Source organism: Musa acuminata, chromosome BXJ3-9 (assembly GCF_036884655.1).
Source record: "Musa acuminata AAA Group cultivar baxijiao chromosome BXJ3-9, Cavendish_Baxijiao_AAA, whole genome shotgun sequence".
Taxonomy (NCBI): Eukaryota; Viridiplantae; Streptophyta; class Magnoliopsida; order Zingiberales; family Musaceae; genus Musa; species Musa acuminata.
In genome coordinates, this window is record NC_088357.1 from 13,305,200 (window position 1) to 13,374,080 (window position 68,881).

General features: G+C 37.6%; 9 protein-coding genes across 17 annotated transcripts in view; 5 read left to right on the plus strand and 4 right to left on the minus strand.

The window, feature by feature from the left end:
- Positions 1–1,102, plus strand: part of LOC103998288 (uncharacterized) — a 3,425-nt gene extending 2,323 nt beyond the window's left edge. For 3 of the 4 annotated variants that reach the window (XR_001979721.2, XR_672693.3, XM_009419722.3), the window contains one exon: positions 766–1,102. The gene's annotated coding sequence lies outside the window, so the exon portion shown is untranslated. Of the gene's footprint in view, positions 1–581 lie in introns of all 4 variants that reach the window. The other variant, XR_672691.3, reaches the window with a different exon arrangement.
- Positions 1,103–2,348: 1,246 nt separating this feature from the next.
- LOC135584075 (uncharacterized) lies at positions 2,349–5,056 on the plus strand. Of its 2 annotated transcripts, XM_065166305.1 has the most exons (6): positions 2,352–2,696; positions 3,037–3,130; positions 3,355–3,428; positions 3,498–3,554; positions 3,653–3,907; positions 4,753–5,056. In XM_065166305.1, exons 1-6 carry the CDS (start codon positions 2,592–2,594, stop codon positions 4,876–4,878), a joined length of 711 nt encoding a protein of 236 aa, XP_065022377.1. In that variant the 5' UTR covers positions 2,352–2,591; the 3' UTR covers positions 4,879–5,056. The 2 variants fall into 2 exon arrangements, with proteins under 2 accessions (XP_065022378.1, XP_065022377.1); XM_065166306.1 differs by lacking the exons at positions 3,037–3,130; positions 3,355–3,428 and having other exon boundaries at positions 2,349–2,696.
- Positions 5,057–8,765: 3,709 nt separating this feature from the next.
- On the minus strand, positions 8,766–16,477 carry LOC135648540 (KH domain-containing protein At4g18375-like). Its single transcript, XM_065166304.1, has 8 exons — positions 16,360–16,477; positions 14,474–15,105; positions 11,208–11,702; positions 10,883–11,122; positions 10,518–10,799; positions 10,294–10,349; positions 10,035–10,125; positions 8,766–9,216 (listed from the first exon to the last, which is right to left on the minus strand). The coding sequence occupies exons 2-8, from the start codon at positions 15,035–15,037 to the stop codon at positions 9,085–9,087; spliced, it is 1,860 nt and encodes a 619-aa protein (XP_065022376.1). The 5' UTR covers positions 15,038–15,105; positions 16,360–16,477; the 3' UTR covers positions 8,766–9,084.
- A 607-nt stretch (positions 16,478–17,084) lies between these two features.
- On the plus strand, positions 17,085–22,704 carry LOC135648969 (uncharacterized). 2 transcript variants are annotated; one of them, XM_065167018.1, is made up of 8 exons: positions 17,085–17,236; positions 17,465–17,530; positions 19,058–19,122; positions 20,703–20,770; positions 21,649–21,755; positions 22,054–22,115; positions 22,190–22,272; positions 22,347–22,704. In XM_065167018.1, the coding sequence occupies exons 2-8, from the start codon at positions 17,473–17,475 to the stop codon at positions 22,459–22,461; spliced, it is 558 nt and encodes a 185-aa protein (XP_065023090.1). In that variant the 5' UTR covers positions 17,085–17,236; positions 17,465–17,472; the 3' UTR covers positions 22,462–22,704. The 2 variants fall into 2 exon arrangements, with proteins under 2 accessions (XP_065023090.1, XP_065023091.1); XM_065167019.1 differs by having other exon boundaries at positions 22,054–22,103.
- Positions 22,705–26,008: 3,304 nt separating this feature from the next.
- LOC103998292 (auxin response factor 16) lies at positions 26,009–35,089 on the plus strand. 3 transcript variants are annotated; one of them, XM_009419729.3, is made up of 13 exons: positions 26,009–26,598; positions 27,125–27,237; positions 27,316–27,411; positions 27,496–27,552; positions 27,681–27,836; positions 27,933–28,017; positions 29,603–29,693; positions 29,782–29,946; positions 30,034–30,229; positions 30,400–30,538; positions 31,792–33,404; positions 34,176–34,366; positions 34,459–35,089. In XM_009419729.3, exons 1-13 carry the CDS (start codon positions 26,553–26,555, stop codon positions 34,637–34,639), a joined length of 3,129 nt encoding a protein of 1,042 aa, XP_009418004.2. In that variant the 5' UTR covers positions 26,009–26,552; the 3' UTR covers positions 34,640–35,089. The 3 variants fall into 3 exon arrangements, with proteins under 3 accessions (XP_009418004.2, XP_009418003.2, XP_009418005.2); XM_009419728.3 differs by having other exon boundaries at positions 26,017–26,598; positions 27,122–27,237; XM_009419730.3 differs by lacking the exons at positions 26,009–26,598; positions 27,125–27,237; positions 27,316–27,411; positions 27,496–27,552 and having other exon boundaries at positions 27,698–27,836; positions 27,917–28,017.
- Positions 35,090–40,840: 5,751 nt separating this feature from the next.
- Positions 40,841–42,184, minus strand: LOC135648632 (protein TIFY 10c-like). Its single transcript, XM_065166500.1, has 5 exons — positions 41,862–42,184; positions 41,649–41,787; positions 41,366–41,565; positions 41,195–41,252; positions 40,841–41,110 (listed from the first exon to the last, which is right to left on the minus strand). Exons 1-5 carry the CDS (start codon positions 42,016–42,018, stop codon positions 40,969–40,971), a joined length of 696 nt encoding a protein of 231 aa, XP_065022572.1. The 5' UTR covers positions 42,019–42,184; the 3' UTR covers positions 40,841–40,968.
- Positions 42,185–44,571: 2,387 nt separating this feature from the next.
- On the minus strand, positions 44,572–46,907 carry LOC135648633 (uncharacterized). Of its 2 annotated transcripts, none has more exons than XM_065166502.1 (3): positions 46,673–46,907; positions 45,137–45,207; positions 44,572–45,042 (listed from the first exon to the last, which is right to left on the minus strand). In XM_065166502.1, the coding sequence occupies exons 1-3, from the start codon at positions 46,806–46,808 to the stop codon at positions 44,719–44,721; spliced, it is 531 nt and encodes a 176-aa protein (XP_065022574.1). In that variant the 5' UTR covers positions 46,809–46,907; the 3' UTR covers positions 44,572–44,718. The 2 variants fall into 2 exon arrangements, with proteins under 2 accessions (XP_065022574.1, XP_065022573.1); XM_065166501.1 differs by having other exon boundaries at positions 45,137–45,258; positions 46,673–46,903.
- Positions 46,908–47,671: 764 nt separating this feature from the next.
- LOC135648359 (probable polygalacturonase) lies at positions 47,672–52,442 on the minus strand. Its single transcript, XM_065165993.1, has 5 exons — positions 51,825–52,442; positions 51,315–51,435; positions 49,863–50,111; positions 49,321–49,474; positions 47,672–48,377 (listed from the first exon to the last, which is right to left on the minus strand). The coding sequence occupies exons 1-5, from the start codon at positions 52,248–52,250 to the stop codon at positions 47,852–47,854; spliced, it is 1,476 nt and encodes a 491-aa protein (XP_065022065.1). The 5' UTR covers positions 52,251–52,442; the 3' UTR covers positions 47,672–47,851.
- Positions 52,443–54,875: 2,433 nt separating this feature from the next.
- Positions 54,876–57,078, plus strand: LOC103998295 (photosystem I chlorophyll a/b-binding protein 6, chloroplastic). Its single transcript, XM_009419734.3, has 5 exons — positions 54,876–55,023; positions 55,136–55,297; positions 55,386–55,423; positions 55,580–56,094; positions 56,826–57,078. The coding sequence occupies exons 1-5, from the start codon at positions 54,977–54,979 to the stop codon at positions 56,841–56,843; spliced, it is 780 nt and encodes a 259-aa protein (XP_009418009.1). The 5' UTR covers positions 54,876–54,976; the 3' UTR covers positions 56,844–57,078.
- Positions 57,079–68,881: the final 11,803 nt, after the last annotated feature.

The following is a 68,881-nucleotide window of genomic DNA, read 5'->3' on the forward strand; positions in this document are numbered from 1 at the left end:
GAAATGTTTAAAATCCATGCCAAAGCATTTATTCTTGTGTAGTATCTTGGTCTGTCACACTGATGTCAGAACTACTCTAATTTCCTGCTTTGTTTTACATGCTCACCTTGAGGTTGTCTTGGAGTTACCTATGAATAAGATATGAATTATTGTATTATTTAACTATGATCAGAATGGCCTTGCAATATACTTATTAAAAGTTAGTTCTATATGTTCTTCTGCCTGGTGCTCCAACACCAGTCCTTCTTCAGATGTTCTTCAAATCGTTTGGATCTCAAGTCCCCATTCACATGGTTGGACATGGTTGTACCTTTCTTCAATATTGGTTTTATTTTAGAAGCAAAATACAGTAGTTGGTCAGGGGGGCAAGATTATGATATTTTTGTGTCTGCAGATTTGTCATGACGTGGCTTGTTCCTCCCCTCTCAAAGGGCCATAGCTTGTTCTACTATGCCCTTAGCAACTAAACATAATTAAGCTCTCCTTTCATGCATTAACAATTATCAAATACATAGTTTTTACTGTTGATTCTCCTTTTCAATTTTTAGTAACTAATGCCACTGCCATTCTTGCCACACTAGAATTGGGGAGCTATCTAAGAGCATTAAGCTATCTACTTAAATGAGCAGCTATGTATTGCAATCCCAAGGGTTATTTACTACCTTGCAAGCATTTTAACCTAAATCAAAAGCGAGCAAAAAGTGCAGCCGTCTCTGTCTATTATGGCCATGTTTGCAACTGAATATTTGAAGGTGTGCCTTTCAGATTCGGAAGCAAGCTTATGAATGCTGATCGAGGAATTATCTACGGCAAAAGGCTTTTAGTGGTTCTGAGAGGCATAATTTGTCAATCGTGTGATAAATGGTGATAGCAAAATGCCCCTCTAAACACAGTTCTCAGCATAAGGAGATCCAAATTAACTTACATTCAGATTCAAAGTTGGCTAGCTACAAGGTACCGCAGGAAGAACGATACTGGAAGAAGATCTTGTTGGTTATTGTTGTAAAATAAAATGTAACCATGATGATGGTGTTCTCAAAACATTTCTGTTGATTTTGAGAAATTCTAGATAGTGATTGTTAATTTATCTATATCTTCGTTCCCTCTTTTGTTGATTTCTAGAAATTCTAGATAATGATTGTTAATTTCTCTCTATATATCTTCGTTCTGCTACTTTTTCGTACCAATAACTTGCAATGGTGGTATGGTAGCAAGAACAACGGTGCTGGAAGAAGATGTTGATTGTCTATTGTTGTAGAAGAATCGAAACGAAACACATGCTGTTGATTTCAGTATAATTTCTAGATAGTGATTCTTAATTCCTCTTTACAACTGACCCCTAACTTGTGGACCACTCTACTGCATGCGAGTAAATCTCGTGTTAATTGCCTCATGCGTAGTGGTTTAACAGGCTTGTGATGGCTTGTTCATGCTTTAATCCCCTCCGTGAAACAAATGTAGGAGGCAATTGAGAAGTTGGAACGAAGCCATGGATGATGAAGATTTGACATCCGGTAAACATTTTCGTCGGACCAAATCATGACTTGTAAGTTTGAAGACCTTTAATCATCTCATGACATGAAACGAGTCTAAAGTCAAACAACGGCAACAATGTATCGTCACGTGCACCATAATAAATCAGAGGCGACGCGCCACGATCGATCGATTTGACGACGGAAGGGGTTGTTTCAAGCCCACCCAAACCTGCTCATGACCACGACTCGGATCACGAGTTCGAGTCAACCTGTACGTACACAGATAACGCGGTGAGAACAAGAAAGATTCGCTACGACCAAAACTACGAGGCACGAAATGTTATCTCATCGGGCCCACCGTCTCTGAGAGTGAAATTGTCGCAGGAGAGCGGGTCCCGCGTGGGCCTCGTCTCTGCTTCCAGTAAGGGAGCGGATACGTGAGACGGGGCCCAACATGGGTAGGCGAGCGGAGCATTCGGGAGCCTCCTTTTATATATATTTATACATATCTAGTAGTGGGACCCACAGTATCTGATGCGACAGACGCGGTTCCCGCGTGGCCGCCATCGCTGCATCCAACAAGGAAGCGGATACGTGAGACGGGCGACGCCGGAAGCGGGTAGGCGAGCGAAGCGTTCGCGCGGCACCCTTTTTTTATATCTGGTGGTGGGACGCACCGTCGGTCCGGCCGCAACTCCGTCAGCGTTGACCAAAAGAGAACTTTCGGGATAGATGCCAAAAATATCTCCGCTCCGTCCAATCTAGGCCGTCCATGTCCGTTCCCGGCCCCATCCCACCGTTCGATTTCAGCGAGACAGCCGGTGGTCAGGATAAGGATCCCGGTGGGTTTACCTCCTGGACTACTATGCGGTAAAAAGGGCAGGAGGTGACTGTTTCTGGAGGATTCTCTCGGAGTCGGAGGCAGAGGAGGAGCCGTGAGGCTCTTCCCCAGGTCTTCTTACGTTTGATCCTCGCCCCTCTCTCTCTTCTCTCTCTCTCTCTCGCGGTTGCGTCAGGGACTCGTGTCAACTCGGTCCGTGGAGGAGCTTTGGTCCGTCCCTACGTTACCGGCGGCGGAGGAGGCGTTTATGGTATCCTGGCGGAAGCGGGGTTCCAATGGCCGCCGGGGAGGAAAAGATCGGCGATTTCTACACGGTGCTGGGGCTCAGGAAGGAGTGCTCGGAGGCGGAGCTGAGGATCGCGTACAAGAAGCTGGCTATGGTATGCTTGCAGACTCAAAAGTATTTGCTTTCTCCTCAATTTGGACGGTTGGTTTCGGAGTCTCTGTTGTTAGAGAGACCGGAAAGATGATGTCTTTGGAGGAACTAGAGCGATTTGATTGACTTACCATCTCAAAGTTTCGATTTTTTATCTTTTTTTTTTGTAGTCTTTTGGTTCATGTTTTCTTCGGATGATTCTGGTTGGCCGCTTTTGGAATTGACCGGAATTCCTGATTTCTTCGATTGGTTCCTACTCGTTTTCGATCGACAAAGCCGAAAATTTCCACCTGGATCTGTCTTTGACGGAAGTTTTGTCCATTTCGTCAAAAAATGGGCGACAGAGATGGCATCCGGATAAGTGCTCGGCTTCGGGAAACCATCGAAGGATGGAGGAAGCGAAGGAGAAGTTCCAGGAAATCCAAAAAGCCTACTCTGGTCTGTTCTTCCTCTCCTTTCCACACCATCTCCCCTTTTCTATGTTGCTCGATCTTTCGTTTGCAGGAAGAATTTGCATTGTAAGGAACGTTATATACATTGATCTCTAATATGCATCAATTCTTTCTTTATTGAACTTAGAGAAACTTCTCGTGGTTTCACTTAATAGACAAAAAAAAAAAAAAAAGCCGTTGTTATGGGTCTCTGTCTTCGATTTTCCACAGTTCTCTCGGACTCCAGCAAGAGATTTCTGTATGATGTGGGAATCTACGATAACGAGGATGATAATGACGAAAAAGTATGCATTTGTTCTCTATTTTACTTGCCTTAATCAATATTCTCTTACAATTAGTAGTTTTTACTGCAGGGAATGGGGGATTTTATTGGGGAGATAGCTCAGATGATGAGCCAAACGAAATCTGGGGTAAGACTTCCTTTTTAGTGGTTTCTTGGTCTAAAACTGCATGCCATTTTGATGTTGGTAGATCAATTTGATGGAATTTGAGCTGTTAAACTGTGCAGGAGAATGGTCATGATAGCTTTGAGGAGCTGCAGCGGATGTTCCTGGATATGTTCCAGGACGACCTGGACGCCGGATTCGGTGATTCTTCCATCCACAGTGGCCCCCAAGCTCGGCCAACCGACGGTCTCAATTGCTCGATGCCATCAGGACTGCAGTTTGCTGATGGAGGGAGCAATGGCAGCAACAAGAGAGGCAACTCGGAGAAGGCAAAGCTGGATGGGTTGGAAAACAGTTCCACTGGCTTCTGCTTCGGGGTGAGTGACTGAGTTGTTGGGGTCTGATCATACATACACTTGGGTGTTCCTCATCAGCTGTGATTTGATCATTTAGTATTATACTAAACTAGGTGAAGTTCCAATCAGGTATCAAGTATTAAGGCTTCAACCATTGTGTGTTCCAAAGTAATTAGTGATCTATATGCCATCTCATGGTCACCATCCAGTTGACCTGGAGATATTAGTGGTTGTAGGTTGATTGAATATGAACGACACACCAAATTAGCTGGAAAAAGTCATGTTTCCTTATAAATGCAAAACAGGAACAATATTATCACACATTTCTCAAGATTTCAAGTAGATTATAGATGTGTGGGGTGCTGTTTAATGATTTTCTGGTGTAATTAGACCTTAATTTAGACAATTGAAGGTTTACTTGCATGATCAAACCTGCTCGTGCCGGGTCTAGTAGGTTGACACAGGATGAACTTTGATTACGCTACATCGATGTTAATCATTTCAAAATAGTTAGGTTGGAGTGGCTTCCTTTAAAGAGGTCTATTGGTGAGTGGTGGACCTGATCTCAGCAAATTCTAAATAGGAAATTAAGCATTTAACTTTTGGTTTTGATCACATTGAATCCATATTCAGTCTGTGTTAAATACTACCATAACAAAGTGACATGTGAGGATCAAATTAGTTTTAGAAAGATGATCCTCTCCAGATGATAGGGGATATTTTTGTCTTCTTTGACTGTCAGGTTGACAGTCATCTATTTGAGCCTGTCCATCCTCATGTGGCATTTTTTTTTTATAAAAATGATGCTCAAATTATTACTTTTAACAACAGAAGGTGGGCTGATTGCTCTTGTTTTGCGTTCGTAGTTGAATGATGCAGGGCAGTCATCAAAAGGAAAAGGAAGCGCTAATAGCAAGAGAAGGAATGGAAGAAAGCAGAAGGTCTCATCCAAACATGATGTCTCATCCAGTGATGCTGAGGTCTCATTTTAGAAGTTTGAGTTTAACCTCATGTTTCCTTTTCTCTTATTCTTTGGTGAATTTGCCCATGTTTTCAATCCTCGATATGGAAAGGAAAACATTTTGCCTGGGACCTGTCGCCATATGGTGCAACCCTAGTTTCTCAACATTGTGGACTCTCTGATTTAATTCATCGTTTAGATTGGATAAATGTGTTGTTAGTTTCGTTTGCTTGATTATTGGAGCTTCGTGCGAATGCCTGCTTTGATTCGACACATGTTTCCCAGGATGTATGTGCTCCTGCCTTAATGTTTTCTTGTGATTAATCTGTACATGTATCTCACACAATAAACATGCTCAACATCAGTGTTTATGGGTTCAGAAAAGAAGTATAGTATCCTGGATAGAGTTGTGTAGCTTAGCTTTGATGCCTGGGAAGGCAAAATAAGTTGCTTGGCTTCAGGTATATGTCAGCCAAGAAGAAGAGTAAGATTGCACCTGAAGGAAGAGCATTGACTTATTTGCTGCAGTAGGTGGGGCAGATAAATTTTGAGTCATGTCTCTTACACGAGATTTTGATTGGATTATTTTGATTTTCGTGATATTTAGGCACAAATCTTGATTTTCAAACTAAAATGTTGGATGTGAATGTGCCTGATAGCAGGTCATGAGAAATTGTAGGAGACAGGGTTAAGATTTAGAAGATTATTTAAATACCCCAATCTGACTTTAAATATATGATTTCGCTCACAAAAAATAATAATAATAATATGATTTCATTGCCCTTAAAAAAGAAAAAAAAAGGCTTGAAAGAAAAAGAATACTTGAGATATATAACACTGAGGAATCATTGGATTCCTTCATGAACACAACCTAGGGAAGAAGAGACATGATAAGCTACATACCAAATGCACCGTCCTGATCCAGGGCGTGCCCACAGCTTGTGGGAGTTTCCAGTAAAGGTGCTTTTAAGGCTCGGCTCATATGTGCTCGCTCACATAGGACCATCACGATTCCTGTTGGTCCACACAATAGGTGGTAGTACGTCTCTCAAGGGAGGGTGCGATGGAGATAGGGGCCTTTGATGTAAACTGAAAGACAACTTGGGAATAAAAGAGGTCCACAAGATCTATCATCTGAAAGGCTGCAAGACTTTGTGTCTGTCCTCCATAATTGTAACTACACAACTCTCTCTCTCTCTCTCTCTCTCTCTCTCTCTCATATTTTGGGTGCATTATTTCTTGAAGAGTTGCCCTTTTCTATTCTTCTTTGTTCATGAACAACATTTGAAATGATAGAATGGATGAAATTTTATGTAATTTAATCCTCTCACATCAGGTGGTGGAATCGGATAATTCTAATTCCCTTGTGAATTGATTTATGACTGTTATGTTTTAAATGAAGACCATCTTTCATGCTCCCTCCCCCCTAGTGCTGCACATTTAGATCAACATCAATCATGCACAATACACAAGTGAGCCAGGAGAGATGGTGAACGACAAGGGACGATTTGTGAAGTGCACGTTGTGTGAGCTGCACTGCTGTAGTTGTTAGTTTAGCTCAATGTCACCATGATCTTTCTTTGACAGGCCAACCCTGTTTGTTCCTCCTTATCAACGTTGACCTTTTAAAAGGCTGTGTGTGAGACTCCACTTAGCTATTGTTCTAATATAATGCCAACAACACTTAACATGCAACTAAAGAATGGTTCTCACCTCCAATTCCACACAACCTTTATGGACCTCAGTTGGTGTTGATAATATATAGCAGCAGCACCAACATGGCAACTCTGGATGGATATCTTGGATCTCCCTACATCTTCACAAGTCGGCAACATGTTAGTGCCATGTCAGCAGGCAACAATGAATGATTTCTCATCAACTTTTTCTGCATGCATGAGACCTTGTGATTAAGTAAATACATGAACAAACAATCAAGTATTGTGTACTAGAAGACTTCTGAGGAAGAGGAGGAAAAGATGAACCACTTGTGTATAGATAGAGAGGAAAAGGATCCAAACTAGGTTCTGGCCATCAACAAGGAGAATTGCTTTTCGAACCAAACTCCACCTTCTTCCTGGTAGCAGCTACCTCCAGTGGCCAACTTGCCCACCCCTGTGGATGGTGACCCAAGAAAAGGAGCTGCCTTCTTCATTCTCTGAAAGATGAAGACCAAGAGAGAAGGTTGGAAGATTCTGATGTCATATTGGGTGCCCACCTGTAGACACTTCCATGGTTTATTTTTAGTCTATAACTCTCTACTTCTTTAACTATTACAGGGGTTCATGCTGTCAAAATTTCTTAAGGTGACCTAAAACTTCTCTCTTGAAGAAATATGATCAAAATGGTATGGTGTTTAATTACCAAAAATTGTTGCGATGCTTTAACTGTTTAAATCTCACATATGTTGTCTAACTTGAATTTTGATAAATAATAAAAAAATCTAAATATCTAAAACATTCCTATTATTCATGTTAGTAATCTTAATTTTCCTTCTTTCCCAACTTTTTCCAACATCATATTAAGTTTCTGTTTCACCTCACACTTTTATCTTAAAGCAAAATAAAATTATCAGAAATTGTATCAAACAAGGATTAAATCACAAAAAGTATTCAAACCCCAAATGATGGGAATTAGTATTATTCAAGTTTCAAATTCATTATTCTAACAATCAACTATAGCAACTAAGAATGAATCTAAAATATTGAGTTTTACAAGGATATATTGTGTATGTTAAACACAAGTTTAACGGGCGTCAAATACAAAAGTATAACCTACTACACTCCCCCATTTTGTGAAGATCAAACCTAAGCAGATGCATTAATCCATAATTTTGTCCATGGCTCAACATAACATTCACAATTTAAAATACGATTGATAACAGTACCAAGAAAACATGAAAGCATTGAGATAATAAGCCATAAAGTTTTAATATAACATTATGCTCAATGGATATGCATGCAGTTTAGAGATGAAAAATTTTCAGATATCATTGGCTTCTTTTAGTTCTAAAGAAAAGACTCTGATAAGACAACTATATACCAGGATTATAAAGAAGAAAAGAGGCACCAGGATCACTCCAACAGCTACATCAAGGCTAATACATTTATAATTTACATGATTTGTCAGTAATGGAATTCTTCATGGTTAACTAGAGCAGTCCAGTCAACCATTTGAGTTAACCCTCTTGTCAATGAAGCTACAAAACAACCCTCCAAACAAAGTGCTCCCATGAAATCATGGGGAAAATGAATGGGCACCAGAAACATCTAAATTCCTTGTCTTGATGAGTCCAAAACGACGGCATCAATATTAAATAAACCCTTTAGTTTATACCAGATTAGCAAAAATGGGATAAGACAGGATGTCAGATCAAGAAAGAGAGCAATTTGTCAAAGTGAACCAAGATACAATAGCTAAAAGTCAAAACATCGTTAAGACTGGGTCAATTAAGAAAAAATGCTGGGGAAAATGAAACGAAGACTGAAGAACAGCTAGAAAGAAAGAATAAAATGAAGAAAAGGAGAACAGGGGGATAACATAAGAGGCTATCAGATTAAAGTCAAAACTGATGCTACAAGAGGGTACTGAAGAGTCAAAAAGAATCTTATATGTCGCAACAAGTATGAGAAATAAAACTATACAACACCATGAATAAGCTTAAAGCTCTGATGTAGTCAATAAAACAGAACTTGCATCAGACTCATGGATCATGGAAAAAGAACAAAGAGTTGCTGAGAGAAATGATTAAGGTGTCATCAATTAGTTCTTCTGTTTCAATTATGACCATTGGCAAAGTTCAATTTTGTCATGAATAACATATCAAACTTGATCATCCTGTTGATAGATAGACCCTGCCTGATGAAAGGATGAAGCACAAATTTGATAGTGAAACATAGCAGTTCTGAGCATGAAAAGTCATTGAAGACTTAAGCAAGGGTATATTCATGACACTAAAGTTTCACAAGAAAGTAACATCAAACTGAGGAAATCAAGGACCTGAGAAATTCACGATAATAGATAAGACAGGTTTATAGAATCACGATAGGGAATAGTTTTTCTGAAGGACAAGCGGGCAGTAGATTTTGAAGAACAAACAGACTATGTTTGGTACAGAAGGACAGAAGTAAGAGGGATCTTGCCCATGTTTCTCCAGAATAGTCCCAAGGGATTAGGAAACCTGAAGAGCACTGCAAATGAGAGAGCATAAGGTCACCTACTCTGGTACTCGACCATCATCTTAAGTAGACATTATGAAGGCCTGAATTAGGTTCTCTGCTGAACGCTTCTGCTCAAGGGTACCAGATATCCGGGCGATGCGTTCAAAATGGGATGCTGTCGAGTCAACAATTTCTATATGAGCTCCTGATATCTGCAACAAAAGAAAAACTAACCATATAATCCTAAAATGTCAACTTACAAAAATAACTAGGCACTACGAAGAAAACTGAAAACAGCATGGTGTCATACTCGAGCCTCAAAGAATTGCAGTTACTCTTATAAACCCTTAATTCTAGATGTGGTTGGCTAACCAAAAAGAAGTTCAAGACAATCAATAGCAAACTTTTCCATTGTATGGATATGATTCTCACAAAGTTCTTGAGCTAAATCATTGATTTTTATGCCAAAATAGATCCAACCTTTACAGCACACAAGATTTCATTATCATCTGATATTCGGTATCCAATGTGGTACAATCCTCTTGGCCATACATACTCCGGCATGATACAATGTACAAATATATTTCAGATTTTCTGATTTGTAATGATATTAATAGCTTTCCAATCCCTGAATAAAGAGATTTTGATTAAAAAACTAATTACACTTAAAAAAATACTACTAAGTCAGTCTGTCTGTTCCACATTTTTGCTGAAAAAAGCAGCACTCTTCTGTGTATAACCAACAACAGAATATACATATATTCATGAATCAATTCAGCTAGCTCTTTTATCTTATTATGTACCTAGTGGTTGCTAAATTCATTTATATGGTAAGTCAAACTTGGCTTCAATTTAGCATAGATATGCAAGCATAAATTTAAGCAAACAACAATGAAATTCAGGGTTCACAGGAACCCAACAAAGGAACACCTAAACCATTGTGGCCTGTAAGATGATGACAAGCTTTAAAACAATCTTCATGATAGCAATAGAGTGCTATAATTATTGTGATAGCAACTCCCAAACCCACCTTTCTGATATTGTCAACATTTGTGCCTCCTTTACCCATAACTTTAGGCAATGCATTTGCAGGAATCACCATCTCAATGTATGCAGGCAATCTATAACAAAAGCAAAAAATAAATTATATATCCATATATGTAACCTGAAAAGGCATCATATTCATCAAAACAAATCCTTATACTACAAGATCTTATAAGACATGCTATTTTAATTGATAGTAATACCAAAGCCAAAGTTGCAACTAGTAGTGGATACAAAAAGCATACCCTCCATATGCTCTTGATGGATATGAAGAAAGAGATCCAAAACCATTCTCTCCAGCCTTTGCCAAGAAATACGATGCCATCAGTATATTTGTCTAATAAAATCATTAAAAGCTATGAAAGTTTTTTACTATCATGGATAAGGGCAAGAGAAGTACATATAACTTTAATCATGCAGAAGGAAATATGGTTAGTAGTATAATAGCTACATCAAAGACAATTTATACCTGCAACGAGTTGTAACCAAATAAATTACTGCCAGGGAATATTCCTAAGCCCCTCTCAGTTTCAGCTCTCTGATCATAGCTCAAAGGTGCAAGAGGTGGAATCGTAGGCAATACTGGAGGCACAGAAAGACTGCCAGAATGAAGAGGATCAGTAGCAGGAACATTCTGACTACTGTCCTTGTGAGCATTTTGGTTGCCTTCCTTGTCTTTTAGAGCATCATCTCTGAGCCTTAAAATAATCTGAACAAGCGCATCACGCAATTTACCTACCTCTCCAGACACCTGGAGACCAGTTAAAAGGGAACAGAGGAATGAAAATCGAAGACTTAATAATAGATAAATGGAGTTAAAGCAGACAAACAGACCTCCACAAGCTCATTATCGGGAGCAGCCTGTTTGGGTTTTTCACCCTTTGAGATATAAATAATTGCCTTAGTCTTCTTGCGCATATCAGTGATAATTGAACCACCTTTGCCAATAAGACAGCCAATAACTTTTGAAGGAACAAGAAGGCGAATATTAACACAGTCACTATCTTGATCATTAATCTTTTCTTGAAGCAGCAAAACAGATTCAACTGCAGCAGACTTCACATCATTTGTAGACTGCCGCAATCAAATTTTATGCATCACTTCCAGTAGATAATAATGATAACTAGGAAAACCATATAAATAAAAGATCAGTTCTAACCTCCGTTGATGTGACAGTGATAACGCACTCATCAGTATCATCTTTTGTATCATCAACACTGATTTTTGCACCACTGGACTGTCGTATGCTCTTTATAGTACTTCCTCCCTTGCCAATAACACGTCCAATCTTGTCAGATGGGCACAGAATTCGTAAGATGAGGTCCTCCGACCGTGTTGGACCACCATATCCAGGAACAATAGGAAGGGAAGATGGATACAGTGGCCACATATTAGAAGTGTCTGTAAATCCAGAAATCTCAGATGCAAGATGAGTTGCAGCTATAGGTGGTGGCACAGATCCAGGAGGCAAAAGAGAATCTGCAGTGGGATAGAGACTACCAGCCGGTATAATGGGAATATCTGATGGAATAATTATGGGTGGAAGATCAGGAACCGAGGTATCAAGAGAGATCTCTTCCTTTGGTGAAAATTTATACATGACAGCAGAAACTGCAGTTAATGCATTTTTAACTGCTTCAGCATCACCAGTAATCTGCTCAGATGTGTAGAGGAGAAGATTGACAGTGAGCATACTTATGCTTAAAACAAATAGAATAGTGGAAATAACATGAAAAATATCCTTGTTTGTAAGCGTCCAGCCCTTTTTCCATCAATTAATCAGTTAAGTTTGAACCAAGGATTGAGATCTTGTCTAGACCCAGTATGTACTGGCCACTAATTACAGGTCCAGAAGTGAACTGGGATGCAGACCGCCACTTTCCGGATGAAGTCTGGTTCATTTTTTACCAAGTGAAAAAGATGCACCTCTCTCACTGCCCACCATCCGCCTACATGTCCATCGCTGTAGGCTTCGGTGCTACTCCTACTCTCCTTATCCTTCCCTCTCTGCTCCTCATCCTCCTTGGTACCACAGTAATACTAGTGTACATATGTCGATATGCAGATATGGACCAGACATGTGCTGATCGAGCTAAGGGCTGATATTGCTCTGGTACTCAAGATGTAGTACCTTGGTTAGAACATTACTTAATGTTAAGCTACACAAACTTTGACTCTTGGGAATAGGCAATGACCTGTCACAAACACATTACTTAAAGTTGATGTAGTATTGTATGCAAGGCACATTCAAGAACAATAAATATAATTTTGTGAACCCTAAAAGAGTAGCAGACAAGTCAGTTTGTATTCCAGGCTTGTGCAACTAGGAACCAGCCTTCTAGATAGTCTTTTATGGACATGGACACAGACTTGGATTTGGAAGTGTACCACAGTCTTCAACTTGAAGTTGAAGATAAAAGAAAAAGAGGGGTCCTACATGGTAAAAGACTGTTTAGATTGGAAAAAGGTAGAAGTTGGATATAGACTTGTATCCATTTTCAACTTAAAAGTCAAATTGAATAAAATGGAGGGGATTACATAGAGAAATACTATTATAAATTATAAAAAAAGTTACATCTTTATATTAGAGATTGTGAACCATTAAGAAATTAACTTGTAAGAAGTCTGAAAACCCAAAATCGTCCAGTTTTAAATGACATTATGGTAAAATTGGACGCTGTTGCAGCATCTCCTATGTGACACTAGAACTCTACAATCAGAGTTCTACTTGTGAAAGCCTGTCCAGCATAAATCATGGGGAAGATGCAGCAATGCAGGTAATATCACATAATACTGATCCTAAATTCCATCAAATGTGAGAACTACAGGAACAACATGAAATCACAAAAGCAGAATTCTTCATTTTAGAAATATAAATATGCCATGAGAATTGGATGCAACATTCAAATAACAAAAACAAGAAAAAAATCTAAAGAAACCAAATATCCTCCAACAAAACTACCTACAAAATCATGAACATGATTTTGATAAAACTCAGGCATATGAGTTTGTCACTAATAAATGCACTAAGTTTATACTTCAATCTGCTTGTATAAGAAGCCCGGAAGAACCTCAAATTTTCACAACATCAAAAGTATTATTAATCCAGTGACTGACCATCTCGAATATAAAGCCAATTAAGCTGTTCCCTGTAGCTATGGCTTTTCATATCATAGTCCACTAATTCATGCTTAACAGAAGGACAACATACTCATTTAAGAGTTGTCAGATCTCTCTACCCCCTTGGAACACAGTGATATGAGGTGGCCATCCAAAACATCACAATGATTTTGCAGTCATACATGATCCCGATCATTGAAACTAAAACAATAAATTCCATAGTTATTGTTCATTTTGCAGTTACAAACTAGCACTTTCCTACTCTAAAGCAGTTCAAGAATAGCTTAATACAACAAGGCACAAAATTGAAGGTGTTATTAAGTTGAAAGCTTGAAGTTATCCACCCACACTTCTTTTGACGTAATCAAACAAGAAAAGACATTGACTAGCAAGACCAAGATAACTAACACACTCTACTGAATAACCTAAGATGTCCAACACACACCACGCCCAAAAAATGAACCAACAAATACGAACTCATACCATCAACCAAGGAAAAATGAAGTATTTCACCCGTGTACATAATCCTTAATTTGGGATGTTCCACATGCTAGAGGATTGTGAAAAAAAGGTTACAAACAACATGCAATAAAACCATAATTTACAAAAGGATTCTCAGTGGAAGGAATTGACATACTATAGGCATCTAACGTAGAATAAGGCAATTGTAATAGAAAACAACATAACAAAACCTACAACTTTATTATATTACAAAAACAGAAGAAAAACAAATCCCTTCCAGAGAGAATTTGGCTACAATATTAAGGAATAAAATGTGGAGGAAAAAGGAGTAACAGCCACGTTTTTCAACAGGCACCTTAGTGCAACCCCTTTGACACTGAATCAACAGATTTCATGTTGACTGCAAGAAAGAGGAGGATACACACTGGAATAAAGGCAGACCAACAAATTAACAGTTGAAACTTATAAAGAACATAGTTCGATAGAAGGCTAACAGAACACTTCTACAACCAACTTGTATAACTACTTCTAAGTCATGAGTATCACATAAATTTGACCAAAAAACTGGCTAACCTTCTGGTGCAAGTTTATGTTAGATACAGCACAAATCAAAATTGACGACAAAAGAATTACTATAATATTGAACATTCACTTACGTAGTTGTATAAAAAAGTGGACGATACTGCAGAAGCAAACCAATGTCACACATTTAATACATTATATGAACAAAATAAATGCATTTAAACAATAATTCTGACTGCTAACTACATTGTAGTATTGTACTACCTCAAAGGACAAACCACTAACATATATTATGAGATAACCATCTCCTGTATTGATTACCTGAAGAAAGTTGTCAAAGCTCATTGCACAAGAATGTGTTGCATCAGAGGGATCCTTTGGAGTAATTTTAATGTTTGCTCCAGTCTTGGATCTCAGTTTCTTGATGGTAGCCCCAAACTTACCTATAATATTTGCAGTTTGGCTTGCTGGCACAAGGATATGAGCCCCTTCCTGTTTCTTTTCAATCTCACTAGAATTAGCCAGAGCATTTACTATAGCATCATGAACTTTAAGCAAGGCATCCTGGGCAGGGCAGAGAGGCTGCAAGACATCTTCATCAACATCCACAGGACTCTTGTCCTTAACATAGCAATAGATAGTGATAACCCTTTTATCCACACCAGGAAAAGGATTGACAACTTTGATTTTAGCATTTGTCTGTTGCCTGATGGAATTTATCACTTTACCACTCTTGCCAATCACACTCCCAATAACACCAGCTGGACAAAGAACACGATATACAACCAATTCATCACTGATGATATCCTTGTTACCCAATCTTTTCTTCTGCTGTGCACCTTCATTGTCAGGATCCCTCTGCTGACGCTTTCCCAGTTCAAACATGATCCGGAGAAAGAAATGAATATAGTACACACAAGAAAATATCACCAGCAAACTTTGAATAATTAATCCTGAGATTGCATTATAAGCATAAATCATGAGACTATGATCTCTATAGTTGAAATAGAGAATAAAGATGGAGTGACTAAAAAGAGAAAAAAACACCAGTAGGTAATATTAGATATCAGATAGAGAATAATCAACTGTGAAGGAGCATAAGAATTATAAAATAAACAGGAGGAAGTTTCGGAAAAGCAAGTTCCAAAAAATTATATAATTTGATAAAACACAGTCCAGTTACAGACTAGTTTTACCTTGTATGACACTATGACAATTATATCACCTCATCAAAAGCTGCTTTTGACGATTAAAAAATAGTGACGAATCATCAAAAACAAAGTCGAAGCCTTTCAGTTTCAGGGATTTGCAATTTGCAAAAACAGATTACTGAACCTAGAAACTAAAGTTGTCAGCATGTCATCACCAGTCCTATAATGTAGAATCTGCCAACTATGTGTTATCCAACCTGATGAAACAAATTCCATTAAATGAAAATGTCCAATTGACAATAAATGGATAGGTGTGTCCATCCATATTCGGACCACTAAAATTTCGTGCATGTGTCCATTGATATAGAATTGAAAGAGGATAAGACAGGATAAAATTAGATCAAAGTGTTATTGAGAAGTGCTATTAAATAGTGGAAAAATCAGTAAAGAGGGATGATATTATATGAAGTCAAATAAAATACAATATCCACAATACATTTCACCAGTATTAGGCGGATAACTGATGTTTAAAAAACAAGAACCAATTAATTTTACTAGCGCTCTAGTAATACGACAAACTAGCAAAAACCTACGAACTCGAATTAGAGCACTAAAATGAAGCACCCCTGAAACAGAGGAGTCCTTAATCGAACAATAAAGGCCGATGAACTTTGCGAAAATAAGCAATAATGAAACAATAAATAAACAACATTTAAATCACAACAATAAAGATTGATGAGCTTCAAGAAAAAGGCAATAACGAGGAAAACACAATTCATTAGAACGATAAAGACCGACGAGTTTCAAGAAAATAGGCAGCGAGAACAAGATTCATTAGATCGACAAAGACGATGAGCTTCAACGAAAAGGGGAATAATGTGGGCAAAAATATTTTGGATCCGCTCCACAGATCAAAAGCACGCATAGACCAACGAAATCTCGAATCGAAGTACGATTGAAACCCTACATGCGGACATCTACGAATCAACAGAAGGACAGACTCCATAACCCTAACCCTGCAGAAGGATGGATTCATGCCAAAGGGTTTGGGCGTACCTGCGAGGGAAAGAAGAAACCCTATGCGTAGGCAGCGTTGGGAGACAGAATCGCGCGAGATTAACTGCGCTTGGGGGTTTGGATTCTCTCAATCTTAGAGTTACCGATGACCTTAAACCGGCACACGTTATAAAAGTTGTGCCGGTATGTTTCCTGTACGATGGCGTTATAATATGCATAGCAGATGTCACAATTTGTTACGTTTCGTTACAATATGTATGATAAGGTGGAACATGTGTATAACACTTTTCGCATCGATCATCTTCTATGTGATAAAAATAAATTATATTCAACAAATTATATATATAATATTAGTTTAGTTGTGATGTATGTGACCCACTTAAGTTCGAATCACTTGAAATTTTATAGAATCTTAGTCAAGTCCTCTTAATCACACACAAAAAAATGCTTTAAGAATATATAGAATAAACCCCTCAATATTCATCTATCATATGATTACCCCCAAAACAGTAAAATAATATGCATATATTAAGTCTAAATCGATTATATATATACATATATATATATATATACATACATATATATATATACATACATATATATATATATAGTCGGTTCACCAGAACATCCTTCGTGTGCCGACTTGCGCTACAACTCTCCTAAATGTGCACCACCTCACCAAGTCGTGAATTAATTCGTTGCAACGTGGATGACCGTCACCACAAAAAGAGAGAGAAGTCGATGTGTGTCCAATCTCGTGCTACAAAAGCCTTTACAGTGACGGCGCCTCGATGCGCGTTGATCCGTCGACCAACACCCGCTCCTGCCGATCTCCACTGCCGCCGCCGTCCCCTCCCTCCGACCACCTCTTCGTCCTCGTCCACCGCCGGCCCTTGGGGAACCGACCCCTAAAGAGGTTTGCGACCTGTCTATTGCTTTAGATGTTATCTTGACTCCGTTATAACGCTAAAGGCATCTGAGATATATCATTGTAAGATTCAAACAGATTAAGTGAGATTTAGGCATAAGGTTAGATTGTTCAATCCCCATCTAGGGTTTAATTTTTAGCTCGTCATGAGAAACTCTTGGAATTTTTTTTTCCCTTATTTGGAAGTTGATGTTGATTTATGAATATTTTTTTCAGGTTCGATCATGGTTCTCTCTAGGCTTTCGCTGCTCGGTGCCAGGATATTAAGGGAGTCAAGATTAGGTAACGTTTTAAGTTTTCTTGTTTCGTTTCTGAAAGTTTTACTGTACAGACAAGGTTGCTACTTTTATGCCTAAATCAGTTCTCTACTTTCAAGTGTTTGAGGCTTGGTTGGAATCGAACATGCGTACGTGTTTATAGTGATGGTGTTGTTATTTGTGTATCGCCCAGAGCAGGTGTTGGAACTGTAGATTTGTAACTTGTCAATTTTGGCAGTGATCTAGCTTTGATATGTTTGTGGAGGTTGTTTGATGATTTACTTGAGGGTATATTTAGCACTTATTTTATGTAAATTTGGGAATACACACGCTGAACATATGACTGATCTGAGTCTTGACATGAAGCTTGAACTATCATATATTTGAGCCAGACATTTATAAACGTCTTAATTTGGAATATGAAAATAATGCAAAAGTGCAAGAGTGCAAGCTGATACTGACACAAATAGGCTTATCATCAACTGGCTTTTAAGTAATCGTGTATAATTATTTTTTAGTTTGTTGTAGTCTAACTGTATCTAGTTAGAATATAATGCAAAATGCAAAAAGCAAATAATTTGGAATATGAAAATAATGCAAAATGCAAGAGTGCAAGTGGATACTAACACAAATAGGCTTCTCATCAACTGGCTTTTAAGTAATCGTGTATAATTATTTTTTAGTTTGAAGTAGTCTAACTCTATCTAGTTAGAATATAATGATAATATTGGTAGTTTTTATGTTTGAATTGGAGTAAAGGCATGATATTGTATGATGAAGCATGCCATTTCATATCTTGTTCTTTAGATAAAACTAGATGGTACTTATGTTACTGATGATTATTTTCCTACCTTCTCATCACAAAACAATGAGGCAGATGTAATCAGTTTACACCTGCTGTTTGCATTAACCTTGAAAATTCATATGAGCTTTATTGTTAGGTGAACTTCAATTACATCCTTACACATTGTTCAATTGGCATATTTCCTTTTTTTTTTTGTTTTTTACTAATCTTGTTGAGTTTCCTTCTTTTTTGATTGACATTGTCATAGACTAATTCAAACATTGTAACTTTGAGTAGCTTGTCTGTTTTCTGAGGTCAGCCTCTTCTTTTGATTTATCAAATTGTATAGCATTGTTCAGTTGTTCCACTTCTCATTTCATCATTTGGCAATTGTAAGAGGATGTCGATTGAGTTATATTGAATGATCTGAGTCGTAGCAGTTGGAAGATGTGTTTCTATCTTGTGTTTACTCTAAGCTTAGCTTATGATACTATCTAGAAGTGGCCAAAATTTTTATTAGTACAACCTCGTGTTATATATAGTTATGTGTATATATATGTATGTATATGTATATGTGTGTGTGTATATATATATACATATGTATATATGTATATACACACATATATATACATGTATATATATGATTGTATGTATGCAATAATTCCTGGAACTATTCATCTTAGAAATCAATTCAGCTTTTCTCAAAACTAAATATATTTGTTTCTAGTTTATCTCTTTTCTCATGACTAAGTTATCTTCTCTTTGCAGGTCAAATTTCTACAATTCAAAGAGACTTGAAAACAGGGCCTTTTAGCCCTTTCCTATATCCCATGGTACGCTCTATTTTCCAAGAAAGTCAACTTACTATATGGTACAAATTTATCTTGAAGTGGTCAATTTTTTTCAGGCAATGAGTAATCTAGATATGGAACCCTCACAGTGTTCTTATTGGTGGCTGCTTAGGTGACTAGGCTGCTGCTGAGGTGATAGATGAGTCTTGAGCCACATAGGCTTTACTAGCAAGGACAACCATGTATACACACATTAGATAGTAACATATAATAGCATTATAGATATTGTGCAAACAAAGTTTAGAGAGTTGTAGGTTGCTTTAGGTAGGATAATTTTATTATTCTCATATTCATACATAGTATGATACTTATCATCTTGTAGTTCACAAACTACAAGATATCTTTTGAGTATTCCTCAGTATTAAATGGAAGTTGAGGTGCATCAAAATGCTTCTGTTCTAAAGATAGCAAGATTTTTACAGCATTATATATATATATATATATATATATATATATATATATATATATATATATATATATATATATATATATATATATATATATATATATATATATATATATATATACATTTGTGCAGATAAGTGATATCTTCATCATCCAAAAACTGGAAGCGACTTTGTATTAAATTCTTAGACTGGGTTAGCACCTAGTGGTCCAGGATACTGTTGGTGCATAGGATTAGGTCTATGGTGTGGATCCACCAAACTGTTGAACATCTGTGATTCTAATCTTGGTTTTTTTGGAGTATTTCATTTTAAAAATATACAGATTGGTGTGTAATATTTTGAAGCAAAGATTGGTATGTAGTATGTACTATTAGGATTTTTTTTTTTTTTTGAGATGCCAGACTTTTGCTGCATACTGGTGTTTGTTATTCGTAAATAACATTTGCAATATCTTGAATGCTTCGCGGATATGCCTATTCTTTAGAAGCTACCTTTTTGCACTGTATATTCTTGTCCATGACTCTTGTCAACCTTTGTATCATAGTAATCTGCCTGATATTGTTGCAAGCAAATGAAATATTTTCTTATTCAATTTTTTGTGTTGATTTTGTTATCTAGTCATTGTGGGTCCATGTTACTTAATATGCACAATCTTTTTTTATCTTTTCTACAACAAAGTGCAAAAGCTTGAGTCTCAATTGCACCCTCACTGATACATTAATTATCTGCATGAATCTCTTTTTTTTTTTTGCGTGTAAACATCTTCTGTTTTCTTTTACGGTCTCAAAGAATTTGAGAGAAAAAACAAAACTACGTATTCTAGATCTTTGATCAATCTTACATGAAGAATACTCGAGGCACATTCCATAGACAATTTCATTAATCACAAAATACGCTTCGTTCAGACCAAAGTTTCTTATCTAATTGATCAACCATAGCTGTGTCTCAAACAATCCATACATCAGTCGCACAATATTGCATACAACTCTATTATACATCTGGTTATCCATAGTTTTTAATCCAAGGGCCCTTTCATGTGTATCAAACCATATTTGGATTGAGTTTCTATATTTAGAAAGCTGACTGACTGTTCTTCAAGCTCCTTATTTAAGATAATAGTTGAAAATTGATGACCTTTATGATGTTGATTTTCAGGGAAAATTTTGTTTTTCTAACGCAGCCAATGGTCAAACTACTGAGGGGGATGGAAAAGATAAAGAAACGTATGCTCTTAATGCTTTAGTTGCATTCTGAATCTTTTGATTCTTGTGAAATGCGCATGGTTTGGTCACTAGTAATGAATATGTTTTGTGCACTTCAAACTGCTCAAATGCACTTTACCGTTGAGAGTTGTTATGATTGCTTTTGGAGGTTCAGTTATTTTATTATGTTTTTATAATCATTTTCATTTCCCGGTAGGTTTTTTTTAAATATTGTTGATACTGAATATTTAGGTCAAACTGTTATTGACACTACCGATGTCTTTTAGGCTCATATGTCACGCATCCTATCTTAAGACTTGTCACAGATTTGATATATGTTATCTGACTGCATAATATTGAAGCGAAGAACTGATTTTTCAAATAAGTAGTTGTTTTCTTTTTTTTTCCATAAAGTTTCTAAAATGGCAACATTTTGTTTTGCATTGACGGAAACTTTGAGTTAATTTGATTATTATCTGTCTAATTGTACATTCACATTCTTTACTTAACCAAACACCTCTCACTTTACTATTTTTAGGTGGAAAATTTTCTTGTATCCATGAATTAGGTTACCATCATCTTATGCTTTTTTGTTTGTTAGTCATATTATGATGAATCGCTCTTTTTGAGCATTCTGCACTATTGACGGATGGTCATAAACATTCTTTAGCAATACAATCCATTTGAGCTCCCGAATATTGAGAAATAGTTGTTGATTTTTTTTATCTCAATATCTTGGATAGCTCTTGCTGTATCCTGTTTTTACCCCTTAATCTTCATTCCGAAAGTAGAAAAAAGAACTGTGATATTTTTCCTTTATGCTTTTATAATATTTGTGTGATTGGTTACAATGCCATTGAAGTGGTGCTTTCTTCATTATGCTTTTGGTAACTGCCCAGGATATCTGTGACTTTCCTTGATAAGGATGGTGAGGAAAAGGTTATCAAGGTTCCTGTTGGAATGTCAATGCTTGAAGCCGCTCACGAGAATGACATCGAACTTGAAGGTTAGCATTCTCAGACGATAGTATTATCTCCACATAGTTTCCTCATTGAGCACCGTCTTAAAATGTGGTTCATGTGGCTGACGTGCAAGGTCAATCTTGTCACCATCTTGCATGAGGCCCATCCATAAATTCTTTATATCCCTCTTTTAATGGATAATGAGAAGCTCTTCTGCTTCACCTGTTGATGTCAGATGCAAACGCTTACAAGTTTGGTTAAGCTGTCTTTCTATTTAGTGTTGTATTATACAGAGTTCATGCAGAGTTAACTTTGGCTGTTGATTTATGCTTATGATGCTAGGGGCATGTGAGGGTTCTCTTGCGTGTTCCACATGTCATGTGATTGTGATGGTATGCCATGAGGTCCTCTGTCTAATACATTTCAATTAGAAGCTCTTAAGTCCTTGTGGCACTTCCTGACTATGACTTATTGGCAGGATGTCAACTACTACAACAAATTAGAAGATCCGACGGATGAAGAAAATGATATGCTGGACCTTGCTTTTGGCCTAACTGAGACGTGTGTACATGTCTTTAAATATTTAAGAGCCTTTACCGTTGGATCACGACTAATTTGCTGAGCATCGTATGCAGGTCTCGCCTTGGTTGCCAAATAGTTGCAAAGCCTGAACTTGATGGAATTCGATTGGCACTACCAGCAGCCACCCGAAACTTTGCCGTTGATGGATTTGTACCAAAACCACACTAAACTATTACACGTTCAATTGAAAGACTGGATCCTGACCTCAATTTTGTAGCTTTATGCCATGTAAAGTGTTATTCACGTTTATCACCATAATCATTCAAACTATGTGAGTAACTGGCGCAATAATTTTGATTTGATCTTGTTATCATTAACTCTTTATCTAAAAGGAGAGATTGTCAGTTTAAAGATCTACAATGATGTAACTTGTTATCTTTCTAGTACCCGGAGGTTAAGCATTTAAATCAACTTGAACTTGTTTTTTTGTTATGTTAAGGTGGTTTTTGATTGTTCCAATCGGAAGTTGATTTGGAGTCACTCTGGTTCTCTTTTTGAGTTGATCTCAAGATATGTTCAATGAGTTGAGATCTCAAGTTGATTTGAAGTTGATTGTTCCAATCTTTTTGATTGTTCGAATTTTTTTAATGGTGGGCGTTAGGAGCCGTTACATTCATTTATTATATAATTTGTGTAATAATGAGAAAGTAAGTAGGATTCATTTGTGACTATCATTAGCCTAAGTCAAAACTCAAGAGTGCATAATTTTTCCTCCACGTGTCATCTATCGGGCACAACTAGCTTCACTTGGTGTACCCGTGCGATGTTAAGGTGGTAACGAGTCATCGGATATATGGCTCCATTGTGTCGATCACATTGATCGTTCGTGTGAAGCTAGAGCTCCACCGTGTTGGCCATCGACACCAACACGTCACCCAGGTCAAATTCCTCGTAACAACTTTAGCAATGTGTACAGGTCAAAGTCACACCGATTCCGATACGACACGGATGGACGGTGGCAGCAAGTCGGAGACCGAGAAATGGATGTGAAGCTGACGTGGAACAAGAATCCAGACTTAGCTGGCAAAAGCTGCAATGAAGTGACCGACCCACCATCACAAAGGCAGAAATGAAGTGACCAACCGAGCGAAAGCCATAATGCCAACGCCAATGCCAATGCCAAACTTAAAAAGAGTTTTGCTGCAAATAAGCATAGAGAATATAGTGGCAGATTGAGCAGACAGCAAGTAACACTGTGTTTCTTTTGCAACCGGACACGACTTGTAGGACAGCCCAATGATTAATTGCTCGTTATTAAGAGAACTTTCTGTTGCTGATATCCCAATGCTTGCGACACACTTTAAGGTGATTCATTTTTTGTCATATCAACATAAATGTAAATGTTTTTGACACATGATGCAGTTAACTTTAGATGGTTAAACGGGCCACCTCCTTCCCGGAAAGAGAAGGGCAAAAGCAAAAGTTTCAGGCCCCATTTGCTCCTCCTTCACATCATTCTAAAATGCCAGAGTAAATTTATTCATTCCTTTGACTAGTTTCTTTTTTTTTTATTTCCATGTCTTCTAATAGCTTGGTAGATCCAGAATTTGTAATTCCATCCTATGTTGTTCGGTATGGGTCATCGATGATCCATAGATCGAAGTCGATCGAACGGTACATCGATTAATTCATTAATTAATTAGTTCATGGAGAAACTTGGATAGAGCTGAATAACTCCATATTTAAGATGTCAATATTAGTGAATTAGTATTATCGTTGTACATAATTCATTTTGTAAGACCCCTCGGAGCAGTTCCCAAGTCCCTATCGATTGTTAAGTGGAAAACACGATTCAGTGACGAGAGACGGATGCAATCAGTGGCAAACAGTAGACACGGTTGCGGATACATTAATTATAATTATTCAAATAGCTGCTCGAATCGGATCGAAATCAATCCGGGAAAAAGAAGAAATACAAAGAGATTGTTTTTTTGTGGTTCGAACCATATATCTATCTATCTGCGCGGCTTGGTGGGGCCCGTTCTGGTTCCCCCGTCCTTTCTGTACCACATGTGGGAGCGGGTCCCGCAAGAGGGACGTGGGCCTGGCAAGGTGGGACCCTCGGCCCCCACACCCGGGCCCCAATGATCTGTGCCCGCCCCTCGTGACATCCCATTCCCACAGTCGCATGAAGATTACGCTACAATAATTGCCGACAAGGCGATGATGATGCCATGATGAACACCGCGGCTTGGATCTTATCACGAACGTTGCGGCTTGGATCCCCCGATCCCAGTCCTTTTCTCACCCAAAAATAATAATAATAATAATAACATCATCCTGGGAAGCTGTAGGAATCATTGGTGGTGGATTGTGATTTTTTGCATTTCTTCGAGCCTCATCATTCCCATTCGTTTTTCTTTTGATGGAATTTTATCTCCATACTTTATTCTTCTTATTTAAATTAACTGACATCTTTAAAATTAATTTTAAATCTTTAATCCTTAATGAATGAATATAATGTACTAACGAAATTAATTAAAGAGATGATGGAAGCGATGCATCTTGTAGTTGTAACGTAAGACAAAGCTGTACAACGCACTCAATACAATCCTACACATGCATAGTTGAGTAGGCAACAAGTGATAGCATATCGATCTATGGGGAACACTAATGAACCTCCCCCATCCCTAATCTCTGATGTTCTTAATTGATTACTCTTCGAGCATCTCCGTACAAAGCATATGCATAAACAATCAAAGTGATCAATCTCAATCTCCCACACAACGTTGCCTGCCCACCTACGTCTTCTTCATAGGCACTATTAGGAGCAAGAGCATGGATTAAACAACTAATCGGTGCATCCAATCGGTACAAGCCGTCCTCTGCGTCGCTGTTTCCCTGCCGTATCACTCCATCCGCGCCCTTCGTGTTGACCGCTACCGACGTCGCATCCGTTCCCAGGTGAGGACGGACGGAGGAGGAAGGAGGAAGAGAGATGAGAAGCGCGCGCGGGTTCCGAGGGCGACGGCCGCGCGCCGCAACGCCCCACCCCTCCCCCGCGCGTGGCCGCACGGGGAACCGAGCTCTTAAACCTACGGCCGTAGGGACGAAACTACCCCCCCTTCTGTCCCGCAGGGGTAGTGGGAGGTGGGCCCTGGCTCTCATTAAAAGCCGGGGGTGGAGGAGTACGCCTCCGCGTCGGCGTCCGACAAAAGCTGCGCCCTCCTCCCACGCCACTCCCACGTCGGTCGGACCACCCGACGCCCGCTTCGCCCGGCCTTCGTTTCCCCCGTTTCCCCGCCCACCATAATGTATAATAAATAGGAAACCCGATGTGCTTCTAAATTAAATACTTACACTTAAACTAACTGAGACGAGTATTTCTTTTTTAACAAGAGTTAGTTAGTAATGATTTTTTTAAAACGTAATATTAATATATTAAATGTATATGACATATTTTTAATATTTGAAGGGTTATATCAAAATTTGGTCGGGCAGTGGTGGCATACTTGTAAAAGCAGTATTCTTGTAGGGACATCAAAGTCAATTTGCTCCTCCGGTTTCCACGCACCGTTTTACGGGAAGCCAAATAAAATAAACAAAAAAATCACATTTATATACTCACATATCTATTTTAAAATAAATATAGTAAGTCTAAAATAATTTATAAATATTTTTTTTATAAAAAATTAGTGTTTAATGTTAATTATTAATTATTATTTTTATTCCATTAAAAAGATGGAGAAGACGGCGATGCTTCCATCGTACCTTCTCTCGCTCTCTCTCTCTTTCTCTCTCCCCATCCCTTTCGTGTCGCCCCCAACCCGAACCAGCAGCGCACGGAACCCCAGCGAAACCCACCGCTTCCTCGTTTACCGGCGCCTCTCCGGTCTCCCCTTCCCTCGTCGCCGCGACCCAAGCAGCAGCAGCAGACGCGACCCCTCTTCCCTCCCCTGTCCTCCGAAGCCTACTCGCTGCCTGAACTAGCTGGACCGGGACCGGCAGGTGGGGTTTGGTACCAAAGGAAGAGGGGAGGGGAGGACTGTGTAGTTTCGGGGTGCTCGTGCAGGTGGAGCTTCTCGGTACGGCGACGAGAAAAAGGTTGCTTTTTTGATGGATCTTATGCGGCGCAATCGCACTGCGGGGAGTTTTCTATGGAGCGGAGGTCGCCTTTAAGCTATAAAGGGAGGGTGGCGGAAAGGTGGAAGCTTTCTTGCCCATAAAGGGAGAGAGCGGCTGGGGACGGAGCGAGAAAGGAGCTTTCCTGCTCGAGCATCTCAGATCGGAAGAGTGGCTCTTGGAACAGACCGCCCCAGATGAAGGTTCCCACGGCCTGCGGATTCGCGGGGACTCCAGTGGAAGGTGCACTTGTCGTTTGCTAATGATTCTGCCTCTACCAGTTTTGGCTTGTAGCACCGCAGGCTTTAGATGTCTCTGTTCGGTGATTTGGAGTTGTCGTCTCAGTTTGAATTCCATTTACTATTTTCGCTGCCACTTGTTTTCGTTTCTCTCAAAATCTGGTGCTGCTAAGTTTTCTGTCTTCCTCTTCTTCGTCTTCTTCTTCGTTATCTGCGTCGTCTCATGTCGATCTTTTGATGCCTCGCTGTTCATCTTCTTCACTCTCTGGCTCAAATTGGTTGTTGGATTTGATGATAGCATTGTGAAGCACTCATTGGTCACCCAGAGCGGTTGAGATCCAGGCATTTAAGAAGCTCAAGCGAGGCCGGAAGGCTGCAGAACTGCCTTTTTAAATATATTATTGCAGAATATATGCACATCTATGCTTATTAGAGTATCCACTCATCAGTGTAGAAGTTGCGACTTGTTGTGCTCACGTATTTTACCTTTCGGTATCCGATGATTGTTTGCGCTACCGTGTGTGAAGCAGGAGAAAAGAAAAGAATTGATTCTGAGCTATGGCATGCTTGTGCTGGACCACTGGTATCTTTGCCACCAGTCGGCAGCCTAGTGGTCTACTTTCCTCAGGGCCACAGTGAACAGGTCCGTCCTCTCGTGGTCTGGATCTGAATCTATCTAATTGTGTCTGTGAATGACATCATGGTATCATGGCAATATCAGGTCGCAGCCACGATGCAGAAGGAGATTGATGGCATTCCAAATTATCCCTCACTGCCATCCAAGCTGATTTGTGTGCTTCTTGATGTCACCATGCATGTATGTTTTGCAGAGAGATTCTCTTGCCTTCCTTATTGTGCTTTATATTTTGTCAAAGTTTTATGCTAGTGCATCTTTTTTCAGGCTGATGCTGAAACAGATGAGGTTTATGCTCAAATGACTCTTCAACCTGTCAACAAAGTAGGTTTGGAGGCAGCACAATTTCTTGATGATAGTAGCTTGCAGTATCAGCCTTTTTTATCTTTGCTATTATGGTTTTATTTTGTTTTGCATGTTGATATGTATAAAATGACACAACTTTGAAATAGTATGATAGAGAAGCAATGCTGGCATCTGAAATAGGCCTCAAACAGAACAAGCAACCAGCTGAGTTCTTTTGCAAAACACTTACAGCGAGTGATACAAGTACCCATGGTGGATTTTCAGTACCCCGCCGTGCTGCTGAAAAGATATTTCCAGCTCTAGTACGTTGACTTTATCTGTGGTTGTCAAGCTTCCTTCTTAGTGTTTAAAATTCAGATGTAGACTTTGCTTGTCTTACAAGGATAACATTTGGGTAGGATTTCACAATGCAACCGCCAGCTCAAGAATTGGTGGCCAAGGATTTGCATGACGTCTCATGGACATTTCGACACATATATCGTGGTATGAACCTCTACCTTCCTTGTCTTTTTGTTGGTTCATTTTTGCAATCAGTGCTCACTATGTAAGTACAGTGAAATATATATTAGATACGGAAGATGATTATCTAAGTTATGTAGTCATTATTGAACTTATCTACCCTAAAATACCCACTAACAGATTCTGCCTACAGTTATTCTGACTCCACATATTGGCTTGTCATTGTCCATGATTATCAATCTTTATCATTACAAGTGATTTATTGTTGCTTTGGATCACCCCAAGAGGGAGAGTCTCATCTTATCCAGAATTTCCTAGTAAAGGTATAGGGCTTCTCTTAAGATTTTTATTCACATGATAGACCGGGTACGAGGTAATGCTATGATGTAAGTTTTGTTCACTCTCCCCCATCATTCAAAGATCTGCATTTGCTCCAGAGTCGAAGACCTGCTTTGTTGGGATTTCTTAAGTTATTGGTCTATATAGTGGTTGGTGATCTTCATCTTGGTGCCTGCCTCCACTGCAATTCTGTGTTACTATAGACCAAAGATCAGAGGTTGTGTGACATCATCAATTACCAACATTTATGAATGCTTCCATAAACCTTTTACCAAATTATAACACATGGTCAAACATCTCCCCTTCCCCCAGGGATACTCAGTTTTTTAGTTGAGCATGTTCTTTGTGAATGTGAAGCTTAAAATTTGACAACACATTTTAGTTGGTGAGCAATAGCATGTTTAACCTTTCAGGATTTTTTTTAAAAAAAATTCTTTTCAAATGATTCTTGTGTTCCGTATCATACCTGGAGTTTCATTTAATATTGAGCTTAATAATTCCATGCTTATGAGGCTAAATTCCAATGGTTTACAACCACCATTCTCTGCAAAGTTTCATCACTTCTTGTTTTTGTTGTCATGAGATGTCTGTTGCTTGAGCTCCTTTGTTGTGTATCACCAGTCAATTTCTTTGCAATTATGAGATGCAAATGTGAAGTTCATTAAAACAACTGCATGTTTATTTGGTCATTTTTGTTTGCTCCCCTGATCGTTTCCCTCCCTCCTTGCTGCCCCCATCTTTCTTTCTCACATACAGATCTATCTGTTATTAAACATGTACCAAGGTTTGTTATTTGTTACAAGTTTAATAACAGATGTCTATGTCATCTTAACTGCCTTAAGTTTGTTAATTGCTGAAAAATTGGACACTTGCAAGTTTTAGACATCAAAAGAAGTTTGTAGGCTGTAGCATTGTGTGTTGCTAATCTTTGCTAGATTATAATTGCAGATATATGCTTCTTGTAATGTATTTGATAGAATTTGATATTTCTCGCATCACTGGTAGAACGCAGCATGATGTGTTATGTTAATCCCATCATTTTGAGTAAAAAAAAAAAGAAGAAGAAGAAGAAGTCGGTTCTTGCAAGAGTATAGGTTGGGCACTCACTGAGATTGCTTTTAAAGAGTGTCTATATTCAATAAGTTGTCTGCCCAGGCAGGTGCATCTCAGTGCATATGAAAGCTTTATGGTGATGTTTTTAACTCTGATAGTTGTTTAGTCCTTTTTAGTTGTCTGCTTGGTTTGATTTCCAGCACTGACAAAATTGCAGGTCAACCGAAAAGGCATTTACTGACAACAGGATGGAGTGTGTTTGTTAGCACAAAAAGACTTTCTGCTGGTGACTCCGTTCTCTTTATACGGTAGAAAGATAAATTTGATAGGAAATGTTTATGTTCAATGTATATATTGAATCATGAACAAGATGGGAAAAATTGTCTTGCTTTTCAGAGATGAGAAGTCACAGCTTTTATTGGGTATAAGGCGTGCAAATAGACAACAGCATGCTCTATCATCTTCTGTCTTATCTAGTGACAGCATGCACATTGGAATCCTAGCTGCTGCTGCTCATGCTGCTACCAATAATAGCCCATTTACTATTTTTTACAACCCAAGGTATTTCAGGTTTCCTGGTGTCTATGAAACACATTTTATCATCTCCTTGCAGTTTGGCATATTAATGGAATTCCCATTGTAAAATAGGGCGAGCCGCTCAGAATTTGTTATCCCGTTGGCTAAGTACAACAAGGCAATATATACCCAGGTGTCTCTTGGCATGCGATTCAGGATGATGTTTGAGACTGAGGACTCTGGAGTCCGGAGATATATGGGCACTATTACAGGCATCAGTGATTTAGATCCTGTGCGGTGGAAAAACTCACAGTGGCGCAATCTCCAGGTCAATACATATCTCATGATCAATTCTTTTGATCTGCGACAGGACACACTTAAAAGAAAAGAAACTTTATCGACAATATCCATGTGTTCATACAAGTCCTTCTGGAGAATATATATATTTTTGCTCTAGCAATGTTATAAATGATATCTCAGTAAGCTTTTAATTGACAGGTTGGATGGGATGAATCAACAGCGACTGAGAGACGGACCCGAGTGTCAATATGGGAAATTGAACCTGTGGTGACTCCTTTCTATATGTGTCCACCCCCATACTTGAGGCCCAATTTTGCAACATCGCCAGGAGTCCCAGGTAGGCAAGTTACATAGAAATGTAATCATGAATTTTAGCTACCATCTTGTCCAATATCATTTATGAAGTCATGACCATGATGTCTTTTAGGCATTTTAGGCACTTGACAGTATGCTTGGCTAATCTGACTCTTCTGTTGGTTTGTTGTATTATAATATTGTCATGATTATGACATAACCCACTAATTCACTATGATTTATGTCTCTGCTGATATCTTGAGATATTGATCAAACGATGCTGAATTGAATAGTAAAAGTACTATATTATTTTCATATATTGTTTAGCAAGAGTATATCTTAGAACAATTTTTTTGGTCAGTAATGCTAATTAGTGTTGAATCTAAGGATTGAAGAATATCTTGATGCCCATTTGTTTTTTGAAATTATTTCTAAGGGAGAATGTTGGGTAGTTGCCACAGTTAAATGTCTTAGATTGATACTTTTGAAGAAACTTAAATGTTCAATTTTGAACCTTGGTCATGCAGCTAACATTTTGTTTGGTTCTTTCGCTGGTAGGCAGGGCCCATAATTGTCATAATTCACCTCCCCCTTCCCCCTCAATTTAGCCAAACTATGCTTGAAACTTCCCCAATTTTGCTCATGTTTAGTGCAATTAAGATTGAAATATATTTCCTTACCTGGTGAAGAAAAAGTAGCTATATTTGCATCATTGAAAAAGAATTCTTCAATTGGCTATAGAAGTCCTTTAATCTCCTAGAAAGAACAATTGTCATTGTAAAATGAAGATTAGTGACCAGTATAATCCAGGTTATTAATCAAGGCCGTGTTATCATGAGCCCTATACCTCATGTATCTTATCGAGGCCAGGAGCTCTTCTCACTCTTTTATTTATTGAACCACATTTTCTGCAAAAGAAAAAGTTTTCTGAATGACACATTTTACATAGAACATTTTGTAAATTTTAACGTTTTAGAAAGATCAATAGATAACACATCAATTTATTGGAAGAGTAAAGAAGAAGAACAAAGGACTAGCATAGGATTTTTTGAGTTCCAGTTTTAGTGAGAACTTTACAATTTTGAACATGCATGTCTGCTTGACCAGGTCACTTAGGTATAGATGTTACTTCTGACAAAACATGACAACAAAACCATTCTAGTTAGATGCATTAGGGCTAAGCATTGCTGGTGTAACATGGAAAATCTTAGGATTATGTCGTGCTATTCTATAAGACACATCAAATATCATCCTTTTGTTCCTTGGCTTATATGCTAAACGTTGTTTACTTTGCAGATGAGTATGAAGTTGGAAATGGTTTGCATAGGGTGATGCCATGGCTGAATGATGACTTTAGCATAAAAGACAGTCAGAGTGCAATCTTTCCAGGATTAAGCCTGGTTCAGTGGATGGCTGTGCAACAAAATCGTCATCTAATGGCATCAGCTACCCAACCAGCGTGCTTTTCTCCAATGGTTGCATCAGCTACACAGGATGGTGTAGTCACAGAAGATCCAACTAAAATGCTAAGTTTTCAAACACCTGCTGCATCTGGGCCAAGTTTTAATTCCAAGTCAAGTCCTCAAGCACAACAACTGAATCAAACTTTGCAACTGCCTCATCAACTGCAGCAGCAACCACACTTGCTGACACAATCTTCCGTTTCTATGCAACATCAGCTGCAATCATCACCACTGCAACAAAAATCTATCAATCTGCAGCAGCAACAATTTCAACAACCAGGGCAGCTACAACAGTCTCAACCTCAGCAACTTAGACCTGTTGCTAATCAAGAAGCCACAGACCAGCAGCTTATGCAACAACAGACATGCAATGGACAGATTGGACTTCAAACTCATTCATCAAGTCAATATTTGCAGCCATCTCATCTACAACAGCAAGGATTGCAGGGCTCTTGTCTCTCAAGTATGGGCTCTCTCAGTCAGTCTCCGTTGCCTCAGATATTGCCAGTTCAACAACCATTAGAATGCCAACGTTCTCTCTTGCAGAAGCAGCAAGACCAATTGCAGCATATAATGCAGCCACAGATTCAGATGCAGATGTTGCAAAAGCTTCAGCAGCAACAGCTACTCTCTCAGCTCAGTCCACCATTGCAATCTCAATTATCACAGCAACTGACCCAGCAAAATCAACACTTCCAAGATTTCCAACAGCAGCTCGATGGCTCCAATCTTTTACCGCTTCAATCAGATCAACTGCATCAAGCACACAAAAGCATTGCCCTGGATAGCCAAAAGTCTCCTCTGCTTCTCAGAACTCAGTCTTCGCTCAGTGGGACCAATGTTCCATGTTCATCAAACTTTCCTTCAACTAACAGTAACATTGATTCATTGAGCTTACACAGTAAGGTCCAGCAAGGACAAAAGGTTTTGGTTGAAGAAACAGTTGCACCAGTTTTGGATAATATGCTTCCGGAACTTCAAGGAAAGACACAACTGATGGCCAAGCATGAGCAGTTCAACATAAAAGAATCCATGCAGATGCCCAATCAGCTGGCTGTAACTGATCAGTTAGATGCTTCTTCTACAACTTCTTTTTGTTTAGAAGGTAGTGGGCATGATGGTGTATCATTGCCCTCTCATTGTCTGGATGGTAATGGTCAAGATCACAGGGACAATTTTCTTCTTGGAACAATGCCAGATACCCTGCTCTCAAGAGGCTTGGGCACAAGAAAAGATATACAGAACCTGGTTTCTGGATATGGCCAGCAGAAAGACATTGATACGGAGTTATCCACTGCAGATATAAGTTCCCAATCATTTGGTGTGCCAGACATGTCCTTCAAACCTGGGTGTTCAACTGATGTTGTGGTCACCGAGGGTGTCCTTAATAGGGGAGTGTGGGCTAACCAACCACCACCACCACCACGAATGCGAACATACACTAAGGTTTGCTGGCTCTTCTCAATACTTAATCAATCAACTACATGGGTTATATATGTATATATATATATATATATGTATATATATATATATATATATGTATATATATGTATATATATATATATATGTATATATATATATGTATATATATGTATATATATATATGTGTGTGTATGTATATGTATATATATATATATATATATATATGTGTATGTATATGTATATGTATATATATATATATATGTATATATATGTATATATATATATATGTATATATATATATGTATATATATGTATATATATATATGTATATATATGTATATATATGTATATATGTGTATGTATATGTATATGTATATGTATATGTATATGTATATGTATATATATATGTATATGTAAGTATATATTAATGCATAAATCTTAGTATATGAAGAAATTACCTTTTTTTCTAGATATTCCTAGAAATCATCTGAAAACTGATTTATTTTACCACAAATGATTGCTTAAAAGACTGGATCAGTCTAGATAATTAAACTGCCTTCTAACTTGGTTTACTTGGGCTATGATATATTAATTAGGACTTCTAAGGTAGCAAAATATAGCTGGTAACATTTGATGAAGAAATAAAAGGCACATCATTTGAGTTGCAACTCCTACTATGCTGCCTATTTTCCCCGTTGCAATTTCCTTTTCTATGGTGTGAAGTGCAGCTGTATTGTCACAATTGTTTATAATGTTGAATATTCTCATGATACTAGTTATATGTTTTGACTGAAGGTTCAAAAGCGTGGTTCTGTTGGAAGGTGTATTGATGTGACCCGTTACAAGGGTTATGACGACCTTCGACGTGATCTTGCACGTATGTTTGGGATTGAAGGGCAACTAGAAGATACATACAGAACCGATTGGAAGTTGGTCTATGTGGATCATGAAAATGATATCTTACTTGTTGGTGATGATCCTTGGGAGTAAGCTCACACTATTAGCAATTCCTTTATTAGTTCAATTTCTAAGTGTTTTGTCGCGCACTGAAGTAACTGCTACTTCTATCTGGCTACAGGGAATTTGTTAGCTGTGTTCAGAGCATTAAGATACTATCGGCAGCGGAAGTCCAGCAGATGAGTTTGGATGGTAACCTGACAAGTTTGTCAGTGCGAACGGAAGCTTGTAGTGGGTCCAATAGTGGCAATCCCTGGAGAGGCCAATTTGATGATGCCTCATTTGCATCCTTTCATCACTAATCCACTTCAGTAAAAATAATCATCGATACATATGATCTACGAGGTTGGTTATGAACGGGTTGGGTAATCTACAGTCACTTCAAGAGAAGTTTCGATGAAAAGACCAGGCAAATGTTTTCTCTGCAGAGACCTTGCTACAGTTTGTTCGACACCCACTGCAATACCTTGGTGCAGTTCTCTAAGCTTCAATTTTTCTCGTCAGATATGTGATCCTTGCAACCATGCATTGCCGTGTCACATGTACATAAATGCTTGTATGATGTTGTCAAAAAAATAATACATGCATTTGCCTAGCATGCAGCTTGAAGCAGAGTTTTGCAGCAAAATGACATTTAGCTATAGGAAATACTAGTGTATCATTTGATTACAGAACTTATTGGTACTATATACATGTATGTAAGCTTGAATAGGTGTATCATTTTGTGTAAGTGAGACATTTTTATCTGTGTACATGAGTTGTATGGTGGATGCATAATTCCACTATCTACATTACATGCCTGACATCTCTACCAAGGATCATTTCAAGAATAGTCGTATATGATCATGAGAGATTTGCTTTTATATTTATTAGTTTATAGATATCGGTCTCAATAAGATATCGATCTAATTAGTTATTTTAGCATTCAAATCTGGTAGGTGGTAAATGACATGATTGACGCCTCATTGTCATATGGTAATATGTTGTCAACCTGTCATCATATGACAATTTATAGTCTCGTCAATCGCTCCAAATTACATCAACCACATGTGAGTGATTAGTAGGTTAACACGGTGATTGCCCAAGTTTGGATTGAGCCAGTCAATATGCAATCACCCCAATAATTATCAATGATATTTTCACCTATAAAAGGGGTTCTCTAGGTGTGGTCATTTCTTCTCATCAGAGCTATTCGATTAGACTGAATAGCCCAAACTCAAAAATTAACTTGCTCATCAGAGGAGAGGAGCATTTGTTGGGATGCCTTCGATTCGACGACTGGGATGCCTTCGATTCGACGACACCGAAAGAACCTCCATTTGGATCCGAATCCATTTGGACCAGAATTTGTATTAACAAAATCTAATCCCAAATTTGTACTTGATGATTCAAACATCTTGCCTTCTTTAAACCAAATTCAATCCCGATTAGATCCTCAAACTCAAACCACTAGTGATGTCACCAGCTGGACCGGCGGTGCTAGCACTTGACCGAACTTTTGGGTCACTAAATGGACATTTTTTTTTGACCCAAAACAATCTCACTTTAAGCCCAGTTGGCCCCTAATTTGATTGGCCTAATTACATTCTAAACCAACTCAATTACAACTAAAACTACTACGATCTAGACAAATTATTACAAGCAAGAATATTAATTTGTCCGACATGTCATTGGTTCATCCGGTGCTTTGTCTGACCCTTTGGCACATTGTCCTCTCCCTCAACGTATTGCCTAATCAACATATTGTCTTCTCGTAACATTTGATCTCCTTGGCGCAATGTTCGATCTTCTTGGCCCGATGCCCGAACTCATGATACGAAGCCTTCTACCGACACGTCCATCATTCCTCCGGTCTAACATCTAATCTTCTGACATGTTTAATTCTGGCCCAACTTCTTATTCTTCCTGCTATAATCAATTTGCCTCTCCTGATCGAAGCTAGTCCTACGTCACTCAAAACGTAGATTAGATCATAATATTATCAATTGGTTTTATTATCAAAATCTAAGATTCAACAAATATGATGCTTCTATAAATAGGAGGGAACCAAAGGGTCATGGGCTAGGTTTTTTTAAGCTATCACCTCCTATTCTTCTCTCTCCCTCTCCTCCTTATACTACAGCCCCTATTTAGGATGTGTGGACAATAAGAATGGGCAGCCCTTTCTTGATTGTGTGGTGCATGCGAGGAAGAGTTTTGAGCAGCGATTTGAATAACGTCTTGCATTTGAACTCATTTATCTAATCCCACAGATCTGTAGGAATTCAAGGATATACAATCTCCATAGGTAATTCTCATACACGTAGTTTTTAGTTTTGTGGGTTTTTTGCACACCAATCTTTGCACAACGATGAAATCTTATTTTCTACAAAAATTCTGAGATTTTTATTTTCTATTTTTCCATTGCGCATGTGATGTCACCCCAGATTTCTCAACATTAGGAACTATAAGTACATAGTAACTAAGAACAAATATGTCCAAAGAATTGGATTCCCTTATATCGTTTGGGGATTGCGATGTAGTGACCTAGTACATCCGCAATGGATGAGTCGAGTGAATTATTATTGAGATAATAATTCACTAAGCTAAAATGAGTTCTAATAAGTATGACTCACGGCCAGCTCAATATTAGGCCTAGAGGGTCGCACATATGGTAGGTGTTGCAACGAGTAGAGATTCGAATATGAGATATTCGCTGAAGCCCCTATCTTATTGGATATCCAATAAGACCCTGAATTATTGAATCCTATAGATGAGATCTAATAAAAGCCAATGAGATATTAGAGGATCTCTTATTGGATAGAGATCCACTAATCTAAGAGGTTTGGGTAGTTGGATGGAGATCCAATACCTAAAAGGGCAGGATCTATTAAGGTTAAGTTGATAAGGGGCCTCTATAAATAGGAATGAACCAAGGGTCATAGGTTGGGCCTTCTTAGTTGCCACCTCCTATTCTCCTCTCCCATTTTCTTTTTCAACCGATAAGTGTGAAGATACTCGCAACTCCTACCGTGTGGATCATCGCTAAAGATGAGGATAGTTGACCTCCTTCATCCTCTCTCATAGATACACATGATTTCAAGGATATATGATCTCCCTAGGTAGCATAACTATCTCATACGTGGTTTTCAGTTTAGTAGGTTTTTTCGCACTAATCTTCACACAATGACGAACACTTTTTGAGAAATATGATTTTTTTATTTTTTTTATTCTTCCGCTATGTATGTGATGTCACCCCTAGATTTTTTTATATTGAAGGCTTGTCATTTCCCCGTCGTGACCCTGCTATTAGTTTGCTTTAATGTGAGATTTAGAGAATCAATATATTTCCTTTCTTCCCGTTTGAGAGTTGTCAGAAAAATACTACATATGAGAGAATCTGCCATCTCGAACAAAGTCACATGAGTGGTAAAAGTGACTATATACTTAGTGAGGTCAAAGCTCTTGTCATATAGCTCTAGGGTTGTCGTATTGAATCCCTATTGGGATTGGTTCCTCTATAATACTCTTGGTGAAGGGTGATCTTAAGTAGAGATTGACTTCGCTTTCCCTATCTTATTGATTTTTTCTTTTCCTATCTTATCTCCTTTTTTATGACCTCTAGCCATTAGTCCATCTTAAATTTTGGACTTGCACACTAGGGGGGTGGTTTAATCGATTGAGTGATCGATTCATTCAGTCCTCTACCTCTTGAGGAGGATTATTCAGCAGATTACGAGAGCAGAGATTTAGAGAGTTATTTTCTTGAGGTAGATCCATGATTGTACCCCTTGTTGTGTGGATTGGACTAGTTGCATCAAGCAGGTAAGGAGCTACAAATTAGAACACTCTTGCTAGGAATTAGACTTACTAAATCAAGTTATGAAAGATTTTTCGAGTATGGTTATGATTTGAGCTAGTGGAGTTGTAGGTTGGGCAAGTGGTGGGTTAGTCATCAATTCTTGGAATAATTGACAGAAGAGTAGTGGATCGAGTAGTTGAGAAGTTGAGAGAGTGAGTCCGACCAAGAGCCAAAGTTGAACCAACTCTAGGAGTATAGAGATGTGAGGGTTCAATAATGGAGCATTCGGTAATATCGAGCTCGGATCCTCTAGTCCATTTGGCCCATTTGGCTCTTTAAGGTTTAGCCTAGATGGTCCAATGAAATTTTCTTGAAATATTTTAGTGGCCCTCCTTATGGCGTCAATCTAGTAGTGCATATTCTAATTTGTCTGAGCTAAGATGGTTATTCATATCCAACCAAAGTCTGTTTCAAGTGAGTCTCAGTCCAAGTTACCATTTGTGAAATGTCAAACCTACAAAACTAGATCGAGGGAGTTTCTGATAAATGTCCATCTAAAGATCAAGTTAGCTTTGGGTTTAGTGGACTAATTAGCTAATACTGAGAATGGAGTTATCGTGTGACAACGTAATTAGAGGTCCCTCCCTTTTATATGTGACTTTGGATATGAAATTACCGACCACAAAAATGGGATGTGCAACATTTCAAACTGAGGCATAGCATGATATCCATCGCACCCAATACCCTTATTAGCTGACTACGCCAATCAAGGGATATGGACGATCAATCGTTTGGTCATGTATCATCCTATATTGTTTGATCCAGACTATCACATGTTTTCCGTATATGACCAACATGTGATAATATGATCCTTTAGCTATCATTACATTATAGTAAGTTATCATTACATTTAGCTATCATTACATTATAATGATTATCTATTGATCATATTATTATTTATTGTTAATAAAAAAAGTCATAATAGTATTACGAGGATCATAGTTAAAGGATCGAAAAAGGTATTATATGATTATATTTTACTAAATAATTAATTTTTAAAATATATCATCTCGGACAAGTTTAATCAGCCAACAGAGGTATTGTCAATGGCCATTAATGGCTTTACTATTTTAGATACCTAATGCTGGCAACATCTTACCCGTTCCATGGTCCTAAAGCCCCAAAATTCCTGCCATGTGTCGCGGCAGGTACACTGTGTCAGTGAACACGAAGACCAAGATGAGGTAGGTCACCTCTTTCACTCTGGCATGTGCAGGGGCAGGTATACTCTGTCAGTGAACACGAAAACGAAGATGAGGGAGGTCACCTCTCTCTCTCTCTCTCTCTTTCCATGGCTTTTCTTCCCTGTTTGTCCACACACACTACTACTATCCACAACCACTGCATGCCTTCTTTTCCTGTGCTCTGGACTTAATTATGTCGCTCACAAATCTCTCTCTTTCACTCTCTCTCTTTCAATGAGTGTCATCTCTTGATATCCTGGTTGTTGAATGTATGTTTCTTCTAAATGAAACTAAGCTTCGTTCTTAATCTTCTCAAGTAAACTGTGTAATCTTCTATTGCTCGTTCGTTGTTCAACGTATTCTTCTTTTTCTAAACTAAACTAAGTAAACTTCTATTTTTCTGTTCATTATTCAATGTATTTTTCTCCTAATTAAACTAAGTAAATTTTTATCGTTATATATATATATTTTTCTAAGCTGAAATAAATAACGTCGTTGGATCACTATGTAACCTATACATTTTTTATCTAAACTAAATGGAATATATTTTTATCGTTCATTGTTGAACATAAACTTCTTTATTATATCTAAGTGAGATAGTTGAAGTGATTGATAAGATTAGTCTGAAATGGACGATTAGGGTGTGAGTTGATGATGGATGGATGGATGGATGGATGGATGGAGAATTAGAGGGGAAATCGAGTCAGTAATTAACCTTATTTTATTAAGCCTCCTTTTCTTTTTAGCTTCTTTTGTTGGTTCTTAAACCATTTCCCATTGCTTGCAACTCCATGGAAGGCTTACTACTTTCAATGCATCTACTAAAATATTCCCCACATTACTTAATGATTTTTAGCAGCCTTGCGGGCGGATCCATAAAATTCTTAAAAGAGTCATGTCATTGACTTACCATAATTTGGTCCTTTCTTTGGTGGTTGATCTCCAACAAAGTAGCTGATGATTAAAGAAAATGAAAGAACGATTAAGAAGATAAAACACAGCCATGTTTATTGCCATCTCGTGGATCATGCATTTGAATTGTTAGATAAACATTAAATTATAATTAATATAAAGGACGACCAAATATATTTCGCTTTGATGGCTTGCACATTTGATATCGACACGAGTCTCATGTGCTGGAATCGTCCTTTTTAATTAATTATCCAATAAGAATTATGATCGCCAATTTTGATCTCCATTATTCATTCACTAAATGTAAATGTATGGATGAAGCCACCTAAGGATATTAAGAAACTGGTTAGGATCAAAAGTATGATATTGAATAGGTTGCTATGTGTGAAAATATTATAAGCGAATTCATTTGATCTGGGAAGAAGATAGACCCTTACTAACTGTTGTCAACTGGAAATTTTAGTTGGTAAAGACTTGGAGACAAAAATACTTGGCTTCACTACTTACCCTTTAGAAATATATATATATATATATATATATGTAGTACAATACATGAACAATAATAAGCTTGCAATGCACAACCAATATTAAATTAGCATCAATGAACCTTAAAGACATGTTTAATCCCTGCAAAATAACAGATAAATTTTCTTCCTCGAACAATATCTTCCTGGCCCTCCTGTTGCTTCTCGAGCTATCTGCTGCTCTCAGAACTGTGTTCTTGCTTCGGAGCTCGTCGCCCCAAGCCGAGCCAGGAACGGCTTCCTCCTTGCTTCGCCACATCCGGCAATGCTGGGAGGACTCCATGGACTTGATATGGTGCCTCGGTGTTGATCCTGAGAACGAAGAACACGTAAGCTTTCGAGTGCATGCAGTACACAGCTGATGAAGCAGAAGATTGATGAGGGACGACTGCTCACCGATCCTTCCTCTTCTCCAGGAACCGATGAAGAGAGTTCCTTCTGGCTATGGGCATATCTGCTTCCAACAAAAGAAAGATCGAGCACACAACCACATCAAGCAGCCTGCAGTGTTGACACTGCATCAACTGCTGGAAACGATGAAGGGAACAAGATCACGAGAAGCATTACCCTGGGCGGGCTTTGGCAGGCCGTGCAGCGCCGGTAGCTGACTACCGGAGGTCGACGAGAAGAGCACGAGATTTGGAGCTGCAGTGCAGGTCTCTTTGCCTGCCATCTGTTCCAGATCTTTGGCCTTGTCTTCTGGGAAATGATCGAAAACAAGCACCTTTCCGCCGTAAAAGATCGTCAGCTGGGCCTTCTCCATCTCCCTAAAGCAGTCGCAACAATAACGTAGTCAACTGCCTGAGATGTAAAGCTAATAACTGAAGTAAATGGCCTGAAGTTGTCGTACTTGTTGCTTGCAGATTCCTCCGTGACCGGAGGAACAGCAGGTTTTGGAGCATGTTGGTCTGCGCCATGGTCGGTATGGTCTTCAGCGAACACACTAACTCCAGGTAGCAAACTCAAGGTGGTGGGAGCCCGGTGCTTCTCTACACAAAAGAAATATAGAGATGTCAATTTCGAGTCACAAGAAGAAGAGGGGGAGAAGGAGAAGAGATGTCACCTGTAAGTTGGTGGCCAAGAGGCCATGGGGACATGTCAAGGCCAATGGTACCCAAGCTGCCCTTCTTCTTCAAGTACTGATTCAAGAGGCTGCAGGTGATTGAGAACTGGGACTTCTCCCCGGCCTTCGCACCTCTTTTTCCCATCTTCTCTGCCATTTCTCTCTCTCTCTCTCTCTCTCTCTCTCTCTCTCTCTCCCCTACTACTCCTCTAATATTGTTTGTGTTGTTTATATATGTTCCTCTAAAATTGTGTTGTTTATATATGTATGTATGTATGAGACACCCAAGAGTACCTGTTCTTCCGCATCCGTCTCTGCTTCTGTGTTGTAGTGCCTTGTACTCTGGCTCTTGTTTGGTGGGAGAGGAAGAGCGGGTGAGGAAGAGTTAAGAAGGCACGTGGTTCTTTTCAACAATTTGGCAAAGAACGAAGGATAAGAAAGAACAACAGGACAAATCTCTCTCTCTCTCTCTCTCTCTCTCTCTCTCTCTCTCTCTCTCTCTGTAGACAAAGTCGTGTACACAGATATAAAATATGCATTGGTGGTGACACCGACGTCGAAAACCTTCCATTGCACACAAGAAGGTGAGATGAAACCCACTGTTTTTACTGATTTATTTTCCGTTTACTCTGCCTTTGTTACAACTACAAGGAGCAATCATATGTGCAAACTCTCAAAAGAAGGATTTCCCTAAGAAAAGAGAATACAGAAAACAATCTTCGGGCTGTGGGGACATCCTTTTTCTTTATGGACTTTTTTTTGGCTCCAAAGAATAATGTCAAGTCATGGAGGAGGGGATTAAACTAAAGAAAAGAGTAGAAGTGTTCTTCGTTGGGCTCTTGGTGGCCTTCCTCGCGGCTTCCTTGGGTTCCTTCCTTGCGGCTTCCTTGCGATGTCGGCATCCACAGGATTCACGTGTTCCATGCAATGTTTTCTGATGAATAAAGATGCAATCAATGAAAGAAGATATTTCTTTTGGGGGCTTGCACATCTCCAGCTGCAAGCTACAACACAAATTTATGGGGTCACACATTGAGATAATGAAGTTTGATGGGCACATGAACTTGGTATCAACTCGATTGTACTTCCAAACATGAAATACTGCTGATCCAGATCTGATGGAGGTGGTAGGCATATAGCCCAAGTAATACGAAACATCAAGTGCTTCAGATCATGCAAACTATGGCTAATTTAGTTTCACCACCTCCTGAATCTAAAAGGTTGAATTCTCAAGCTTCACAGAAATATCTGCTAACTCATAAAGAACAGATTGATTTGGAAAAAACCACTAAATATTTCTATCACTTGTCCTAAGGTATCAAAACGGATAATAAAACTTGGCTGAGCATAATAGGGCCAAGAACAATTATTCATGGGAGATTTTTTTATCACAGAGTAGACGAAGCTAAAATTTAGCAAGTTGAGTGTTCGACCTTTCATCAAATATTTGAAGATTTTCCAAGGGTTTGATGGCAGTTCCGAACATAGTAGGACCGAGTGCAATGATTCATGGGGAAATGCCGACATAGACTTCGTCATCTCCTCAGCCTACAAATTTCTAAGTCAAATAAAGAATTGTCAGTGACATGACAAATCATATTCATTGCTTCAAACATGCATAGTTCAACATGTTATCGCTCATCACAAATTTATCTGAACAATCAACAGACGTGCACAGTATGGTGACCAGTATGGCGAAAAGATAAACAAACGATAGGAGAGGAACATAGATGCATACCACAGGGAACCTTAATGGGACCATTGACGTTGAACATGTGATCCCACATGGCACAATATCACAATGTCTTCTCAATCATGGCATCTGATCTCTGACGATCGGTGACATGCGAGTCCAAAAGTTGATAACTTGTAGGGTTCTTCACTGTCAATGCACTGTGCTATAAGAAGGTGCCCAACATGAGCCCCACTCATTGATACAGTGATATAAAGGAGTTTTGATCCAATCCTAGGCCATGTACATTCCCATTCATCCAATTGTAATAACACTTGAAAAGATTACAAAGAAGCAGACATGGCAATCACATTCACATACTTTACAGGTTCTGCCTATACTCCATAAGGCCATTCAAGCACCAGTCAGCTATAAGAGACAAACACAAATACAAATTCCAGAAATTGTAACCATATATGTCAAAAATGATCAGAGAATGGAACAAATACGAATCCACATTGAACAGTAGGCATATATGAGAAAAAAACAAGTGCTTTGAAAAATCCATATGTAATAAAAAATTAATTTAGATCTATCAGTTGAACTTTCTTTTTGGATAGGGATAATATAGAGAAGAATAAGAGACAGATGAGAATATGAGAATATCTTATAATATAAAAGGCAATTGAATAACAAATTTCTAAGTTTGTTATTGGAAACTATAAAACCTTGAGATATATTCAGATAAACTCAAGTAGAAGATTTTAAATAGCAAAATTCAAATGTGGATATAAAAATATAAGAAGCATTCGGGTTTTCATCATATCTGGCACCACTTAGATGTGGAAACTGACTCCCACAGATGCTATCTAACTAGCTTTAACCCTTGTCATGCCACATTCTTCTCATGATACCGTTCAACTAATTGTCTGATTGATTCACATCTTAATATAATACCTTTGGAACTTTGAGAGGGGGGGGGAATATATCTAAGCATGCGTTTAATACTTCCAACCACTAAAACATAAAGCACAATGATTGGACAAACATATCATAAAGAGTTTTTGTTTATGAAAAGCAGAATAATATCACAGATAACCTCTACCATGAGAGAACACCCAACCTCCACTTAGAAAGTGGAGAAGAATTCCCTTGGACAGAGGGCAAAGCACAAGGATCTGTTTTCTATTTGGAAGTTATGAGGTAGTTCAGGAAAGGCTCAGCTTTCGGATAGTGAGGCTTGAGCTCATCAAGTGTGGCTAATTCATTGTCGTCGAATTGAAACGCTGGGGCACAAGTCACACCAACCAGAGAATAGTGCAGCTCAGGATCCCGGCTGCTGGTTTTGACAAGAACACTGCCATCATCAGGAGAGGACTCAACATCCAAGGTAAGGAAAGCACCAAACCACACATTTGGTGGCACTGTATACTGGGGGCAATGACCCGCTTCCAGGTCTCGACCTATGATGGTCAACTTTACCTGGCCATCATCTAGTAGTTCAAACACCTGGTTCATGACCAATTCACAAAGGGAGAACATATTTAGTTTCATATGAACGGTGCATTTTAGCAAACAAGTCAAAATAAGGAAGCTGATGTACCGTGAGAGGTTCTCCCATGTAGAAGTGCCAGGTCTCGGCACAAGGGATACGATGGAGATGAGCAACATTCCCTGATGGAAGCAAGAAGTAGATAGCTGAGCTCACAGCACGATCCACGTTGTCTGATCAGATTTCAATTAGCAGCAGTAGACAAACAGGAAACTAGAACAACTAAAATCATAATCAGCAATATTTCTCCCGAAAACTAATAACTTGAAGTTTGGTCTTATAAAATTCATCACTAGTCACACTATAAGTGGTCACAAGTGCCTGGTCTGTCAAATTCCAGAGTTGATACATGATTCATCTTAAATAAATATGTTTCAAAAGGAATTATGAAAGAAATTCACAACCAAATTCTCCAAAAACAAGGATGTTGATATTTTCATGCTAATGTGGATCTTATATGTGGCCAAATACTCTATATATGCAATGATACTGGGAGTCCATATGGTCTTCAACAAGGCGATTATATGACTATGTCTACTTATGTGGCTTCATATAGTTTTAGAAAATTATGATGAACACATCAAGGAATTATGGAAGGACAGAAAGTCTCAGAAAAGGGTTACGTTAGTTCCAAAATGATAATCATGGTGTCTAGCAGTAACATATGCAGCAAAATGAATCAGAGAATCTTTTTTGGGAAAACTAAATATTTTGTTTTCAGGTCTCCTTCAACAAGGCGATCATATGACCATGTCTACTTATGGGGCTGCATATACTTTTAGAAAATTATGATGAACACATCAAGAAATTATGGAAGGAAAGAAAGTCTCAGAAAAAGGGTTACTTGAGTTCCGAAATGATAATCATGGTGTCTAGCAGTAAATATGCAGCAAAATGAATCAGAGAATCTTTTTTGGGAAAACTAAATATTTTCTTTTAAGGTCGATGATGTAAAAAACTATAAATTTACAAAGACATCCATAAGAAAAGATGATATTATATTGTATGTGGCTTCACTATCATTTATCAACCAAGGAAGCAAGATGAAAATAACTGGCAAGGTCAATCCAAGGACAGAAAGATCTGTGCGAGAAGTAAGGATAAAACAAAGGGCTTTCTTGATCTTGTTTCTCATTTTTCCCCTTAATACATGAGATCAAGCCAAATATTTGAGGAGGTAAGATGGATAGGAAGATCTGTGCCAGGTGTATACGAAAAAAAGAAAAAACTCCCTTGGACATAGGAACTAATAATTTCCTTTGATCTTATTTTCCTTCGCCGTTGTTACATGTAACCAAAACAGTCCTCTTGGAATAAATCATCTGATAGGTCTACATACAAACACAGGTAATGTCATTTCTGCTACATGAGCATCCGTCTTCAACTTGTCAAATCGCATCCTATTTCACCCTAATATGCTCCGATTCTAAACCTAAACCCATAATCAAAACCCTCAACAAGCTTCCCAAAGAATTCAGTTGCTTCTGTTGATTCCAGCACTCGTGTGACGTCTCACTAATCCATAAATATTAATGGAGCGAAGAGATTATGATCCAAGGAACCTGGTGAAGAACGGTAAGTGCTTACATTGGGGTGGGAGCTGAGATTTGGAGAGTGTGATGGAGGAGTCCCTGAAGGTCTCCAAGTAGAAGCCACCGTCGGGGTGAGGCTGTAGATTCAACAGAGCTGCGACCTCCGACGCTTTCTTCTTCGGTGAACCCATTCCTTAGTGTTCGGCAATCGGCACAAGCAATGTTTCCGACCAATGGAAGGGGAAAACTTAGTCCGTAAAGTTGGCTCGAAGACCGCGAACGGCGAATTGGTTGGGTTCGACCCAATGCCCGAGTTGAGCTCCGCTTTATATATATATATATATATATATATATATATATATATATATATATATATATATATATATATATATATATATATATATATATATATAATCTTTTTCATCTTTAACCTGTCAAATGAGGAGGTGTTGGATTTGATGGGTGTTTTCCAAAATTCCTTCTCTGAAAGAGAGATGGTCACAACTTCATCTGCGTTTGAATCCTTCCAAGAGATATATTATTTCTCTTGTTCCTTCTGATGATCGAAAAATAAAAAATAATTGATATATTTAAAATAATTATGTATTTATAAATTATCATCTCAATTCATTCCAGTAAGATTTTATTCTTAAACAAAAAATTATTTTTTGATTTATTTTATTTATTCCATAATTAAAACGATATATATATATATATATATATATATATATATATATATATATATATATATATATATATATATATATATATATATATATATATATATATATATATATAACCAATATATGATACAGAGTGTTAAAGATTTTTCTGTCATAAAAGAAAATATTAAACATTCTAGAATCTTTATCTTGGAGAACAAGAAAAAGAAAACTAAAAGAAAAAGCATCTTGCTTCTTCTCGCTGATAGAATATTTATAAAGGTAATAAGAAACTGAAGCAATACATCGAAAAAATAAATAAATCTCTTTTGCAAGGAGATTCTTATTTACCTAATCATTTAAGAGTAGAGAAGATGAAAGGCAAAGCAAACTAGTACAAGATGACAGAGCAATGATCATTCCAAGAGCTGAAAATTTCATATCCATACAAAATGAACACTAAAAAATCCTCTATATTTACAAGCCAGGGTGTGAACAGCTCAATATATGTGCTTGAAAGAGTGTTTGCCACAATGTAGTAACCAATGTTACCATTAACCTAAAAACAAAAATTAAATGTCGTAATCTATGTCTGTGTTGTTCTGTGACAACGATCGCTTTACCAGTCTACCTTGCTCATCATATAGGTCAAGGTTCTCACATGGTGCAGGGAAAATAGACCCTATTACACGACCCTCCACAAAGGAGCACTGGAAGATATGCTTCTTCTTGTAGCTTAAACCAACAGACATATCCTGAAAGCTTACATCCTTGACAGGGATCTCTTCACTGCCGTCGATCCGAACTGGAACACGAACACCCTGGCCATGGATTCCACTATAAGTTATGTTCTTGATTATGGGCACAGCTGCAGGGTCAAAGCCTTCGTCAGGATGCTCATTGTAATCTGTCTTTATCACAATTCCAACACGAACATTATCAAGGGTCACATTTCGATAGAAGATGTTGCGTACATAACCACCTCTCCCTGGGGCTGTCTTTATTCTGATGCCTCGTCTTGACTCCCAAACAATAAGGTTTTCCACTGTGATATTTGAAACTCCACCAGACATCTCACTGCCTATGGATATGCCGGCACTGTGATCAACAAATATAGGTCCAATGAAAATATGAGAATGATAGAAAAGCTTAAAACAGTAGACAATTAAGCTGAGCAGAAATAATCCCACTAATTTCTTCCTTTACCTGCAGACTGTTAATAAAGTTAGAACCTCAATTTAGGACGAGAAACCTATATAAAAATAAGCCAACCTTTCACATAAAATTAAGTCTAACCACAGTATTGAAACCTAAAATTAAGTCTCTGGACCTTATCCTAACAAAGGGTTCACCTTGTCTTACGCTCAAAAACTCAGAGGTGCTTATCCCCTTATTTGTTCTTGTTTTTTGTCCAGTGATTTTCTGTTCAAATCAGAAAAAAAAAAAAACACACACAGGATTATCTTAGAGCTGCAGGAGACCTCCTTCCATTACTTGTCTGCTGATGACAGCAATCTTCCCTGGAGCTACTATTAATTAGTGTCAACAGATTGAAAACAAATTTTAAGTTAGAGGGTAGCTCAGGTTAAAGGGTTAATCTGGACAAGTCCAAAATATTTGTAGTTAAATTGTCTTCCAACAATTGCATCAGGAGATACAGGATGCTCGGAATGTACAGGTGTAAGAGATCATAAATGTCACCTGGTACAGTCAGGCTGGATTGGGAAATTTAGAAATAGTTGTTTATAAATGTTGAGAGATAAACCAAAAATCTTGAACAATGGAGTCTTTATCTCAACATCACCTTTGTCACAGTTAGGAGGGTAAACGTTAGTCAAGATTCCTTATAACCAGTGTACTTCAGTCACTACTTAACCTAATGAAAATTGATAACTGATGGCAAGCATGTCTTTGAAGAAATATATTTTGCAAGAATACACAATGTATCTACAACTTTTTTGGGGGATCAATATGTAACTTTGTCAATTTGTAAGGATATAATTGCACCTACCCATCATGTTAATAGCCAAGGAAATCTTACCTCACCACAGATTGAACAGTGAGATTACGGAGTGTGATGTTAGCAGATGGACGCCCATATGCTATGCCATACTGGTCCCAGCCACTCTTTATGGCCACTGCATCATCACCGACACATATGTAACAGTTCTCTATCAACACATCCTCGCAAGAATCTGCAAAGAGCAAGAGCTGTCAGACTTAGAACAATAGTGGTTAATGAACAAGACTATTATTGAATTCACACAAACTGCAAATTAGATCTGGTTATTATGAATCGGATTGAGTTATTTAATTGATTTTTGGTTGAGAATAAATAACAGGAGCAAATATGTGTCATTGTTTCTATAAGCATTACGAAGAAAGAGTGGTCGTGAGTGGTTAATAACAAAAAGATTCAAGTACTCGATTTACAAATTATCAGTAAGAGATCTGAAAAAAAAACTTATTAAATAAGATGGTTCAGTAAAACAGAAGAAAGATATCTAATGATTAATTTTTCTAAAGTCCACAACGTACTCATCAATACTTATAACAAAATTATGCCCATGGAAGCATGCTTACCTGGGTCAATACCATCTGTGTTTGGAGCTCCGGAAACAGGAGCCAAGATGGTAACATGCGAGATGGTTACATTCTTGCAGTCATAGGGATGCAGTGTCCAAAAAGGGGAGTCACGCAGAGTTATGTTAGAGATGACTATATCCTTGGACCACATGAGCTGCACAAGAGGTCCTCTCGTGTAGTTGAGAATTCTTTTCTTGTATTTCGTCCACCACACTTGACCTTGACCATTTATTGTACCATTATGTCCTGTTTCATACATAAGAAATGCCTTTAAGCAAGCAAGGTGCTTCCACAATGCTTATCGACAATACCTCAATCACAAAAGCATCATTTTCAAGTGGTTCATCAGCCATGAAATCATAAAAAACTATCAGGCATTTAGTTAATATGAGGTTCTAAAAAATTATGACTATAAGATCATACATCTGCAACAACATAGAGACACACCAATTCTAGAAATCAATCCACTCACTGCTTACACTTGTTCAAAAGTTGTTTGACAACACCACCGAAGATATATATATACTAATAAGAAACAGAAAAGCTTTTAATATAAACCTTTCTACATATGTTTTGGTGAATGATTGAAATAAAGCATCATGTTTTCCCATGTATTCATAAAGGACAAAAGTTCATAAATGCTGCAAGAAAGAATAATGACCGAAGAAGTTTAACTTCTTGCAAAACGTTCCCCTTAATGCTGGTGAATCACTGATTGTTAGGTTGTGTGACCTTGTCCTTCTATTACCATGCTATTCCAGGTGATAAACAGCTAGGAGCTCATTGATGTGCATGTGAGGGAAAAGAACAAAACTGAAACTTGGCCTTGAGAGGTTTCTATGAAACCATACTAATTTTTGGAGCAATGTTTCTAACTAAGCTGAACAGAGATGATGAGGTGACAAAATTTTAGAAAATACAACTAGGATATCTGATTTTCAATGGACCATTAAGAAGAATCTTCCTTAGAGCATGTCTTGGAATAAGTTCTTGAAAATGAAGACCACTGACTTAAAGTCTCTTTGACTAAGTGTCTTCAAATCCAGACTTCATGAGTTTTGGTGGTCAACTCTGAGAAATACTTGATGCTTCTATAATTGTAAACTTATTAACTATGCATCACTAATACTTAATGGCCTTTCACCAAAAAAAAAAAAAGAAAAAAGCTTGGCATTTGTGGTATATTAACTAAGTTGTTCATTCTTTGTGATAGTTTAGGTACACATCTGTAAGATGCAACGGGTATCTGCAGAGGTCCATATAGTTTATGAGAAAACAAGAAAACACCTTCTAATTTAGTCTTCCTTATGTGATTAATAAATTGATTTAGGTCACAATTTCCAGTGACTTTAGCTTCTAATTCAGTCTTCCCTCAGAAAAGGATTCACTTTATGAAAAAAACATACGAAGAGAAATATGAAGTGCCACAATAAAAGTAAATGTGCTGACCAGTTATAACAATATCCTTCAGATTTTGACCATGTATGAGGCTTCCATATCGAGGCCCTTTGTGCTCCCGCCCATATCCATATGATGGCAAAGGAGGCATCAGTTGCCAATAACTCTCATCCTGATTAAGAAAAAGCTCGAGTAATTGACAAAAGTGAATAATCATGTGACTATTATATATAATTGGATATTGTGCTTAAACTGAGGATGATGCACAAAATGGCTGCTAGCAGGTTTGGTTCATCACTAGAACATTAAAGAAGATGTATGTAAAACTGAGAAGGAGAACATGAATTCTAATTAAATGAACACCCTGTTTGTTGATGATGACCTACATACCAAATTCTGCATAAACAAGAAGTTGCAAGGTACCATGTGGATCTAGAAATTAAGGCTAGTGTTCATCAACCCTTCCTAAATATCTTCACTGTTATACCTTTTCACTCGATCAGTCCACAACTCACAAGTAATTTATGACAGATAAATAAAGAGAAAAACTAGAATATTTACCTCTATTCCCAGAATCACTGCGCCCTCCGCGAGGAAGAGAGTCATGTGACTGGTGAGATTGAAGGGTGCCGTGAGCCAGAACCCGGGCGGCACGTTGAGCTGCCCGCCCCCCCTGGCCCCAAGCGTCGAAATCGCCTCCACCGCGCGCTCAAACGCCTCGGTGTTGAGAGTCTTCCCGTCCCCAACGCCGCCGAAATCCGTCAAATTGTACGCCACAGGCCGCAGCCTGGGGACCGGCCGCGCCACCGGCCCCCTCCGGAAGAACGCGACGCCGTCCATCGAGCTCAGTTGCCACCCGAACACCAGTGCGAATCCCACGATCCAGAGCACCAAAACCAGCGTCCTGTGGGTGGTGAGCAGTCCCACCAGCCATCGCGGGTGATGCTGCAACGGCAATCTCCACCGGGAGGAAAAGATCTCCACCATGATCTGATCCCAATCAATTCTTCAACAAAGCCCTACGAATCGATCGGATCGTCCACTCTGTTCCACGAGAAGAGATGAACGGACATCAATTGGCAGAAAGCTAGGGTTTTGGCCATGGAAGAAAGGGATCGGAAGTCATAAGACGGGCGGGAGGTGGAGGGAAGTCGAAGGGAAACCGGAGGCGAGTACTATCGAAAGCAAGGAAGACGAGTATTTAAAGTGTGTGAACCTCTTTGCAGCCGTACGATCTTGATCCAACGGTTGGAATCTGCCGGTAAACCATTAGCAAGACCACGGGAGAGGGGATTAGTTAGATTGCCACCGCTTTATTGCTAACCAGCAAGATTTCCTATATTGGCTAAAGGGAGAATCATTAATCTAATTTGAGCAATTAAAGTCCCAAGTTTTGGATCCTAATTTCTATCTCAAGAAGAGTCTCTTCCCTTTATAAAAAGAACAAATTACCTTCATTTTAAGAAGAAGAAACAGTTTTGGTCAAAATCCAATTTGGGGTGAGCCACAATTTAGCTAAATTAGTCCAGTAGATTGGATCAATTATAGTTTCTTTTGGTTGCTGAATAATTTTTTTTTTATTATTATCATTCATTCACAATGAATTGTTACAAGTATTATTAGATTTTTTTTTTTAAAAAAAGAAACCTAAATTTAAGATAAAAGAAAAATCAGAATTTTTGTCATACTATTTTGAATTATGTCAAGAACCTTACAATTCAAAATTCTCAAATAAATTATTTTATAATACCTCAAAACCTGTAGTAAGATGGATAGCTATGGTTAGTGAGAATTTTAATTAATTAAAAATCGACTATAATATTTTTAAATAGAGTTATAATGTTTTGGTTTGATGGTAAAAAAAACATTGTAAGTTCATTGAGAAGCATGGTAAGCGAGAATAACTATATATTTTTTATTATATTTCTTAGAAAATAAAAATAAATATTATAAGATTTCTTAAAATTTGTAGACCTAATTTAGGTAAAAGAAATGATGATAAATTATTCTTTATTTTGAAATACATCAAAATATTCCTAACTCTAATCCCAAATGACTCTCAAAAAGATCATTTATCGAAGCCTTAAGGTATAAAATAAGAAAGATGATTAATATTCATGGGAATTTAAATTAATTAAGGTGAGATTGTGGTGTTTCATGACATGGAATCCTATATGTATAGTTTAATAATAAAAAGACATTAAAATCAGTTCAATTGAACCAAAAATACCGTAATCTCATTGATAAATATTATAAACTAGTTCGGTTTAACACTGAACTAATTAGACCAATTTGGTCTAGTTGGGTATCGGCAAGAATTTTAAAAAATAAAATTATCAATTGTTAATAAGGATATTTTTGTTATTTTAAAAATTTGTCCCTTTATGCATCTTAAAAATGAGGGACGCTATTAGAAAAATGAAGACTTTGGCAATAGAAGAACATGAATATAATATGATTTAAGTCTCTTCCATCCATGTATCTAATACGCCATGTCAGCGTTGACCATTGTCACGTCACCACCAGGTTGTATCAAGTCAGCAGTAACCATTGATACAACAGACTGCGCTGCAGTCTACATCAAATCTACCATTATCATCACTGCCTTATCAATGTTGACCAAGACAAGTCAGCGTTGACCAGTTAAACGTCAACGCTGACCAGAACCTCGACAGCGTTGTGTTGTGTTACGTCCGTTATGACGCAGTTGGTTACACTATAGCTCATATGGAATTTGTCATTTCAGTGTTGTTTGTTGCCACGTTAACATTGACCCCTGCCACATCAGCATGACTGTTGACACAACAGGCCAGTCACCTAGCCAAATCAGTGCAATTTGACTGGATTAACTTAAATCTAGTTGACTCAATCTTGACTTGAATCAAACCTCATCCTGATTGAACCCAAGTCGTGCACCCTAATTGAACCCAAATATTATATGCAGTTAAATTCGACCACATCTTGATTGAGCCCCAGCTAGTGGGGCGTGCCGAATCCATAGGTTGACGTTGGTGCGTCGATCCCAAATCAAGCCCCATGAGCAGGAACAAAATTAGAATATAGATCATTAATAAAACACTTATTTTCCATCTTAGCTTTTCAAACTGACTTATTAATAGTAAAATCTTCTTATAATAGATTTATGATATCACATGATGATGTTGTCAACAATCACTAGGACAAACATACTTTTGCAATAGAAGAACATGAATCTAAAATGATTTAAGTCTCTTCCATCCATTAAATTTATATATGTTTGCAAATAAGCACAATGATCCAATTTAAACACAAAATTGAAGAGAAATGAAATTTGGATTTCCACTTGAAATATTAAAAAAATAAAGTTCCTCAATATGAAGTGAGTTAGTACTAAGTGGTCCAGATGGAATTCAATTTTTCATTATAGATTTTATAAATAATCCAAATTTGTTACTAATTTACTGCAATTATTTCAACCAATTAAAAATAGAAGAAAAAAGAAAAAAAAAAAAAGATATCAACAGCTTGTAGTGAACCAACTTTCTCTACAGTAGAATTTGATTGGATTTAAGGAAAATAAGAACCCTAATTCCTTCCTATCTCTCATCATCACCTTCCAAACACATGTTGGCCTCTCATTGGTTATTGATGCATGGAAGCTAAGTCCTCCCATATCCACACCCCAGTAGATAAAGGTCAGCTCCTCATGGAAAAGTGGAGGTGGTCACTCATCCATGGCACTGGCAATTGCTTCCTCCGCACTCTGCAGTCCCCATCTCAGGTCTGTAGCAGGCTTGCATCCTTCTCTCCTCTGCTTCCTTCTCATTAAGTTCTGCAAGCTGTTTGTTGCCACATTCTAAGTATGCTTGCTATCACATGATGATGGATGGCAGAGTGCAGGCTTCCAAGCCCGTCCCAGGGAACACTAGGGCTTGTTCAAGGTCACCTACTCGCTTACATGCAACTAAAGGAGTGTCCAGTGTGTGCCAGCCACTGCCTCCAGATAGACCTCTATGGTTTCCTGGGAGCTCACCTCCTGAGTGGCTGGATGGCAGGTGAGCTGGTCCTCCATCTTTTTCCAAGTTAGCTTTATCTGGTCTCACAAAATTTAGGTTACTAATGTTTATCTGCGTGGTCATGTAGTCTTCCTGGAGACTTTGGGTTTGATCCTCTTGGGCTAGGTAAGAATTTGGCAAAATCATCATGATGATGTGTTGTTTGCTTGTCGCATTTTAGGGTGCTCCTTTTGTATGATGAAATGCCTCAAAGAACAAAAATGAGAAGAACAGGACCAACACTTGCAATTTCTGATCCTTTGATTGCTGTGGATATTACAGGATCTGACCCTGAGCTACTTCGGTGGTTCGCTCAGGCCGAACTAATGCACAGTAGATGGGCGATGCTTGCTGTCGCCGGCATTCTTATCCCCGAATGCCTAGAGAAGCTTGGATTTATCGAGAACTTCTCATGGTATGATGCTGGGGCTCAGCAGTACTTTGCGGATCCTTTGACATTATTTGTAGTTCAAATGGCTCTGATGGGATGGGTTGAGGGAAGAAGGTGGGCGGACTACCTGAATCCTGGGTGTGTCGATATCGAGCCCAAGTTCCCAAACCGCAAAAATCCCAAGCCTGATGTAGGCTATCCTGGTGGACTGTGGTTTGATTTTATGATGTGGGGTCGCGGGTCACCGGAGCCGGTGATGGTACTGAGGACTAAGGAGATTAAGAATGGCAGATTAGCAATGCTTGCTTTCATGGGATTTTGGTTCCAAGCCATTTACACTAAAGAGGGTCCGCTAGACAATTTAATGGCTCACATCGCTGATCCTGGGCATTGCAACATCTTCTCGGTACTTGATTAAGCCCCTTCTCTTTGTTATATACAAATAAATAGTTCATCCTGGTAAATGATTATACAGACACCTACTAAAATAAGTGAAAATATCCATCGAAGGCCAAAATTTTGAGTGTGCCATGGCATGTACTTAGCAGAGCCAAAGAGTCTAGCCTCCTAAATTGTGAAAACAACAAAAGAACATCCCTATACTGAATCAGTTCAGATTAATTAGTATTACTTGATACATAGGCAAATAAGATTGAACATCTAAAAAATGAGTTCTATAGAAACACAAGTTACATCCCCAATAAAATTTCAAGAGATCAGGTATATAGGCATTCATATAAGAGTCAAGAAGAAAGCATTTTGTAAGCATCTACATGGTCTTCTTTGATTGGCTAAATGCATACATGGACACACTTGTGATTGGGGATGTAGCTTGTGTTTCTACAGAACTCATTTTTTAGATGTTCAATCTTTAAACATGTCAAATATATCAATTTTCTGACTTGTAGGACATCAGTTTTACACTATGTTTGACTTATTTTACACTATGTTTTCTGACTTGTAGGACATCACTCTGTTTTTACAATGAAAAACAGAGTGAGCTGCAATAATTTTGTCAGGCAATTCTCTACATTTTCAAAGCAAAAAAAAATCATATCATAAAGAAATGGCTGGCCCCATTTGTAAATGATTTTACTAGAATCCCACTTTTCTAAGCATGTTATTTTGTGCATGCAGGCATTCGTATCTAATTGACCCTTAGACATGGCACATGATTATGGATGAAAGATTTATTGAAGGCCAAAATATAGATCGGAGATGATAGATGGAGTCAATGTGGAATGTAACAGTGAAATTTGCAACTGATAATCTCTTTGTACAGAGGGTTGTACATGCTTCAACTTTTATGCTGATCTGTCCCAAATGTTCCATCTGTGTCAAACATTGAATCTGATATCCAATAGCAAGATTGCTGAAAGAGTATATTGCAGATTTTGGGCTTGAATCTCACGTTTGTCATTTATCCTTCAAAAAGAAAAAAGGAAGATTGCTGGAACAGCTCTTCGCCACTCATCCTTTGCAAAAGAAGAAAAAAAAAAAGGATTGCTGGAACACCCTTCTCCAATGTGAGTTTCAAGTTGCATTTCTTATTCTTCACTAATCTTTCTGTAGCAGCATTTCTACCCTTGTTTACATGATGACTAGATATATTGTCCTCTCATGAACTTGGCTCCTGAGATTTATCTCTTTCACTCCCATGCATTCTCTTTGGGCAGCCTGCATAACAGCATCATCCCTCTGTTGCAAAAGCTTGCTCGGAATAGGCAAGAGAATTTTCCTTTTGCATTATGAAATGATCACCATTTAGATTGTAGACAGCTCTACTCTTGGACCTTTTATTGCACATGACATAATGCAATAAATAGCACAAAGTTCTACGTTCAGGTGATTTGAGTTATTTTGGCATCATAGTAGTGTCTAATTTAGGTCACTGCCTTAGTCCACTGCAAGTGCTTGCCATCGGTTGGTAATATGTCCAGCAACAGCATGCTTGTATTCTCAAGTAAAATAAAAATAAGTTATGTTCATCAGGCCAATTTAAATCTTGGCTTCCTATATGACCAGGGAATATGCTCCATTAGAGCCATGGAACATCACAAGAGCCATGCAAATTTTGCTCTCCTATAAAGGAGGAAAAAAAAAAGTAGCATTACTTGCATTTCCATTTCTTCTCCCTTCCTTCCAGCTGATGCCAAACTTGATAAATTGGCGTAGTCACCCTCCACATGAGAAATTTGATGATAATGTTGATACATTGATGCAATGTAGCTCATTGATGAGTTTGCACCGCGCCTTTTTTTTTTTTTTTTTTTTTCTGTTTTGGAAGTTAAAGTGAATTTAGTGCTCTTTGCAAACATTAAACCCTTTTCCCTACCCATTATGATCTTGTACTTCTCTGACAAAATAGGATTCTTATAGTTTCTTGAGCAGTAATGTTGGTTCATAAATAAAAACCCAATGTGCTGTGTATACACTATTTGATGTGTTGGTGTTATTATGACATCTAAATAAGTAGAGTTGGATGCCCCGAACAGAGGTTTAATTAGATGCGTACTTTTGTCGCATGGCATTCACGTGCATGCCACATATAACATAAAATATCAACGAAACTCCCAATATTTTTAGCGCCATGATGAGTTTAAAGGATATTATTTAAATTAACGTTTTAGCTAAGGATATGTACAATAATGTCTCCCCTAATTTTTTTATTTTGTTTTTGCTCATATATATATATATATATATATATATATATATATATATATATAGTACTTTTTGAGAAAAATATTTTTTTTTATTTTTTTTCCAAAAGGTCTCTCCTAAATTTGTTTTTCTTATATAATATCATTATTTTATGTAATCCTCTAAATATCTTTATCCTTTCTCACTCATTGCCTCCATCCCACCGACACTATGCGGCATAGCTCGTCTTTTCTTGTTTGTTGTCTTTGTTGTTTTTGCCCTTTGTTCATGTCGCAAGGCCTACTTATCTCTATGCGGCATTGCATACCCTTCATTGGTCGTCACCTTTGATGCCTCTGCTCCCTACTCCCACCAAGAGGCCTTGTCATTTTTGAGAAGAAAGGAAGATGGGGGGGGGGGAGAGGAGGCGATGAGTAGGAAGGGTGAATGGTGCTTGATCATGAACAATCTCAATAGCCCTCAATTGATTTGTTCAAGCAAAGTTCCTATCATAGTAGTCCACTAACCTCAATTCCAATCCTAGTTAAACTAGAATTAGGGTAGCCCTCACTTAAATAGATAAAACCATAAGAAGAGAAGAGAGTAGCGCTAACTCGTAATAGGAGTTGAACTTCCATGCACCAATCATAAATAAGTTTTAATAATATTAGAACTTTTCAAGTCTTAAATAAGTTAGGACTTCTAAGTTCTAATGGCATTATAACTTTTCAAGTCGTAAAGATACTTAAATCCTAATTATATTAAGACTCTTTAAGTTTTATCCTACTTAGTACTTTACTCCTTCCACAATTATAAAAGGAGGATGAGAGCCCCATCCAAATTATCCCCAAAGTAATAAAAAATAAAGCTTTTAGAAAATAGTTAATCGACCCTAGTTTTGCAGTCTTAGAACATTGAAGAAGAGCGAGGAGGAGAGAGAGAAGAATTCTGCATTGCTACAATCAACTTCTTCTGGTTGCAACTTTTCTTTCTCGTATTTCAATAACCTAAAGCTTCATCTAGCAGCTACGAGAAGTTCTCAACACCTATTTTCTATTATCTATAACTCTAGAAGAAGGTTCCAATAATAAAGAGATAAGGAGGAGATTAAAGATTGTTATCTAAAATAATTTATATTTTCACACGCTTATAAACTTTCTTCCATGCTTCTATTATCATTGTTTCAAGTCTCATAGTTAGGGTTTTAACTTTACAAATATAGAGGTTATTTTCTTTCTATTTTGTACTTGATTTTTTGTGATAATTCTCTCCTTCATCAAAACTTTTATCCTAAAGGTAGTATCATATTGATAGATCGTCAAACCTGAACCTCATATGAATCAAGTGGTATCAGAGCAACAATTTTGTGAATGGTAAACACAAGACAAGGATATAAATAATCAAGCAAAGAACTTCAGGAGTTAAAACCTATGCCATGATCATTCGAAGAAAGAAACACCGATAGGATGGCAACCAACAACCTAATAGTGTTGGCTGACTTTACTACCTAAATGATAATATTATCCTAGCAGATGGAGATGGTCATGGGCTGGATGCAAGCATCAAGTAACCCTGCAAAAAAGGATAATCAAGTAACAAGTATTGTAGAGAGAGAAAGAGAGAGAGAGAGAGAGTTGTCTCTATTCAAGATGCACAACCGTGTTAAATGAAACATGGGCTGCAATGATTATTGAATATTAGATTTTGATGATAAAATCAATTAATGAATTATTAGACTAATATACTTTTGAGATAAGTGACATAAAAAATATTTTGATCATATACTCAAACCACCAAAGGGAAACATTAAGTTGGAGGATTGGTTGATATGCTGAAGAACATACTTTGTGTTAGAGGTTTGGACATCATGCTAAACGGAACATATATCACATTGGAAGATCAGACATTATGGTAAATATGATGTGCTAGATGAGTAAGCGATATGCTAGAGATAAGGTGATGTGCTGAAGGTTTAGACGAAGGGTCTTATGTGTAATCAAATCAAATAATTAAATTATGAATTAATTTGTTTCCTTACTTACCATTGTAATTTAGGAAATCTTAATCTATTTCCTTGTTTGTTAATGTGAATTAGGAAATAACTATTAGACATTCCAAATAGGATAAGATCATATTTGTTAGTATATTAAATAGAAATAATCTATATTAAATAAATATAAAAATAAAAATAAATTTTCTTTAATGGAGGCTCACCTCCTATTATTTAAGGGGAGGGATTTCTCTCATTCGTTCCTCACTTAACCGAGCCTAACAGTGGAAGAAACTAGGAGTTACACCTTGTAACGAGAGATAGGGTTCCCTACATTTCTTGAATATAAAAGTTTAAGTTTTTATTTTGATTCTTTAAATGTTGCAAGTTTTGTAGTTTAAAAAATATTTATCAATTCTTTAAATACCAAAATTTTTATTATTACATTAAAATAATCAGTTAAAGTTTTTATAATATTTTTCACTCATGATTAAGATTTTTATTGTAGATTTAAAAATATTAAAAATTTATATGATATTTCTTGGCATTACAATTCATCTTTAATCTTATCTGGATTAAAATCTTATTAGATTAAAATATATTATTAAATTTTTTTTTGATATTCTTTGATCTGAAATTTAAAATATGCTATTATGAATGATTTAAAATTTGACTATAATATGTTGAAATTTTATATGTGTTGAAAGCATATTTTCTATTTGAATTTAGAAGGTTATTTCCTTGTATTAAAATTTATCTCCCAATCTATCTTTTAATGTATTATGATTTTTATTTAAATTTGGAATGTTATTTCCTTGTATTAAAGCTTATCTCCGTATCTATCTTTTAATGTGTTATTATTTTTTATTTATATTATTAATAGATATATGTTATGGTATGAAATTGGATATTAATTGGAATGAAATTGGATATTAATTGGAATGAAATTTCTTATAGGCCAAGCCCAACCCACGGGTCAGGCCTTAGCCCGAGGCTAATCCAGCCCAACCATCATGGGCAGTCACATGCGACGCACATGACCAGTCCATGGGCCAGGGCTAGGCCAGCTTTGTGTGATGTATGCTTAGTCATGTATAATGCATATGACCAGTAGATGGGTTGGCTCAATCTAGCCCAATATTGTTGTTGGATTTTAGCCCAAATATTGATTGAACTAAATTAGACTTGATTAGTCTAGATCAATTCAGGGTGATTTCGAATTGATTGACTTATTTAAGTTAGTTTAACCTAAATTGAACATAATCTAGTCCAAATTATACTAGTCTATGGTGGTTCCAGACCAGTTAAATAAGGATTAGAGATCGGTTCAGTTAGGTTCTAGTAAATTGAGTTCAATTGGATCGATTGAACTAGAGTTTAAGTCAATTGAGGGCTAATTTGTATTATTTGATATTGATGATATTTGAAAGTGATGTTTTAAATGTGTTATTTCTTCCTGATATGGACATGACTAGTGTGAGATTATGTTATTTTCCTACCGAGAGTAGGTAGGGCGATTCCCTTCGGGGATTAACGGGCTGTCAAATGTGGCGGCTGGATAGTTCCTCCATCTGCTATTGGGAGGAACGTGTCCCCACTTTGGTGGGTGTGGGACACCACTCCATATGCTATTGGGAGTGTGATATGAGTTTACCTCCATCTGCTATTGGGAGAATACAAACTCATCCCGTAGGATAAAGCCTCTTTATCCGTTGTTGGGAGAGTGCTCCTTCGGGTATTTGATATACGGCAATGGGATGATTGAATTTTGATCATGTATATATTTTAAGTGAACTTTTAGGGTTCCTACTCAGCATTGCTGAATTTTCTTTGTTTTTTATTTTTAGAGTAGCTTCCCTCTAGTACTAAATCGGATTCCAATGGAGAGCGGACCTTCCTCTACTGCTAGGTAGAGCCACTTAGATAATTCTTGAAGTTAGCATCACTATGTTTACTTTTCTATTTGTGATTCGATAAATAAATAAATTATAATAAATATTTATGAATGACGAATAAAGTGATGTTTATCTACTTGGTCTAAATATATGGAAAGATATTAAAAAAAAATTTCAGGATGTGACATCTTTTTATGGTATCAGAGCATGGTTTAGGGCCTATAGGTGTATTAGGTCCCTTGATTAACTCTAACCAATGATTGTCTTTAACCTATTATAGGAGTAATGGAGCCAATTCCAGAGATTAGCAGTCCTGTCACTCGAGGTGCTCATGGTCATAATATTATTAGTTTATGCACTCGGAGAGGTGTTTGAATAAATAATAACTTGGAAGCTCCATGCATCGTAGAGCAAACTTAATCCTCATGTACACCTATCATTGATTATAGGCCAGCCTCTTCAACTTCGCAGAATGCCCCTCATGCCCCAACACCCGTCAATGCTCAAGACGATGTATATGGAGTCCTCAATGCTATTAGAGGATACTCTGAGCATCAAGAGGAGCGAGATGAAATTCCACGGGGTAGAAATAATACCTTAGATCACTTTAAGAGATTGGGACCACTAGTTTTTGAGGGTAAACCAGATCCAATCTTTGTTGAACGTTGGATTCGTCAAGTAGAAAAGACATTCAAAGCTATCAAATATAGGGAAAATCAGAAAGTGCCTTTCACTTCTTTCATTTTGGAAGGGAAGGCAGACACTTGGTGGACCTTAAAAAGGAGGATGTTAGAGGCGAGAGGTAGTGTGGTAACTTGGGAGCAGTTTAAAGATGCATTTTATAAGCAGTTCTTTCCTAATTTAGTTCGCTTTGAGAAGCAACAAGAGTTCCTTAGCATCCACTAAGGAAGTAGAACTGTAATGGAATATGGTCATTATTTCACTGAGTTGGCCCAGTTCTCTCCACATATTGCTTTTAATGAAAGTCGAAGAGCTCGTCATTTTAAAAGGGTACTTTGATCGTCAATTAGAAAATCCATTGCAGTACTAATTTTACCAACATATGCTGAAGTGTTAAATCGAGCTCTGGTGGTGAAGAAAATGGATAATGAATTACAACAAGTAATGGATCAAAAGGGACCTTTTAGTGTTGCACCATCTACGTATGGGACCCTTAAAGAAAGGCAAAGGGAAATAGTTTGGGCATCAACAAGCAGGAGCTCCTAGCAATTAAGTTGTTATAAGATGTTATTTCTGTGGGAAGATAGATCATGTTTCCACCTCATGCCCCATGAGACAACGCGTATGTTTTTATTGTTAACAACTGGGGCACATGTCGAAGGATTGTCCACGGAAGCAACATCAACATCGAGCTCCACCCCAAACAGTTGGACAACAACAGCTACGACCCGGAGAGGGAGGACAGGCAAGAATCTATGCATTGACTCATCAAGATACTAAAGCCTCGGGATCTATTATTAAAGGTATCATCACACTCTGTGGTATGCCAGCATTTATGCTTATTGATTCTGGTTCTACGCATTCTTTTATATCACCCTATTTTGCTATGAAACTGCATAAGAATTATGAGACAATAAATAATATATTAATAGTAGTAACACTAGTTGGAAACTCTTTGATAGTTGATTAGATATATAGAAACTGTGTTATTACTATTGAAAGTCACGATTTGCTAGTAGATCTTATTTTACTAGAATTTCAAGATTTCGACGCTATCTTAGGTATGGACTGACTTTCAGCATACCATGCAAGTGTTGATTGTTTCCGGAAGACTGTTACTTTCTCACCCCTAGATCAACCATCTTTCAAGTTCATTGGGATTTAAGAAAAGTTTCCTTCTATTATTTCAGCCTTGAGTGCTACCCAACTATTACTGAAAGGATGTCAAGGATACTTGACCTTCATTTCTAGAGAAGAATCTAATAAGCTAATATTAAAGAACATCCCCATTGTACGAGATTTTTAAGATGTTGTTCTTGAAGATCTACTTGCACTGCCACCAAATAGGCAGATTGAATTTACAATTGATCTTCTACCTGGTATTGCACCTATTTCTAAACCTCCGTATAGAATGACACCAATTGAGTTAGAGGAGTTAAAGAAACAGATCCAAGAGCTTTTAGACAAGGGTTTTATTCGACCTAGTGTATCACCTTGGGATGCTCCTATCCTATTTGTGAAGAAGAAAGATGGATCTATACAACTATGCATTGATTATAGACAACTCAACCAAGTGACCATAAAAAATAAATATCCCCTTCCTCGAATAGATGATCTATTTGATCAACTTCAAGGTACTCAAGTATACTCGAAGATTGATTTGAGATCCAGGTATCATCAACTGAAGATAAGGGAAGGAGATATACAGAAAACTGCTTTTAGAACAAGATATGGTCATTATGAATTCTTAGTAATGCCTTTTGGACTCACAAATGCACCGGTTGCCTTCATGGATCTCATAAAAAGGGCGTTCCACCCTTATCTTGATAAGTTTATAATTATGTTTATTGATGTTATCTTGATCTACTCCAAAAACATAGCAGAGCATGAACACCATCTTAAGATAATTTTGCAAGTCTTCAGGCAAGAGAAACTATATGCCAAATTAAGTAAGTGTAACTTTTGGCTCAATGAAATTATGTTTCTCGGTCATGTAATTTCGAGTGCTGGTATATTTGTTGACCCTCATAAGATTGAAGTTGTGATAAAATGGAAGCAACCTTCTAATGTTTCAAAGATTAGAAGCTTCTTGGGTTTGGCTGGATACTATAGAAGATTCGTAAAAGGTTTTTCAAAAATAGCAGCACCATTGACTAGGTTGACACAAAAGAATATAAAGTTCATATGGGATGATAAATGTCAACAAAGTTTTCAAGAATTAAAGAAGAAATTAACCAGTGCTCCTATCTTGGTGATTCCTTTAGGGGGAGAAGGTTTTGTAGTGTATAGTGACGCCTTACTACAAGGGCTTGGTTGTGTGCTGATGCAAAACGAAAGGGTAGTTGCTTATACATCTAGGCAATTAAATCCTTATGAGAAGAACTATCCTACTCATGACTTAGAGCTAGCAACTATCATTTTTGCATTGAAAATTTGGAGGCATTATCTCTATGGATAGACTTTTAAACTTAGCAGATCATAAGAGTTTCAAATATATTTTCACATAGAAAGATTTAAATATGAGACAAAGAAGATGGTTGGACTTTCTAAAGGATTATGATTTTAATATCAACTACTCTCCTGGGAAGGCTAATGTAGTTATTGATGCCTTAAGCAGAAATACCTATAGTCTTGTAGCCTACATGAATATTCAAAGGAATTTTATGATGACTAAGTTGGCAGACTTAAAACTTAAACTTTTATTGGAGACAAATAAAGGTTTTCTTGCGTGTCTGATGGCATAATCATATTTGGTAGGAAAGGTTAAAGAATGTCAGAAGGAAGATACATATCTTTAGATGATAGTTAATGAGATAGCTCAAGGATCTAGACCTGAATTCCTCCAAGCCGAAGATGGTTCTATTACATTCCATAATCGACTTTGTGTTCCCGAAAACCATCTAGTAAAGATGTAATTATTAGAGGAGGCACATAGATCAAAATTTAATATCCATCTCGGGACTACTAAGATGTATCGAGATTTACGCCAAAACTACTGGTGGCGTGGTATGAAGAGAGATATAGTAGAGTTTGTTTCTAAATGTTTAATATGCCAACAGGTGAAGATAGAATATCGAGTACCTGTAGGAAAATTGCAAAGGATTTCAATTCCTGAATAGAAGTGGGAGCAAGTCACTATGGACTTTGTGATAGGATTACCCAAGATGACAAAAAGATATGATGAAATTTGGGTAGTAGTAGACAAACTTACTAAATATGCTCACTTCCTCCTTGTTAACAAGAAGTATTTATTAGATAAACTAGCAAACTTATATATTAAGAAAATTATTCGATATCATGGGGTGCCAGTTAGCATTATCTTAGATAGAGATCCAAGGTTCACCTCTAAGTTTTGGGGGAGTCTACAAAAATCTTTGGGCACGTAGTTAAAGTTTAGTACAGCTTTCACCCCCAAACTGATGGCCAATCTGAAAGGACAATACAAATTCTTGAATATCTCTTAAGAGCATGTGCTTTGGACTTTGGTGAGAGTTGAGATATGCACTTGCACCTAATTGAGTTTTCCTATAATAATAGTTACCACTCTAGCATACAAATGGCTCCATTTGAAGCTCTTTATGGAAGAAAGTGCAGATCACCTGTATATTGGGATGAGGTAGGAGAACGAAAGCTTTTGGGACGTTAATTAATTTAGAAAGATACTGATAATGTTCGAATTATATGCCAAAGATTATTAACAACTCAAAGTCATCAGAAAAGTTATGCAGATCGAAGGCGAAGAGATCTAGAGTTCGAAGTTGGTGAGCATGTCTTCTTAAAAGTGTCGCCAACCAAGGGAGTTATGAGGTTTGGTCAAAGGGGGAAGTTAGCCCCAAGATTCATTGGCCCATTTGAGATCTTGCAAAGGTTGGGCTAGTGGCATACAGATTGGCATTGCCTCCGGCTTTAGTTGGCATCTATGATGTATTCCATGTGTCTATGCTTCGAAGATATATCAGAGATCCATCACATGTCATATCTTACTAATCTCTACAACTAAGAGATGATGTTACTTTTGGAGAACAACTAACCCAGATCTTGGAAAGGAAAGAACATGTTCTAAGGAATAAAATTATACATTTGGTAAAGATTTGTTAGCAACACCATTCAGACCAAGAGGCAACGTGGGAAAGAGAAGAAGATATGCGAGAGCAGTATCCTCATCTATTCTATTAAGGTGAGCTAAATTTGGGGACCAAATTTCTTATAGGAGGGGAGAAATATAATCAAATCAAATAATTAAGTTAGGAATTAATTTGTTTCCTTACTTACCATTGTAATTTAGAAAATATTAATCTATTTTCTTGTTTGTTAATATGAATTAGGAAATAACTATTAAACATTCCAAATAGGATGAGATCATATTTATTAGTATATTAAATAAAAATAATCTATATTAAATAAATATAAAAATAAAAATAAATTTCCTTTAATGGAGGCTCACCTCTTCCTTCGAGGATTAGCGGGCCATTAGACGTGGTGGCTAGACGGTTCCTCTATCCGTTGTTGGGAGGAACGTGTCCCCACTTTGACGGGTGTGGGACACCACTCCATTCGCTGTTGGGAGTGCGATATGAGTTTGCCTCCATCCACTGTTGGAAGAATACAAACTCATCCCGTAGGATAAAGTCTCTCCGTCCGTTGTTGGGGGAGTACTCCTTCAGGTATTTAATATATGCCAATGGGATAATTGAATTTTGATCATCTATACATTTTAAGTTGACTTATAGGGTTCCGACTCAACGTTGCTGAATTTTTTTTATTATTATTTTCAGAGTAGCCTCCCTCTAGTACTAAATCGGATTCCAGTGGAGAGCGGACCTTCCTCTACCGCTAGATAGAGCCACTTAGATAATTCTTGAAGTTAACATCATAATGTTTACTTTTTTATTTGTGGTTCAATGAATAAATGAATTGTAATAAATGTTTATGAATGATGAATAAAGTGATGTTTATCTACTTGGTTTGAATGTGTAGAAAGATATTAAAAAAAAAATCTAGGATGTGACACTAAGATCGGAAGATATGTCAAAAGCTTTAATGTTGTGTTAGATGAATTTGTTAAGTCAAGATTAATGTGATCTATGGGCCAATTTGAGTTATTATTAGGCTAAATTAGAGACCAAGCTTGCAACCACCTTTCAGTTTAGGTTTGGGTTAGAATTGAGTCCTTTAAAAGGCCAAACACCTAGCTTAAAGGTGGCCTAGGTGGTGGTATCATTAGGCCTAGGTGATGGTACTACATGAATAAACCAACAATATAAAAAAATATTGTCAACACTATCAACAATAGCACCACCTAGGGTGGTGGTGGTATTCCCCAAAATTTAAAATTACAATGGTAAGATAATCAAAGTCTAGTTTTAAGGGTTTGATTCAAAAGTTATGATGATAGTACTATCTAATATCAACGATAGTATTACTTGTACCCCAAAATTTTAAAGATTTAAAATTTTTATTCTATTTTTGGATCCTTTTGAGGTTTATAACCCCACTTAGGCTTTATTAATGGGATATATATTCTTAAGGTTTCAAAGTATTGTAAGTTCTCATTTTGAGCATAGCTTGAGTCTCCTCCTTTCAAGTTTAGTTATAATACTAAAGTGTAGGAGGTGATAGAACTTTTCTTAAAATGAGTGTTAAGATTTTCTCCTAAAGCTTGAAAAAGAAAAGATTATAAGGGGTCATTAATCTTCACTCGTTGGAAACAAAATTATTAGTGAAAATTGGTGGCTTAGAGAGAAGAGGAATAAGGAGTGGATGTAGGTTGAAAAGATCAAACCACTGTAAAATTAGTTTATCTTTACTCATCTTTTACTTATAACTTAGTATTATTCTTTTTACTTGTAGCTTTTGTTGAATCTCGAATTTTGATGATGAAACCAATTGATAGTATTTATGATTTGATCTGCGTTTTGAGTGACGCAGGAAGCTTCGATCAGGGAGAGACAATTAAGGCAGGAAGAATCATGTTGGGATGGAATGGA

What these genes read in the sequence shown, in the direction of transcription:
- LOC103998292 (XM_009419728.3), top strand. Translation starts at nt 26,553, where the DNA reads ATGAAGGTTCCCACGGCCTGCGGATTCGCGGGGACTCCAGTGGAAG. An exon ending in CTCAGGGCCACAGTGAACAG is followed by an intron (nt 27,238 to 27,315) that starts GTCCGTCCTCTC and finishes TGGCAATATCAG; the next exon opens with GTCGCAGCCACGATGCAGAA. An exon ending in GACTCCGTTCTCTTTATACG is followed by an intron (nt 29,694 to 29,781) that starts GTAGAAAGATAA and finishes CTTGCTTTTCAG; the next exon opens with AGATGAGAAGTCACAGCTTT.
- LOC135584075 (XM_065166305.1), top strand. Translation starts at nt 2,592, where the DNA reads ATGGCCGCCGGGGAGGAAAAGATCGGCGATTTCTACACGGTGCTGGGG. An exon ending in AATCCAAAAAGCCTACTCTG is followed by an intron (nt 3,131 to 3,354) that starts GTCTGTTCTTCC and finishes GATTTTCCACAG; the next exon opens with TTCTCTCGGACTCCAGCAAG. An exon ending in AGGATGATAATGACGAAAAA is followed by an intron (nt 3,429 to 3,497) that starts GTATGCATTTGT and finishes TTTTTACTGCAG; the next exon opens with GGAATGGGGGATTTTATTGG.
- LOC135648969 (XM_065167018.1), top strand. Translation starts at nt 17,473, where the DNA reads ATGGTTCTCTCTAGGCTTTCGCTGCTCGGTGCCAGGATATTAAGGGAG. An exon ending in GAATGACATCGAACTTGAAG is followed by an intron (nt 21,756 to 22,053) that starts GTTAGCATTCTC and finishes TTATGATGCTAG; the next exon opens with GGGCATGTGAGGGTTCTCTT. An exon ending in TTGTGATGGTATGCCATGAG is followed by an intron (nt 22,116 to 22,189) that starts GTCCTCTGTCTA and finishes ACTTATTGGCAG; the next exon opens with GATGTCAACTACTACAACAA.
- LOC135648632 (XM_065166500.1), bottom strand. Translation starts at nt 42,018, where the DNA reads ATGGCAGAGAAGATGGGAAAAAGAGGTGCGAAGGCCGGGGAGAAGTCC. An exon ending in TCTTGGCCACCAACTTACAG is followed by an intron (nt 41,788 to 41,861) that starts GTGACATCTCTT and finishes TCTTTTGTGTAG; the next exon opens with AGAAGCACCGGGCTCCCACC. An exon ending in GAGGAATCTGCAAGCAACAA is followed by an intron (nt 41,566 to 41,648) that starts GTACGACAACTT and finishes CGACTGCTTTAG; the next exon opens with GGAGATGGAGAAGGCCCAGC.
- LOC135648633 (XM_065166501.1), bottom strand. Translation starts at nt 46,808, where the DNA reads ATGGGTTCACCGAAGAAGAAAGCGTCGGAGGTCGCAGCTCTGTTGAAT. An exon ending in ATCTCAGCTCCCACCCCAAT is followed by an intron (nt 45,259 to 46,672) that starts GTAAGCACTTAC and finishes AAATCTGATCAG; the next exon opens with ACAACGTGGATCGTGCTGTG. An exon ending in ACATGGGAGAACCTCTCACG is followed by an intron (nt 45,043 to 45,136) that starts GTACATCAGCTT and finishes GTCATGAACCAG; the next exon opens with GTGTTTGAACTACTAGATGA.
- LOC135648540 (XM_065166304.1), bottom strand. Translation starts at nt 15,037, where the DNA reads ATGTTTGAACTGGGAAAGCGTCAGCAGAGGGATCCTGACAATGAAGGT. An exon ending in TCACTGTCACATCAACGGAG is followed by an intron (nt 11,123 to 11,207) that starts GTTAGAACTGAT and finishes TGATTGCGGCAG; the next exon opens with TCTACAAATGATGTGAAGTC. An exon ending in TTGGTTACAACTCGTTGCAG is followed by an intron (nt 10,350 to 10,517) that starts GTATAAATTGTC and finishes TTCTTGGCAAAG; the next exon opens with GCTGGAGAGAATGGTTTTGG.
- LOC135648359 (XM_065165993.1), bottom strand. Translation starts at nt 52,250, where the DNA reads ATGGTGGAGATCTTTTCCTCCCGGTGGAGATTGCCGTTGCAGCATCAC. An exon ending in GAAGGATATTGTTATAACTG is followed by an intron (nt 50,112 to 51,314) that starts GTCAGCACATTT and finishes TGTATGAAACAG; the next exon opens with GACATAATGGTACAATAAAT. An exon ending in ACTGTTCAATCTGTGGTGAG is followed by an intron (nt 48,378 to 49,320) that starts GTAAGATTTCCT and finishes TGTTGATCACAG; the next exon opens with TGCCGGCATATCCATAGGCA.
- LOC103998295 (XM_009419734.3), top strand. Translation starts at nt 54,977, where the DNA reads ATGGCACTGGCAATTGCTTCCTCCGCACTCTGCAGTCCCCATCTCAG. An exon ending in CTCTGCAGTCCCCATCTCAG is followed by an intron (nt 55,024 to 55,135) that starts GTCTGTAGCAGG and finishes GATGGATGGCAG; the next exon opens with AGTGCAGGCTTCCAAGCCCG. An exon ending in CCTGAGTGGCTGGATGGCAG is followed by an intron (nt 55,298 to 55,385) that starts GTGAGCTGGTCC and finishes GTGGTCATGTAG; the next exon opens with TCTTCCTGGAGACTTTGGGT.